Consider the following 72,089-nt stretch of genomic DNA (forward strand, 5'->3'; position numbering starts at 1 on the left):
AGCATATTGCTAATGTATGGTAAGATTGAATTGAAATCACCACCTAGGATAACATAATTAACCACTATAGGAGTATGAAATCTTGCATTAACCACTGAGTCAAAATTGTAAGTGGTTAATTTTATTGATAATGGATATGTTGTTAATTCTGATAAAATAGGTAACTTATATGGTAAGAGTTACATATCCAAAAGTATATTTATATGAGTCAGTACATTGCTATTCTACACTATTATTAATCAGGATTATGTTATAAAATCTATAAATACAATTTCAATGGTAAACGATATTCTGCAACTGGCCATTCATTAAGTTGACAACAATACATAATCAAATGATGTGGTTTTCTGAAAAACCTGATGAAGTATTGAACCAATCACCTCAAAAATAATGTAGATAACATAGCTAAATATGTTTCACCCGGGAGGAAAAAATATTGAAGTAGCTAAAGAGGATCACAATAACTAGCCAAGAACCTTTTTATTATATCTTTAGAATTTGAAAATATATAAACTGATCTCATGCAATGTCCTGACTTAGATGTATACCATAACATGGTTCCACAATCTCATTCTTCCAACGAGGACATGTTCATTATTATATATAAATGAAAAGATATCCAGGAAAATGAGTGAACACAGCAATAGTCAACAGCAGCGAGATGGGAATATGGCCAGTTTGCATGCCTAGTTTTAAGTAGTACATAATTTCCAGCCATAAAGCTAATTTAACTAATTTTAAAGCCTACATGTAAAGGGAGCAAATGACAGCAAGTCTCTATCAAAATTTGGAAGCCATGTAAAAGATCAATACCTGAAATGGGTAACTGAGTATCCTCTGAAGAAAACCTGAGTTCGATTATCATCAATATTGTTGTCGATCCATCTAGCCCAAGTGGTCAATGCCCTTGTATATGCATCCAGAACTTTGAGTCTGTGGTATACATGGTTGCCTTCTTGATAATAGTCTTCTCTGTAACAGTACCAGATGACAGCAAAATCAAAAACCTTATATATTGCAAATAAGGATCACACGTTGTGAGCACTACATGGGAGGAAAAAAAACAGAGGAGTGAAGAAGACAAGAAATTAACATCTTGATTACAAATGATAACATCTGGATTTATAAAACTGAATTGTTTGAACACCTGGTGATGCAGATGAAAGTGTAGGAAAAGGGAAGGGGTGTGAGAAGAAGGGAAAGAATGGTGGTGTGAGGAGGGAGAAAGTAAAGAGATAAGGGTAGACAAGAGGTGTCAAAAGGTGTAGATTACGAGAAGGGAGAGAAGAAATGAATTTTATGTAATTATATAAAATAAATTTAAAAATTTATTTATAAATTTTAATTTTAAATAATAATAAATAATAAATCACATGTTATATTATATAAATTATGATTAAACAATGTGGCACTACGTAGAGTATTGAGTTAGCTTTTTATTAGTTAATTCAATATTTAATAGAGATGGAATTAATGGAAGGACTAAATCTTAATTTTTTTTTTATATACTACATCCTAATACTTATCACAAAACAAAACGTCTCTACTTTAAGCCTATTTGCATGGCATCGTCTTTATTAATTTATGTCATATACCTTTTGGACTTTGTTGTGGGCATTTTCTTTAGGTAATGATGAACTTCATAGGCCCATAGTAGCCTAAGGGCTGAGTTCTCCACGTAGAGACCCAGAATTGGAACATTTGAGGGCTGAGTCCAAACACATTCCAAGGTGCTCCTGCAATGGTGGACTTTTATGAACAATGATGGTAACATATATGGGGTTGCTCCATGCCAAAGAAGCATCTTCCAACCAAAGATGTCTTTCACAGCCTTTTTCTTTCTTTGAAACCCCCCACCCCCATCAAAGTACTCATTGTCACTGTGTTATTTGTTCAAAGTTTGTTTAAGATTTTGCTCTTTCTTTTTTCATTAATCTCCATCATTTAAGTATCATAGCAATGGTGATAATCCAATGACCAAAAAACAAAGGTAATAATCGTCATATTTGTCTAGATATCACTATAGGATTAAAATCTCTAAAATAAAAACATGTTTGTTGGCATTTTTAAAAAATAAAAATATATTCTTTTTAAAAATACAAACACACATATAGTTCTTAACTTTACTGTTTCTGTGTTCTCGGTCATTGGAGGCTTAGATATATTGGATATAATTTTTTAATCGATTCTTTTCATACTTTTCTTTCAATTTATATATGTGAAAAAAATTAATCATACTTTTAGTTCTTACATATCTTATGTGTAATTTTAATCCTTTAGTTTTAATTTTTATAATTTTTCAAATTTTAAATTAAGTTTTTTCTAAAATTTTATTTAATAATTAATAAGAATATAATGAAGGTGTAATATACTATTAATTCGTACAATTTTTAAATAAAAAATTATTAAGAGTAATTAAATACAAATATTTTTATTATTTTTATTTAAATATTTTTACTCATTTATACAAATTAATAATATGTTCTTCATTATATTTGTATTAATTAATGAATAAGATTTTAGGATAAAAGACTTAATTGAACAATTAAAAATAAAAATGAATAATTAAAATTACACAAATTAAAATATAAGAACTTATAGTGAAATTCGTCTTTTATAATTTTGCCCAAATTATAATTTTTCAAAATTTTAACAAAAATCAACACACATGACACATTAATCTCTCAACTTCACAGATGTTTTTCTCTTACGTGTTCTGTGATTGCTTCATGCACCTTCTAACTGGTTTTAGTTTTTCATTGTCTAATTACGGGTGGTTTCTCTTATTATAGTTCTATTATAGCTTCATATCAATGTTTATTAAGTCTTGAAGCCGCTTTTTGATTTGTTGCAAGTAAGCTCACGTGAACTTTTTTCTGATAGTTTCCAAACCCATTTGATACTTTGATAAGAAGATATTTATAGTATAATCTTTTGTGAAATGTGAAAAAATTGTCAATTTTGTACCATTCTTAGAACCAATTATAGCATGTGCAAGATTGATTTGGAAAACAAAAATCGTAGCCAAACACATGTTCAAGTTGATTCGATAGACACAGACGTAAAGACTGAAGATGAAACCGACCAAATAGCAACAGTTTCATAACTTCTAACTTTTGTTTTTCGACAACATAAGTAAATCAGTCATTTAATCTCTTTTTTATATACTGAGATTTGCTTTAATTATGATAAACTCTGTTCTGATGTCAATATAAACAGATACTTACAGTGATTAGAGAATGGAAGTTGAGAAATCGATGGTGAAAATGTATAAGACATAAATTTTAAGGCACGGTGACTAGGTGAAAAAAAAAAAGACTTTTCGAGAAAGCAAACAAGCATTTTCTCACGGAATTTAAAATAGAAAACATTTGATCAAATATAAAAAAAAAATTATAAAGTCACCTCAATTAAATTAAATTAAATATCAAATCCAATTAAGAACATTTTAAATTAGATGAATGAATTTTGTAATGCATCAATACTTTTCAAGTTGCATAATTTTATTTATGTATGTTAAAGTAATTGATTACAAGGAAATTAGTTTACTTATTTTAGACAATAGTGAGATTTTATTCTCTTAGCATTTACCATTATAAGAACTTCACATTTACTAACAAATTAAAAAAATATTAAAAGTTAGTATAACCTTTATTAATATATTTTTTTGCATAATAAAACTAAATTATTAATATAAAATTTAAAAATTCATATTAAAAAATAACACATAATACTAATATTTTAACACATTAACAAGATATATTAATAGTTTTATTAACAAAACTATTTATTGGTACAATGTATTATATATTATTACTATAAGTTCATAATATTTACAATAACAATTTAATTTTTTTATAAAAACTTATATTTATAATGAATAATATTTTTTTAAGGGAATAACAAACTTAACATTATTTTTTTTAATAAATAAATTTGTTATTGTGTAAACTAATTAAAGATTTTATCATTTCAAGTATCCTTGAATGTATTTGGTTTTTATTGCCACTTCGTTGTCTGTAAAGGATGATTAGTTAATTTTACTAGAGGTAAAACAAAAAAAATTATAATAATATTATAAAGGTGCGATTAATTTGATTTGATTATTTTGATTTGATTTGGTGAAATTAAAAATAAGATTCAAAAGTAAATTTGAACTATACAAAAAATATTTTTTTATTTTAATTTTTTTGCTAATAATATAATTAGTTTTTTTATGAGTTTGGCAGTTTAAAATAATTTGAATTAGATTTGAACAATCCTAATTACAATAAGTAATATGTTTGAAGTAATTAATATTGAGATAGGTAATTTTTTGTAATTTCTTTTTTTATAAACATTGAATCGATTCTCTAAGTATGAAACTGTCAAATTTCAAATACATACTTATACTTTTAAAATACTTTATTCTATCTTTTAAACAAAATATTTTTATGAATTATTTTTTAAAATATTATCTTTCAATACAAAATATTTTCAATATCTTTTTATACTTAATTCCTTCAAAATCTTAACTAATAGCTGATTGTGTTGCTTTTATTAACTTTTTCTGGTCCTTAAAGCAATCTTCGAATATAGTAGAGAATTGTTAGTACATAAAGTAAATACATCGTAGTAAGTATCAGCATGTCTGTTATTACCAGCAAATAGTGGATTGACCAAAGAATTTTTTCTTCCCGTGAAAAAATACGTGTTGATCGAATAATTAAATTTCTTGAAGATCGTTTGAGAAAAAATTAATCTCGACTAATGTAAAGTTAAATTAATCTGTGGATGCTAATAATTTCACTACGATTTTAATGAAATTTTTAATTTCAAAACTTATAATTAAGATGTTTTAATTTAAAAATGTAACTAAATTTTTAAAAATTTCCATGGTTAAATTTCTATTAAATATTACTTTTGTAAGAAACTTTTAACTTTTTTTTTTTCTGTCAACTTCCTTATTTCTATCTTTCTCAAGAATATTAAGTTTCAAAGTTCCTAAACCCTCTTGGAGCTGCCATGTTTCTGTAGCAACAGTGTTATGCATTTTCACAAATTGATAATGGATGAAGGATTTTAGGATCACTTGTCACCCTTCAATTAGCAGTCACCAAAGTTTCCCATATAGCTGCTCTTCACCTTTCAGGGTGTCACTAAAAGTGTTCATAGCTGAAACACCAAAATCCTTTTATGGTCTAGCACACCATTTGATCCACATGCATGAAGGTGCAACTATATATGCACCATATGGACACACAAGGATCATGTAAATAACATTCAGAATTAAGCATTATTACAACCAAGAAAATCATTTGAATCTTGTATATATTGATGCCTCTCTAAAGTGAGTGAATTGTAAATCGCCATCCAACCAACTGAATAATTTCATAAGATTAAAGCAATTGTCTGCAAAAGCTATATAAAAACTAAAGTGAATGACTTTTCAAAGAAAAAATAAAACTAAGGTGAATGAGCATTTATTGTAATAGACTAGTTCTCATGACAGTAGTTAATTTGACTTAAAAGCTAATTGAAAGTCCACCGTTTGCACTCCCGTTTTAAGAATTTAGTTACAATTTTTTTTAAAACTTGTAAAGACTTTGTCCCGAGTTTTGAAGTTGTAAAAGGGATTAATTATAAACTTGGCAGGTACAATTATAGTGATACATGTTAAATCATGTCAAAAAGATTCTTAACTTAAAATAATAATATTTTATATAAAAATTAGTATATTTAGAGTGAGTTTGAGAGTGAATTTTTAAGGGGGGAAAAAAGAATTTTTTTTCACTTTTGATAAATATTTTCTAACTTAATAGTTTTTTAAAATACAAAACATATTAACATAAATAAATATCTTAGTATTTTATTTTATCTATAAATATTATATAATTCTTTTAATTTAAAAGTAATGTTTGTCCTCTTCAAAATCATACTCTCAAATACACCTTAAAGATTAGTGAATTTTGCTACAACTGCAACACTAAGCAAACAATGGCAGTACCACTTAAAATATGCGTTATTCTGTCACCATATTGTTCCAACCTCAGCAGAGATTTGGTCAAATTGTGAATGAGAAATTTCTTGATTTACATGATGATGGAGATGAGGTATTGCATTAAAACCCTCCGTGTTGGAAGTACTTCTATATTTGTCTCCCAGAATGCATTATTAAAAGATTACTTTATCCCTAAATGGTTAAGAGAACTTGCTTGTTCCTTCAACTTTTTGACCTCAAGGAGCATCTTTTGAAGCTAAGCTAAATCGTGCACTCAGTTGGGAAAGCACTCATGTGCCGCTTCAAAATCAATCATTTCCATTTCTTTGCGGTAGTAGAGCAAATTAAATTAATTAAATTGGAGGAATGATAAAACATCGTTCAATTGTTGTGCTGTTATTTATACTTCTTGTTTTTTCGGTCTATAATAGAGCAATATCAGCAAATTAAATAAATAGATTTCATTAAGTCAAAGCAGCAAATCTTGCATGTGCATGGGTCTATTACAAGTATAATAAATGACTCATTCAAAATAATACTTCCTGCGGCTTTTTAATAAAAAAACAGATAATATTAATAACTTATTTATTAAATAATTGTAAAGACAAAAAATAAAATAAAATAAATTTCAAAGAATTACAAATATATTTAATTCTATTCTGGCTTAACCTATGTCCAAAGTTGGAAGAGGTTTTGTGTTGTGTTTTGATCGGTCCATCAATCCCATTATATGTATTGATCAATGTTACTTGTATTGTTGAAACTTGCTAGTAGTTATTACGGATTTTAATGTATATGGATTAGAGTATTCTTAAACTTTTTTCAATTAAATTTTTCCTTAAAAATTTACCGAAGGCATAATTGATTTATGATACATTACTCGAGTTTCCCTCGATTGCAATATATATGATTTGATTCTCGTTAATTAGTTGTATCCAGGTTGTACCATTCAGATGGCTATATATAAAAAAATGTGCATTATTTTCACTGTCATTCTCAAACTACATAACAAATTCATTGTCCTGATATTCTCATCACTTGGGTGAAATCTCTTTTTTGGCGACCCTCCAAGTCCAAACCCCAAGAGGACAATGACAACAGTGCACAAAACTAGCATGCATCTTCTACTTGTTGTGCTTTAGTTGGACAAAATTCTAAACATATCGATTTAATTAACAGAAAAGTTTAAAAGTTCATAGCCTACTACCCTTAAATATCGTTTTCCAAAAGTCAAGCACGTAGTTTGGAATTTTCACAACGTGCAATTGGGATAATTACTAAACACAATTATTGAAGTAAGTAGCTATGACATAGAGTTCCCATTCAATTAGTGGGCTAATATGCCAACCATAGCTTATCATGTCAAATTTTTTTAGCCAATTAATGTTATGCAACACTAGCACCCTGTCGGCTGGGTTCGTTTGGGCTACCCATATAAGATAAGGCAATCTTAAAATTTATACTTTACACAAACTCTTTTTTCAGCTCTTTCTGAATGTAGTATAATTGTGCTATGAGCATCCAAGTGGAAAAGCATCTTTTAGGGACAAAATTTTTTAAAGCAACTAATAAGAGAGATTTAGACCCCAACTTCTTTGCTAAGCTGGTATTTTTTGGAAGTGATCAGGTTGTTTTGGCTTTTGAGTTTGACTTTAGATGATGATGATAAGTTTCTTTACTCACTGCACTGTTTCAGGTTGTGGTTTATGAATCTTTTTTTTTTCGACTAATCTCTTTCTATGCCTTTTTAATGTCTATTAATTCGAAAGATTGTGATAACGAATGATCTTTGACTACTAATTGGGGTATATATTGTTATAAACACGTGTCCTCTATTGAACCTCTAGAAAAAAAGGTAGGTCATTCTTTTAAGTATATATAATACAATTGTTTAACAGGGGAAAAAATCTCAATTTTATGGTTAATTTTAAGCAATTAAAATTATCAAAATTTATTAAAAATATTTATTAAATTTATAAAGATATTTACAATAAAATTAATAAACTGTTGTTTTAGACATGATTTGTCAAGAAGATGTGCGTATGCATGAAGAAGGGAAGAATGGAAATTGAGAGTGGCTCACCATTTAGTTATCAATTAATTAATTTAGCAACTACATGCACATTTTTGCCTAAAATATAAACTAAAAAATATTATAAAATATTGAATATTTTGAACTGCTTATAAATTTTCAAGTTTTTTTTAGAAGCTTATCAATTTACATAAGAAGAAAGTGAAAATATTTATTTTAAAATGTTATTTGTGTTCTTCAAATTATTTTGGTATAATATAAAGATATCAAAGATTAAGAATAAGTAGCCGGTAATGTAAATTATAATTATATAGCTTTCATATCAGTAACGTATTCATTAAGATTTACATTCCTAATTTAATTATTTTTTTATATTTTTTAAATATATTAACTAATAATTAAGAATGTATATTAAAAAACATGTTAAAAAGTGTGTTTTTATCGGACCCTTAGAAGTTTAATCAATAATTGTTTTGTTCTCATTTGTATCATGTAAATTGAATTGTAAATTATTCTATCTTTAATTAATCCATATCCTAAAAGGGAATAGCATAAGGTGGATAAATCAGAAAGTGAGTAGAAAGCAAGAGCAAATCGTATGAAAAGGAGGTTATCTAAAAGGGACCATATTAATATTTAAATGGGTCAGGAAACTTCTCATTGTACAAAAGAAGGCAAAGCCAAAGCAGTTAAAAATTATCAGGATGGGAGTTTGGACCACTATTAAAAAACAAAACCACGTTTGCAACAAACATGAGTTCAACCATTTCTTAGTATGCTTAGTTTTATGTTGACAAATCGTTATAAAATGACCCACCTTGTATTTGAAACACCCTTAATCCATTCAATGTAATAGATAAGTGAATTATTTTAAGACATTTAAAACATTTCATCATCGCATTCAATGACTGTCAATTTAAGATCATTGGCAATCTTGGACCAGCATATCTATGTTACCTCTTAAATGTATTTATCTTATTCAATTTCAATTAGTTAAGACCTAATATAACTTTCAGTTTTCAAGTGTTTAGCAAAATAAAATTTAAAACATACACTAAAGGGCGCAATATTAGCTGACATCCTGACACGGTAATGGCAAGCATATATTGGTAACATAAAAATATATATTCGACAAACAGATGCTAATTAATTTAAGCCGTTGTCTATGTATCAATCATAAAGGTATGGAAAAGGAAATTAATGTGCGATGAAATGAAAACTACGCACGTGCCCTAGAACGATTTGTACGAATAACAGTTGCTCATCCTTCTCCTTTTATATATCTTGGCGCGTGAGAATCAGTAGAGTGGCAGATTAACGAAAATGATGCTGCTACGTTAAATAATAGAGATATACAGGGTGAGTAATGAGGATTCATTCACACTGTCTATTAAATTTTCACACTCATGTCGTTCTGTTAAAGTCCTCCTTAAGATCGAGAATAAAAGTAAAATTTCATTAAAAATATATATTTGTTATATTTTTATGATTTTAATATAATAAATAACTTTTTTCATTAAAAATAATTTATTAATGAATGTTTAATTCAGCTTTAACAAAATCTATATCATTTAACCACTCATCGTATTAATTCAACAACTGCTGAATACATGACTGACTAATAAAAGCTATTTCAGCTTAACATCTAATCTTAATATAGATGTGATGCGGAGGTGAAATGTTAGCTAAGAAAGTGTGTCTGGAGAAGGAGAATATAGATGGGATGTAATTATTAAGAATTTTGGTTGTTATGTTCTTCAATTTAGCAAACATAATTAGATGATAAATTAACAAGGTGATCATAATTTTTTTAAAAATTAAAATTTTAAAAAGTATAATTAAATAACACTATAAGTTGAGAGATCAAAAGAAAATTAAGCCAAAATATTAACAAGTATCCTTAGATATTTATTATAAAATTAAAAATAGATTTTTTTTATTAAAATTTTATTTATTCTTATAATGTTTATTTTATTTTAACATTTTTTTAAAAATTTATTTATTAATTCTTGAAATAATGGTTATCAAGATTTTATGCTGATTAATTTATAAATTTTTTCTAAAATATGTCCAGACACACAATAATAATTTTTTTATAGAAGTTAAAAGATTAAACGTATTAAAATTTACACAATGATATTATAGGCACCATTTTTAATTAAAAAAATACAATTTGTTAATTTTTAGACATGTGTTAAGAAAATTATTAATTTATTTAACAAAATAGCCAGTGCTTGTTCTTTTGTTAATACACGTTTCAATGCTTCCAAACGGAAAAGTATGAACTTTTTGCTGTGGATGAAACATATGTTGAGTACGTGGTACGAAACTATAACACAAACACACAATTAATCAATCAGTTTAAAGTTCATTCCTTATAAAGAATTGTGAAAATAGTAATAGTATATAAATATTGGTGGATACATTTTACATATATTAGCCTTGGGAGGAAATGGAGGATCAGGGTCACAAAGATGTTACCAAATATCTTAATAAGCACTTTGAAAAAGTTACATACAGAAGACAAGTGAGTCTTTTGAAATCAGATTTGGATTCTCCAATATCCACGATAATTTATTTAAATGGGGATCCTCGTTCTTTGGAATTTGGCACCAACACTATAGTAGCTATATTCCACCGTCCCAAATCCCTCGTTTCAAACCGTGTTCAAGATAACTATATAAAGAAACATGGACCCGTTTATTTTCCTAAACAATTTCATTGCTCCCATTAATTATCTTCATGTGTTCTCAAGGTTTTCATTTTCTCTCCTTTTTCACCAAATTTGTCTTACCTTCTTGTAACTTGCCATGAAACAAAGGCAAGTTGTGAGACTGTACAACTATACAAGTTGAACCATGCAATGCAAGGCAAGCTCAGGCAAATTAGTCACAAACTAATAGTATACATGTTGTACTTTTTGTCCTCTTAACAGTATGTATACTGCATATATACAGCAGGCATGTGTTGGGGTTCAATTTTGTGCAAAGCTCATTATTTACTGTATATGTATCTTTTAGCCACTGTTTGTATAGTTTTCTATAAACTGCTGAAATTATAGACGTGAATATATTTGAAATCAAGTGTCCTACGTGCACTTTATTATTTGTTTGGGGCCAATGTGAATTGAGACAGGTGCGAAATGTATATAGCAAATAAAATGCTAGACGCCCAGACGTACAGACCAAGCAAGAACAGTATTAGACATTCGAGCACATAGGTGCATGTTTGATCCGGTATTAATTTGAAAAGAAAATGCAAAACAATTATTATTTGTAAAACAAGTAATTAACCAAATAGGTATGAGCCACATGTTCTGGTGAACGTTCCCTAGTCAAATTATAATTTTGAAAGTGTAAATTATGGTATTCTCCCAACCTAATAATATATTTATTAGTAATGACTGACATGATTTTATAAGTAAATTAATAAGGTTATTTACTAAAATGTGTGGCAAACCGCAAACGTTGTCCAAACGAAAGTGTAGGGTTATAAAGAATCTAACCACCAAAAGAGGAGATGAATGATAGAGTTACGGTGGCCCATAAGAGGGAGTGAAGTAGATGGACTGAATAATCAATCCATTATCCATCCATCAATCAATCAAAGTTGAAAACACCAAACAGTTGCGTTGCTTAGTTGCAGTGGGTTTGGTTACCTGTATAAGCAACAGCTTGCCAAGCGAAGACAACAACACCACTCAACAGACAAGCATGGACAAGGGATATATTATATAAATCCGAAACCGGGTAAACTATACCTTAGGTATTTTATGATTTTCTTCCGCAATGTTCCCATCGGATGTCTATAATATTTATGATATATTTGCTAAATGAGTTAAAAGATATTACTATTATTATTATTTCAAAACTCGTTCGAATATTTTTATTCTATCTGCCATATCAACTTTCCTTACATATCAAGGAAATCGCTTAAGAGAAACTCTGGTCTATTATCTTAGGGCCCATTTTATTCGATAAATTAGTTTATATACACATTTTTTTATTTTTTAAAATTATATGAAAGTTTAAAAATAATAATTGTACAAGTAAAAATAGTATATATTTTCTCAAACTAAACTATCTCTTAACTAGTAAAAGGAAAATAGGGAGATTCATTGAACAATCCTTTGATCAATGTCATTCAATGTTTCATGGCTACAATTCAATAAAGTGGTAAACATTGAACTATATTTTGAAGGGCAATGTTTACAGTAAAAATAAAAGTTAAGATATTATTTTTTCGAAAACAGAAAATCAAGGCTGCGACAGTCACCCAGCACTGGACAACACCCCCAATCTGATTATACATGGCTTGGCATGTGTTGCTGAAAAATACTGGTTTTAAAACAGGTCGTGGACCTTAAACAAAAATGTTTACACTGTGTTATGGATACTAATTATACAAATTGGGTGCTCTGTTAGGTCCACTAATTCTTTTAAAAGTCAAGCATATCTGCAATTCTAAGTTTGCCTTATTATACTAGCTAACGAGTTTCTTCTACGTTACACGGGCATTATCAAAATAAATAAATAGTTGTTTTATTAAATTTAATAAATTTTATCATTTTTAAAAGTAAATATTTAAATTATTAATAATAAGTATTTTACTATATTAAATAAGATTAAATTTAAAAGATAAACATTTTAAATTTATATTCAAATTAATAAATAATTAAATTCTCGATATAAAAAAATGACGACATAATTGACTAAAGAATTAATTTTAAAATACTATCTTTAAGGTAATCTTTAAATACTAATTATGACCTACAACTTATATATAAAAGTTTAATGTTGAATGCAGACAAAGTCATATGAGATAATTAAAAAAAAAATAGTTCCTAAATTTGTTTTTTGAGATAATTCATAAATATGCTTCTATTAAAAAATTAAATATAAATAAAAGCGTCGGGTTAAACTGGGCTAAAAGGAATTTTACAAGTAGGTTAAGCTGTGTATTAATTCAATTTGTCTTAAAGAAATTAATTTTTAGTTTTTTAATAGGACTTTATCACCTACTTACTAAATATGTCTTTATACATGTATGGACCGTCATTGATATGCGTGCCTGTTGGAACGTACCCTAAATATTATAAAATTGTGTCCATCTTATTATAATGTGATTAAGTACAAATATTTCGTACTTAGTTATTTTAATAATTTATGTTCGAATTAAATTAATAAACTTTAAAATAATTATTAAATTAAAAATATTATATTTAAATTTATTTTTGAACATTTTTTTTATTTCTTTGCTTTCCTTTAAAATAACAAAATTAAATTTATTCAAACTCGTTACCAAAACATAAACTGTGGTTAGGATTCGATTTCCCTCGCCCTAGTTTAGAATTGAATATTTCGAATCAACTTTGAATCTTTGATCACGTCCCTTGACTAAAAACTCGTTGATGTTCTGATCCTGACACGAGGCTAATTTATAATGAATTTGAGTCAATGCATGTAATATAGTTTAAAAATGACTTCACTCTAATAAAAATACCCATCATTTCTTAACCTTTCAACACGTTGAACAAAATAGAATGTTATAGTGACCTTCTCCTTCCATTCATTCATTCCCTAATATCCATTCACCTCTTTCGTCCCTTTCTCCATTCCATTCACTGTAATCCTTCGATACACAGTTTTGGATGACTGTTGAACATTGGGAAAAGTTCATCAACCACTCTGTAGTATTATATTCATCATTATCATCTTGAACTATCTGACTTATTCATTTACATTCTAAAATTTAAGTAAAATAACTAATAATCCATGTCTAAATGATTATCATATCTATTAAATATCTTAATTTCACATAACTGGATATTCAAGTGTAAAATCTGAAATATTATCTTATTCAAAATTTCGAATCGAGTGAAGGATAAGCATAACTCATGTTTTATAAAGACCCTTAATTATAAGTAATATGATTTCTCACATGCAATATATACAACAAATGATTAGAATATAAACATACATATTACTATATGAACTTCAAATGTGCTTTTGCAAAACTTATTTAAGTTTGTCCCAGTGGATAAGTATTTATGTAAATGTTTAGTTAAGTTTATAAAAAAGAAATTCATAAATTCTATAAAACGTGTATTGCATCAAGCAATAATATTATAAATAGATAATTAAATAATTTAACTAAGATTAAAACATTAATTCAAGGAGAGGAAAATGCCCAAACTTTATAAAAAGGGTTATATCCATGTTGTTGATTACTAGTCAAATTAAATATGTTGTGGTATCACATTAAAATTACATTAAATCACACCTAGAAAAAAAAAATTAGCATAAAAATGTTTTCTAAACTTTATTATAAAAATTATAATCGTACGAAAAATATCTTAACAAATAGCTTTCTACAGATCACAACACACGAGACATTTGGCAGAAATTCGAAGGACGCATTGTGATATTAAATGATGTACGTATAGTTGGATGAGGATGTTGAAGTTCACGTGGCAATTTAATGGGTCATAACTTAAACGGATGGAAATGCACTTTTTCGAAGGGATTATAATTTTAATACATCAATCTTATTTTCTTTTTATTTATTTTTTTCAAATTACTTCTTACGTATATATTTTAATTGTATTGTTACACTTAAAAATGAGATCTACATTTCGAAAAATATATAAATTGGGCATAAATGAATTTTACGGTACAAAATTAAGTTTTTAGAGTAAAAAGAAAAAGGAAATTGTTGGTCGGAGAGGGAGTGTTCCGATCTTAGGGGGCCAATGTTGGGAAGAGGTTTGCAGGGTTCACCCGCTGCTTTGTAGCCTCTGCTTTTGGCATCTTGGAAATGTACTTACTTTATTATCAGCTCCTTCCGCACGTGAACTTGTCCCACCATTTTCTTTCTCTCTCAGTTTGGTTACAAAACACTCCATTATGAACATCAATATTGTACACCCATCATGTCATTTTTAGGTCAATTTTCGACTCTGTTGGTTTTGGTAATTAGGATTTAATTTTTTTAACAAAAAAAATTGAATTTGAGCATTATGAACTTAAAATCAGCACTATAATTTTTTAATTATTTTAAACGAATCAAACAGGCTTGACTCGTTTATTGAAGTCAAATATGACTTCTAAATACCAAATATCACAGGCAAAAATAAAGGTTCTTCTTAATTCAAATTCCATATATTCTCTGGAGATGTGTGTCTTTGGAACGGAATTTCATAATATGGAGAAATATGTTTATTAATTGAATCAAATGAAATAGTAATATGTTTCCTGCCCCAACTTAACTCGATTCCTTGAGTTGTTTGAAGAATAGTAAATACAACTTTCGCATAGAAAAAAGAATTGGTGCATTGTTAATATAAATTTTATATTATTGATTGATTAGAATATCGTGAATGTAAATTTTATATTCATCATTAAAAATTTATCATTTTTAATATAATAATTTATAATTAAATGACAATGTAAAAAATATTTATTCTATTTTATATTTAAATTAAAATTTAGAAAAGCAGCACAGGTAGCACACGCTTCTAAAATTCTCGGTTCTCATTCGTCCAAGCTGTTCCGATCAAAGACGGAGTAATACCAAGAAACTGCTGCAAATGATTATATCTGAATTACAACTAAACTTATTAGATTTTTTTTAAGCTAATGGTTTAATAAAATAATGATAGAATTATCATTAGTAATTAAAAATAAAAAAATAATATCAATATATAAATATTTTAAAAGAGTAGATTAAAAATAAATGGAATAAACTATTTAAAAACAAAAAAAAATGTTATGATATTTATCTAGAAAAACTGTGAATTAGTTTAAAGTAATATTTGTATTCACATGTGATCTAAACAATGTTAAATTAATATTTTTCTTTCTAATTTTTTAAAATAAGCTTCTATATTTTTTAAGTTTATAACTGGGTCTATGAATTTACAAATAAATTTTATTGGATCCCTAGTTAGGATTTTGGTAAGTACGTAAATTTATTAAGGCGTAAAGCATTAATCTAAACTTCAAAAAATGTTTATTTAGTATTTATCAGAGTTAAATTTATTAAATGATGTAATGATTTATAATTAAACATGTATCTCTCTGTATATCGACATTCTAGAAAGAAAAATCTAAAATAAATAATCAATAAAACAGATAGAGCACTCCATAAACTCCCATCACTACTTGTTACATAAAGCAGATTATATTACTGAGTCTTTAATTAATTCTTTTGAAGTTAAATGTCTTATTCTACAAGTTTTTTTAATTAGTCATATTAATTGTCCAAAAATTGTATCACCCCAATCTTTCCAAAATTTATCAACAAATTATTAATCTCTCAATTATCTAAAATACACGACTAAGATAATGATAAAAATAGTTTTTAATGAATAAATTAGTCGCATAATTTTAGAAAGCATTGAAGCACCAATAAAAAAAATCTGGAAAAAAATAATAGTTATTTAAAAGAAATTGTGCATCTAATTTTAGAGGATGAAATTTATGGCTAACTTTATATTAATATGTTTGCAAATTTGGTTAGATTTGATGCAAAATAAGACGGAAAAGAAGCAGATAAGCATATATCGTTAAGTTCTGTTTTTTAATTAGTGAATCTCTCTTAATCAACTTGTGATCCCATCGTCATCATGTCGACCACAATTCGAAAAGGCATGCGCTAGAAGTTTTGTGCTCTCTCTTATGGTTTGCCAAATATTTAAATATATAATTTAAAATAAAATCTTCATAATTCCTTTCCTAACGAGAAGATAATGCAAGTGCTTTAGTACACATCGTGGGAGAATATAAATGATTCTAAGACATTAATTAAACTTAGGCAGTTTGTTTGTAGATTTTAAAAACTATTTTATGTAAGTTATATTTAAAAGTTTAATGTAATTGAGAAAGTTTTCTTTAAAGAAAAATAAAATACAAATATATCATAGAAATCTCTTCTTTTTGTTTTCAAAATATATGCAATATCTTAGATGGGGCTGTGGAGCAATTGGACGATATATGCCAAGGTGCCTATCTTCTTTCCTTTTCTTTTAGGTCTTTTCTTGTCTTTTTGTTTATTTAAAAAACAAGAGTGCAGTTCTTCGAATGCATGAATCGAATCCTTTTATGAACAACTAAGTAAAGATTCCTCTAATTTATTGACAAAATAACGAATAAAGGAATCAAAGATTCGATGAAATTAGTTAATGCGGGAATTTGAATTCGGTTTTATGATTTGCTTACTTAAATGAGTAAAGTATACATTTTTGTGGTTTGTATTTAGTTTCATTTATCATTTGTATGTGCTGAGTTTGATTATCTACTTTTTACGAATTTTGAAGGTGTTAGATAATTTAGTTTCTAAGTTTTTGTGCTTTTGTATAAGATTTTATTATAGGTGGTGCATACTTATAATAACACGTACTGTTTTGTTCTGTTAATGGAACACGCGGCATAATATATTCTTGGGTTCTCAAATGTATTATTCTATGGTCACATCTACGATGGTTATGATTGTGAGGTGATTGAGATGTAGTACAAGGCGTTTTAATAATCAATATTTTTGAAGTTCAAGTGAAAAAAAAAAAACTAGCATAATTTTATTACGAGATTAATTAGATCTCTAATGCATAGGAGTACATAAAACTTCAAGCCTTTACTGGTTAGTCTTGTGGTAATTTTAATGAATTTGTATTTTTAAAATTAGATTTAAGGCATTTTAAAAAAGAGTTTGAGTTATAATTTAGATTGTTTTGGTTTCACTTGGTATCATTTGTTCAAAACTTGTATTTTTTTTAACAGTACGTATAAATTAAACTACTAATTTTATTATTTATTTACATAAAATTAATAGTAATATTATTTCACGTGTAAGTGAGAATATTAAATCTTATCAACTTTAAAGAGTATGATAAATTTTATCTTTAAATAATTATATATTAATAATAAGACTCTAACACTTAATTGATAATTTTTTGCATAACATAAAATTATATATTACATTGATATTATTATTTGAAAAAATATATAATAGAATATACTTTAATTTTAATTTTTTATGTTGCCAATTTCATGAATTAACTTTACATAGTATTAAGATTATTGTTTTTTAATAAGTCGGGTTGATTCCATTCTAATCTTATGTTATTAAATTTTGATAGAGTCAAATTTAAATCTAAAAAAATTGGCTTTATGAAAAAATTGGATCTGTTGTAGATAAAGACCAATCCGTCTCATGTGCACTTCTAATGAAAGATTTTACACTATACTATTTATAAGCATAACCGTGTTTTAATAATGTTGGATAACGCGTCATTAGGTTATGTCAGGGGATGGCAAGAATTTGTTAGAGCCATACCAAGTTTGTATGATTAGGATACAGAAATTAAAAATTATGTGAGTTTTAATTTTTTTATATTTTTAAATTAATGTTTTTTTTTTATATTTTTAATTTTTTATAATTTTTAACTAATAATAAAAAATGTGTTAGAGTAGAGATTGCTAGCATCTTTCTTAGATATACATGGGGGGATGATCTTGCAGTTCAATTTGAGATGAAATGATTTCATGTACAGTATGTAGTCTTCAACTGAGAAAATTTGCATTGCTGGGTGAGATAGTAGTTGTGTCTGTGGGAAAGGTAGTCTAACTTGGTAACTGCCACAATTTAAATAATAAATAAATAAATCCAATTTCGTTATTGAATTGCATTGTTTTAAAATTATTAAAAAAAAAACTGACTAACAAATGTACCTTTCTTTTGTATAAATTATGCTAGTAGGCAAAAATGTTATCTTCTTTTCTTTACCTAGAAGAAAAAAATGCAAACTAATAAACATTTTTTTACTGACATGTATTCGATATTTAATATTTAATAGCATTCAATTCGCAAATATAATAGTAAAGTAGGGATATATGACATGAATTATGTGACAATGGACAAAAGTTAGGTGGTTTCAGATTTTGTTATTGGCGAGATGCACAGTGATTCACTTTCTATAATTAAAATAATAATTAATATTAGCATATATATATATATATGTTTATTTTGTTTATATTAAATAAATATTTTTTATAATTTTAATATTTAAATTGAGTCATTAACGATAGATCAAGATATTTTAAAATATTATATATTGATTAAGCTAATAATTTATTATACATTTAACTTATGACAACTTAAATTAAAATTTTACTAACTTAACATACAATAATTAATGATAAAAATTATTTATTTATTCACATAATTTATTGAAAACGAAATTATATATAATTTATAAAAAATTTAAACATTTTAAATTTAGAGAAATAAGTTAACAATTTAAATATCTTCGTGTGTGATTTGCTGTACGATGGATTTAGATATTTAAGTACATATATTTCTACACACTATGAATGGCGGGTGGGATCACGTTTAATCCTTATACACATATATTATTATTATTATGGGAAAGATATACGACGAGAATATATTATAATTTTTTAAACTATAAACTAAAATTATATAATATTTATAATTTTTAAAATTAAAATCAATGAATAATTATTTTATTTTAATTTATTATGTCCCTTTTGATTATTTAAACAAAAATAATAATTTATATTAATTATTTTTCATGCATGTATGACAATGATATAAATCTATATACCAGATAATGTTGGGGTATTGTATTAATTATTTAGTTTTATTTTTCAACAGTAAAAATAGCATAAATATTAATATATTCATTTATAATAAAAATATTGGTGGATTATAAAAAAAATGTAAATAAACAGATAAAAAAGGAAAAAGAAAAACATATTGAGCTTTGAAAAGGAGTGGCACCAAGTGTTGAGTCTTAATTCTTAGCATGTAAAAATGCATTTTGATATTGAATTTTGAAAGCACAGGACAGGTGTTGACAAGTGACAATTCATACACAAAAGGAGGGGAGGGGGTGAGGTCTAGAGACTAGTATGTAATATTAGTTGGCCTAGACCACCCAAACCATGTTTCCATCATTTGGGAAGTGTCGTAAGCCCGCACGCACCAGATTTTTTTAAAATTATTATTGTCCAAAATAAATATTAATAAAAAAGAAAAAAATATGGAAAGCAAGGCAAGGGCAACGAGGAAAGAGTGAAGGTAAAAAGCACTTGATCTTTGAAGAGGTAAGTCCACAGTGATTTTCCTAGTTCCTACTTCATTCCCACCTTCTCACTCACACCGCAAATCCAAAGTCCAAACTCTAGTTTCAACCATGTCAAATAAAACCTCATTTTTATCATTATAGGATAATAATTACCTAAATAGTGTCTCCATACAAAGGTTTAGCTTCATTCAATTTTTATACAACTAAATAATTTTCATTTTCCAAGTTCGTCATCTTTGCTCACATACAGTAGTTACGATGATGTGAGTGAGTGAGTGAGTGAGCGAGTGAGTGAGTGCGGCGAGTGGTTCATTTGTGTGAAATAAAATAATAATAATATGCTACGGAATTGTTGAATACGACTAGTATATGTATTTTTGTGTTCCTTATTTCCTTCTTCCTGAAGACTAGCTGTCTCTGGCACTGGCAGCAGAAGCAGGAACAGAAGCAGTGAAGGTTCAGAAATTCTGATAAGGAAGCAACGCAGCGTTTTGCGTCGCGGTAATGGATGAAATGTACGGAGTGCCGTCGACGGCGGAGTACGCCGACAAGGCCCTGATGACGCCGGAGAATCTGATTTTCCCGCCGGACTACCCCAACTTCTACATGTCATCCTCCGCCGCGGCTCGGATTCCCATGTTCGGATCCGACGAACTCCTCTCCGCTGAGCCTTCCTCCGCGGTCGGAATTCAGCGCCAGGAGGAGGATGACGTGGCCACCACCATCATGAAGGCCAAAATCGCCTCTCACCCTCACTACCCTCGCCTTCTCCAAGCTTACATCGATTGCCAGAAGGTCAGAACTAACTAACTCCAATCAGTTCCATCAAACATAACCGTTTCTGAAAACGGTTATGAGTAACAACTAATAAACATAACAACTTTCTGTTTACGGCGCAGGTTGGGGCGCCTCCGGAAATCGCGCGTTTGTTGGAGGAAATCCGGCGAGAAAACGACCTGTGCAAGAGGGACGTGGTTTCCACGTGCTTTGGAGCCGATCCCGAGCTCGACGAGTTCATGGTCCCCCCCCCCCCCTCCCCCCTTCTGCTCTCTCTTTCTGCGCGCACGCACTCACATATTTATTTATTTATTGAAAAATGAAAACGAAATACAACTTCTGTCACAGATTGAGATTGTGTCTCCGATTATCCTTTCTTTTTGGTTCAGGAAACCTACTGCGACATGCTCGTGAGGTATAAATCAGACCTTGCTCGCCCTTTCGACGAAGCCACCACCTTCCTCAACAAGATCGAAATGCAGCTCAGCAACCTCTGCACCGGTGCTTCCGTTCCCACCCTTTCTGGTCTGTTCTTCCCTCCCTCTCTCTCAGATAAGACTAACTATTTCCGTAGCTTACTAATATTACTAGCAGCTAGAGCTAGCATAATTTCGGAACTCGATGTTCGTTGATATCTGTGCTGCTTTTTTTTTCTTTTACGGGGAAACAAAAACGAAGGAGCAGTTTTATAAATGGTTGTGGGACTGCTATAGTACCCTTAGATGGCTTGAAGAACCCACATGGAGCATCGTCTATTGTTGCTTTCTTTGATCTACCTCGTCCTTATTTCATCTTCGATTTTTTATTCATGAATCGTTGATTACATTGGTATTGGTGTTCCTCACACAGAATAATCTAACTACTTGCTAATAGCTAATGTGTGCTTACAATAGTAAGACATGACACGCAGATTTGGAAGCAAGATTAGGAGATAAAAGTGTACTAAAAAAAGGGAAAAGAAAAACCCTAACGCTTCTCTCTCTCCCTCTCTCTCGGTGTTTATGCATGAGTATGACTGTGACGCTGCTCTCTGCCAGCAATTCATTGTGTGTAACTTTCGTTGTATGCTTTTACTGTTAGACTGTGATCCATGCTTCTTTCGTTGCAGGATAAAAAATAGTTTGATTGTTTGGTCATTCTGGGTTACCAGTGCAGTTTGAACCTTTCGCCTTTTTCAGTTCCTTCTTTATACGGGTTCGAGTTAATTGCTTGCTTCTATGGGTTTTTGTTTACATTGTTTGGACTTTTAGAGTCGCACACTCCTCTTTTTATTTCTTCTTTTTAAGCTTATTTTTTCCTTACCTGTCCGTGAATGTTAAGTTTGACAAACAATTGTCTTCTCTGCTGCATTTGGCTCTCTAATTTTGACGTTGATGGTGTTCTTAATGACATGTCAAATAAGTATCCTCGACACAATACACTGACCAAACGAAAGTCACAATGATGAGCCCGCAGTCGATTAAATGATGCATGACTGATATTTTGGTTTGTTAATTGTTTTGAGAGCTTTTCTTGTGATAATAGGTTTGTTTTCTTTTGTTATACAACTCAAAAGAAACATATGCAGGTAGCGAATATTTTGAAGATGACACACCCAAAAGCTATTTGTAAATATTATTTTTCTAGTTATATGTTAAATTCAAATTATTTTCTAATAATCATTTGTCATACTTATCCATATGATTAACCCAAAATTAAGGTGTGCAAGCCTCACTGAAAGAGAAATCGACAGGTTTCTTAGTTCTTCCTACACGCGTGAAATTTACATGTTTGAAAGACTTTTATGCCAATATCATGTATAATCTTCTAATGTAAGCAGTTTGGATTAGATGAACACAACATGATCTGACAGAAATGGCATGCAATAATTCTGCATTGATATTTTTTTAATGTATCGAGTTCCGACAGAGCAGAAGTGATGCATGTTGTTGGGAGATTAAAAAATGCTCATTGGGAATTGTCTAAGGGGCTGATAGTCTGCAACTAAAGTAATGTCAGACTTTCTTAAAAAAATATCGAAGGTAGCTGTGGATTATCCTTTGGTTAATATGATTAGAAGAATGAGCTCGACATTATTATTGTAGTTGGGTCATCTTCTTGCCATGCTTTCGTTCAAAAAAATTAATTTTGCGAATTTATTTTGAAGAATGATTTAATACATTGCCTAACTTAAGGATTCAACTGATTGAACGGTAATGGAATATTTCCTTCAGGTCTGTTCTTTCTCGTTGTCTGTTTCATCTGTTATTTTATCTCTTTATATAAAATATTTTACACGTCCTGAATCAAAGTAGATGTGGAATCTGTGGTTTTCTTCTTTTTATTTTTAGGATTTTGTTTTGGCTACTAAATTTTGTCCATGCTTGGAGATCGGTTTCTAACAAAACCCATACCATTTTGCTAATAGTGGATTCTGGTGACTGCGGATTCTATTACTCATATAATCTTAAGAGATTTTAATATGCCGAAAAGCGTGGTCACTGGTCAGGTTGGTTATGGTTGGCAAATGTTATTGTTTATGCTTAAAAGTACAGATTACCTTTTCAGTGGTGATGGTTTAGTTTGCAAGTGGCCTTGTGTCATCCTTAATTTGATGGATTCTCCTTCATCACGCCTTTTGCCAACCTATATTCCTTTAGCGTTTGCCTCGAAAGCGAATTTGACAGAATGAGAAATTCTTCGTTTCTGGTTCCTTCTTTTTCTTTTAATTTTTATTTTTCTTGTCGTAGTACTGTCGTAAACTTGGATCTCGTATTTGATAGAAACTAGTTTTTAGGTTCTTGGATTGATATAAACTCTCTGTGGTAAACTTGTTTTATTCTTAAGCATTAGTGCGGCTTTTCTCGCTTTGGAATGATAATCATTGTTGACATTAAAGCTATGTTCTTCAATTTACGTCATTTCCATATTATCCCAATTGACTCTCGTACATCAAATTGAAAAAAGTTGTGGAGGTAATGTGATTCTAACATGATCCTTTCAAAAAGATGTTTACTCTATTGTTTAAAATTAAAACCAATCTCTTCAGTCTTTGGATTTTAATGTTTTTACACTTAGGATCGTCGGAATAGATTATCTCAATTAGACGGCTAAATGGCTTTGGCTGGAACACTAATATTCTTTATTAGATTTGTGTTTTTGGGGATACGTTTTGGGATGCTTGTGATGTCTTATGTGTTATTCTAAGTCTGTAATTTAACACAACTAGGATATCTCAATTTGAAACCGAAGGTTTATTTTAATAGAAGGTATTAGGAAAGTAGTAATTTAAATTACCCGAAAGTAGGTTTGTTTTGCACTTCCCTTGCTTGTTCCGTATTCTGTTCACTTTTCTCGGACTTCTGGGATCAGATGAGTCTGTGGTATGCTGCTATATCGAGGTGTTTAATGTTGAACAGGGTTGTTAAGGGCAACGGGATTAGAAATGCTAACATCACACTTCATCTTGTACTTCTTTTAACATGATTATCGATATATTCTTTATTATTGGGTGAATTTTATATTGGATTTGCTAAATAGGAAGTGGGACTTGCTGGGATTAGCTTTTAATGAATTTCATCTACTAGTAAAGTGAAAAGAGTGTATTGCTACCCTTGTTCGCAGCAGAAATAGTGTAAAATAAAAGAAATTTGATTTATTTATTAATTATGGTTTACGAAGACTTAAAACAATGAGTGTTATCTCGAACTATTTATCGTGGACTAGTTTAGCAGTTTGGATATTATGACTACATAAGATCAATGTTTCTTTCTGTGGAAGCAGTGTCTTGGCTTTCTTATTTTTTTCCGGGAGACTGAAATTTAAGTTTTAATTAAGCCCTAGGATATTCTTAAAATAGGCGTGTGCAAAATCACAGCAATGTAGAAATCAGCAGCACAACTACATATCATTATGTCAAGCTGGATAAGTAAAATTATGTTTGCCTTTCGATGTTATGAGGGTTGGTTTGTTTCCCCTCAAATTAAAATTTTGCTTAAAAAAGCCCACGATTAGCTAACTCACTGGCATTGGAATATAGAAAAGTCGCCTTCTATAGCATTTTATATCCTACGAATGAGAAGCATTTGGATAGAAATTCTGTATTCTCCTTAATAAATTGGTCTTTACAGATGGTATGTTTATGTTTATTATATATATATATATATATATATATATATATATATATATTTATGTTGCTGCTGATTCTGAAGAATACTGATTAAGACCTTTTAGAAAAATCCCGTATGCAGCGGGTGATCACGAGTTAAAACATTCACATGCACTCCCGCAGATCTCGCTGTTTTTGCATCAGTATTTTCTTTGCGGGAACGATCAATGCCATCTATATATATCTTCCTAACGCGTTCTAGACTGGCCTGTTCGCTTCTGCGTGTCTTAGTGCTTTCGAATGCCATTTTCCTATTTTTTGTTATCTTGTGGCCCATTATGGGCCTCTGTCATTGACCCACGGGTCATTGCATGATGCGAAACACTTGTCAATCTCTAAATGCCTCTTCTTTTTCAGAAACCGGACCCCTCTGTGTAAGGGAAGGTAGTAATCCCATTCTTTCATCTCTAGGTAGTTGAGTTTTGGTTGAGCATTTGTTTTGAGGGACGATATTCTTCGTACTTAAGCCACTGTGGGCATGTGTTTGAAATAAAAGGCCTTTATTATGCAAATTTAATGCAAAATATTTGGAAAACATGAACGGTATAGTACTAGTCGATGCTTGAAGTAAATGACAGAAATAAAGGAAAAAGGAATTTACGTTGGACGCCCGTTGAGACTCATTTTTAACAACGAGAAAAGGAGGGTCAGGATATGGTAATTAAGGTCTGCACTGTGAGTCGTGGCCGTGGCACTTCTGGGGTGATAGGGTAAACATGGTTTTTACGATGCCGTACATTTTGCTTCATTGTAAACTTAAGTCTCTGGTTGGGGTCATAGTGACAGTGGATGGAACGGGCCACTGACACTGATGTTTACTTTTTTTCTTTACTTTCTTTCCAACCTAGGTCTGCTCTGATCTGGTCAGGTATGTACAGTGTACTGTCATGCGATGGTCAAATCCTTGTCGGATTGAGTGGATGTCAGAAGCAATTTCTGGGTGCTCGTGGGCTACTAGCCCTGTACTTATAAAACATTACTTGCCAATCGCCTATTGAAATAAGCTGGTCAGAAATCATGAGTGACAAAGTTTCTGTCGATTAATTTATGCTCGCGGGAAATCAAGGATGAAAATGGGAGGGATTAGGTTACGTGGTTTAAACTTATTTTATACTTAAGGCCCTCGGCGTGGTTTGTTTATTCAATTTTTAAAATGTGAACAAAGATCTGTGTTAAAAATTTAAAAAAATAATTTTTATTAAAATTATAATCATTACTGTTCTTAATGCGTTTATATTTGTAATTGTCTGATATTTTTATAAAGAATTATTATACCTACATTTTTAGTTTGTACACTTGAACATATAAAAATTTGCTTTATATTTAATGTATTGTACTTCTATACAAGGCTTGATTAGTAATATTTTTTTCCAGAAGTTTAATGTTTATTTAAGACTTGTCTTTTAATTAAATGCGCCTGTTTAGTTTAGATAAATTTTTGAAGTAATTGTATAAAAAATTTGAGGAATATAAATTAATTTAATTTGTAGGAAGGATTTTATTTTTCTTGTAAGTGGTTTTTTAGATATCATCTAATTCAAGATGAACCGAGGATAAAATTGTTGTCGATGCTTATTTATTCATTCACTAGATTTGAGTTTGAGACTTTCCTTGGAAGAGAATCAAGAATCTTGTCATCAACATATGGTGGTGAAAAGATATTTGAAATGACATAAGACGATGCACTTTTAACTAATTAAGTTTCTGATGAAGAATATACCTATGATTTGACTTTAGTCAACTTTAAGTAAGGTCATATACTTCTGACAAGTCCTATAGTAAACGAAATCATTTATTTTATTTTTGATTTTTTTTTTGTCTTTTTATGTTTGGAAGCTTTTAATTTTGTTATTACGTGACTTTTGTTGATTTTTGGTGTGGCCGCCTTAGTGGAAGTGATGAAACTTAAAAAAATTGGGTAAAGGTAGGAACCGAAATAAAAAAAGGAACGATGAATATTAAAAATTTGTAAAAAATTTTAAAGCTATAATTTTAAACTTGTCTGTTGTTATTTTCGGCACATACACGTAAATTAACCTGTGTGTATTGTCTTTGCTTGTTTTAATAATTGTTCTCAGTTTTTTACTTTGCATTTTGCAAATTAATTTTTAGTGTTTCATAATTCTAAGATTAGTTGGAAAGTCCTATTTCCCTAATACATTTGATTTTGGTACTGTTTGGGTAGATGATGGGGGTGTGTCATCGGACGAAGATTTTAGTACCGGAGATGGTGATGCTCAAGATGGACAAATAAAAGGTGAAGATCGTGAGCTCAAGGATAGGCTTTTACGTAAGTTTGGAAGTCACATTGGTTCTTTGAAACATGAGTTTTCTAAGAAGAAAAAGAAGGGTAAGCTTCCTAAGGACGCAAGGCAAATATTGCTTCAGTGGTGGAGTGTCCACTACAAATGGCCTTACCCAACGGTAAATGGTTCAATGCTTCTGTTTCTTTTTTGGAAACTCGTGAATTTCATTCCCATACCTGCTATTACTGAGCTAGATCTTGTTTTATTTGATCATTTAGGAAGCTGATAAGATTGAACTGGCTAAGTCAACAGGGCTAGACCAGAAGCAAATTAACAATTGGTTTATTAATCAAAGAAAACGTCATTGGAAACCATCTGAGAACATGCAGTTCTCTATGATGGAAAATCTTAACGGACGGTTCCTTGCTGATGATTGAGGTGCATGTACATGAAGTTCTCAAATGTATATCTCGATTAATTATTGCTTGTATTTTTACTTTGTAAATTATAAGCTAAAAGCAGATTACTGTCAGTAATATGCTTACTTTCCCATAAAAAGAGGGAAATCATCATAGTAATTAATTTGTGTCCATTGTATTCTTGATAAATAACTGCTGACATTGTTAATGAATACTTATACTTTGGTTCAAGGGCCTCCGATGCATCAATAGCTTGTGTTTGGTTACTGTTATTTATGGGTATCTATTTCAACGTTGATAATTTTTTGTTTTAAAAAATAGTATGTAAAGTATTAATTTTTTAGATTTTAAATAAAAGTTTCTAGGTGGAGGCTGGTCAGGAAAAACACCCAAAGCTTATTTGCAGAAAATCAGGTATTTGCATATGAAGTGGTGCTCTACATTCTTATTCTAATTATCATTAATAAAATAACTTTAGGGGAAAAAATGACATTAATAAAATTGTTGTCTATATTGTTTTCTTTAATCTAGTGTTGCGTAAGCATTCAGTTATTTTGTTTTTGGTTTTTTTTTTCAAGTCATGTGATTTTCATAGCTGCATTTATGAAAAGTCTAACTTAACACCTTACATTTCTCCAAAAGTCAAATAGTTTTTATCTAATAATTGACTTTGAATAAATGTTATTTATCATTAGTTAAGGGGCAAAAAATATTTTGAAGTTAAGAAATTTATCAGTCACAGGATAGCATAATCACAATAGTTATTATGGAACAAAATTCTTTTTACTCACGAAACATAAGATGAAGCTGATATATAGTTTCAAAAATGCAAACCATTTGACTATTTTAAAACATTTAACAAAAAATATAAAAAAAACCAATTTTAATTAAATTGATAGTAAACATTTTGTAAACTATTTATTTTTATTGTTATATTATTTTTTCTCTTAAAATCTGAGAGTAAATTGTTTAATTTAATTTGTGTTTAAAAATTATTTGTTGGGGAACGTATGTGTGTATGATTTGAAAATTTTAAAAGAAGAGGGAAGATGGGGACATTAAAAGACGAAAATGGGAAAAAATTGGGAGCTTATAGATTCAAATGTTAAATAAATTTTTTGGTTGATAAAACTAGTTGAAAGTTTGTTGTTATATAATCAAATTTATTAAATTATAATTATTTGATAAAATTATTTGAAATCTGAGAAATAATTAAAAATGTAGTATTATATTAATATAATAATAAAATAATAATTTCTCGTTTTACTTATTTATTATTACAATTTGATTAAATAATTAAAACTCATTGATTTATTATTAATAATAAATTAAACATTTTAAAATGGAAATGGAAATGGGCACCAAAAAGGAGAGAAAGTACTAAATATTATAGGAAAAATAAAAGAGAGGGAACGGTGGTGTTGAATGGTGATCTCTGCCGTGTTGAAAGAGCATAGAAATGTTTTTACTAAATTATTTGTAAGGTTAAGAATCAAAATAAGAAATAAAATATTGTAAGTAACCTTAATTAATAAGTTTAACACGTTTTAAGATATTCATATAATTAATTTTATTGAATAATTAAATTTTGATAAATTAAATTTATAACTTTGAGCTAGTTTTGTGTATATGTAAACTTATTTTTATTTTTGGTTTTTGAAATTTACTAATCAATTAAGTTTTAGTTTTAATGTAACTCTATTAAATATTTTAAAGATAATTTTATTACACATAATAATTATATTCCGTTCAAGCATGATTGCTTCTAATAAATAATATATGTGATTTAAAAAAATCGATTAACTTATTTTTTATATTAATAAATTATAAGCTTTTAAATTAACTACTAGAAATAACTATAAGTTATTAAAATTAAATATTTTATTGAAACACATTTAATTTTATTACAGAGTTTAATTTGAGTGATAAGGGGCTAAATATTATTTAAGGAAAGTTTTAAGTTCGAGTACGTAACTCAAATAAAATATAAATTAAATCAAATAAAAAAAAGTTTTATGATTTATGTTCATAAATTATAGACTTTTAAATTAACTATTAAACATACCTATAAGCTATTAATATTAAACTACTTTTTTTTAGAAGCACAATTTTAAGCCTTACTATATTATTTTTAGAATTTGGTTTAGACATTTTTCATGGCATTTAGGCTATAAGTAGAGTAAAAGTAAAAATAAAATGCTTCTCTTATCGTAACGGAGTTACCTTGCATGTACAAACATGCTGTTATTTGAACTTTTAAATTTATTACACGGACCAGTAGGGTCGTTGGCACTTGATTAGATTTTTACTAGAGTACAGTAAAGGGTTCATCGACTCGTGAGTGTACCAATGACACGAGATCGTGTTAACGGTTAAGTGACACGGAAGAATGTGCTAACAAGTTTCCTAATAACACCGGGAGTGGGAATTGGAAAGGAAGGGTCATCGTTTGAATTACTTTTTAGTAAATTTTTGTAATAATAAAAAATTAAATAATAAAATGAATTAGTTTTTTTTTACAATTTAAAGCAGTTTATATTATATTAATACCAATTAATTTTAACAATATATATTATATTTAAAAAAATTTCTACTGAAATTGAGACTCAATATTAGATAATAAATATTAAAACAGGTACTTTGGGAGTGGGCTTAATCTGTTGTTGGTGCTTTGGTAAGTACTGGATGTAGCAGGGTCGCGTTAAATCAACCCATGTCATGTGTCATTCCATTCAGATCATCGAGCCTACCCTGTACGATGCTTTATTTCCCTCCTTATTTATTCCTTCCATCTGCATCAGTTGGTGTTGCTGTAAATGTATCCTTTTCATGTCCATTTTTAGGTGATTTTACCATGTGAATGTTTTATGCTTCATCAAAACTTTATTTTAACCAAGCTTAAAATAAAGAACAAACAAGTTAAAAGAATAAGAATATATTATTTTAAAAATAATAAATAAACTATTTATCTTTTGTAATGATAATTTTTTTAGTATAACCGAGACTGATTAAACCTCTGATTATATATTTAAATTTTTTTTCCGACTCTACAGTATCATTTTGGATTAGGACGTTCACATTTTTATATTGACAAGTAAACGAATATTTACGTTTAATTTGCATCAGCACTTAAAAAATACATTAGTTGTCAATATGACATCTCATTTACGTGTAGCATTATGTATGACAAATATTCCTGAAATCTACCTTTGGTAAATTAAATTAAAAATTAGATAGGAAGAAAAGACTATCTTTCTTTTTCTGTCAAAATTGAGAAGACATTGTGGGTTTTTTACATAAATAAATTTTAAAAAAATCATTATTTTTTAAATGTCCTAAAAAGAAAAAATTTACGTAAATGTTTTAAAAGTTTGTTTAATATAAGTCGATTTAAATTGACTTTCGTTTTTATTTTAAAAACTTTTACACAGAAGTTAACTTTAATCGACTTTGATCAAAATGGTGCCAGAAGAGAAGTCGATTTAAATCGATTTGTGTGGAATTAGTTTCACTTTTGTTCGATTTAAATCGACTTTGACGAAATTATACTATTTCTGTTTAAAAAAGAAGTCGATTCAAGTAGATTTTAGTTTAATACAGAAGTCGATTCAAGTAAATTTTAGTTTAATACAGAAGTCAATTTAAGTAGATTTTGGTTTAGTACAAAAGTCGATTCAAGTAGATTTCAGCTTAATACAGAAGTCGATTCAAGTAGATTTCAATTTAATATAGAAGTTAGTTCAAGTAGATTTCAGTGCTCATCTTTTTATCGCCCCTATAAAATACACAACTTCTTAACTCTGCATTAATTTGTTGAAAAATTTGATAGATTGAGTGTGAAAATTTTAGTAGAATGAAAGAGAATAATATTCATGTGCTTATATATTATAATGGTGAGATTCTAAACACAGTGGAGGGAGAGATATTTTGTAGCGATAATCAGGCTTGGTTAATTGTCCGTCCACCAATTACTTTACTACAGTTAGAGAATCGAATACTGGAGGAGTATGGGGGAAACAATATACAAGTCTAAAAAATATTCTACAGGATGCCAGTCGACATTGGCCCAAATGGTATTCGATATAAAAGGTGGCGAATTCGAAAAGATGAGCACATTGATCACATGTTTAGTTATTTTAACTCATTTGCTGAAGCTCGTACAATAGAGCTTTTTGTCGAACTACAAGTTGATCATTTTAGCTCTGGAGGTTCAGCCCCAGATCCATTACCTTCTCCATCAAATCCAAATCCATTAGTTGAGATGTCCCATAATGACGTGCATAATTCACATGATGAGGTAGATTCTCCAAGTTTTGAGCACTTTGTTAGACACATTGAAAAGCCATTATCACTTAATCCACAAGAAATGCGACAAGGTAGCTTGGTCGGAGATTTTAATTTTTTTGTGACACAACAAGATGATGAAAATGATGAAGAGGAGGACCTTGATGATGAAGAAGATGAGAAATTGTTTGATGTGCAGAATTTGGATGAACACTTGATGTCAGAATCTCAATTCCAATCTCAATCTCAATGTCGACAACGTCCTAGTCACTACTCAACAATTAATTTAGATGCAATGCATTGTAATGTGAGTGAATTTGGTTCAAGTTCAAGCATAAGGGGAGTGAATGATTTGTCACTTGGTCAAGTATTTCGCACCAGAGATGAAGTGACGTTTGCTGTCAAATATTACAGCATCCGAAGAGGTGTTCAATATAAAGTTTATGAATCTGACCACATAAAATTTTATTACAAGTGTGTGAAGTTTGTCATTGACTGTAATTGGAGTATACATGTCACTTTTTGTTAAAAATTACAGTTATGGGAAGTGCGAAAATCGAGAGAACCACACACATGTGTCTTTCTAGAGTCTATGAATCAACATGCTCAAATGGATTATAATATTATCTGTGCTCATATATACCCCATGATACAAGCAGATTCGACGAAAAAAAACAAATCTCTACAAGTATCAGTAGAGTCAGAGTTAAGGTTCAAGATAACATATATGAAAGGCACTCGCAACCTTTCCATTACAGCCATAGTTAAGTCAACGTATTGTCGTCTTATTGAGTTGTTTGTACAAAAGGGCACAGAGGCAAAGACGCAACTTACTAGTGGTAAAAATTTTTCACAAACCTTGTTAAATGCAATTGAGGAGCATAGGCAACACTTTGGGAAGATGAGTAGCACTAGAGTGACCTGCGATGTGTTAGAATACTTGGTGTTTGAAAGAGATAACATGGGAAGTCGTGGTCAACAAGAATTCAGGGTGCATTTAACAGAGCGATGGTGTGATTGTGAAAAATTTCAAAAGTTGCATTATCCATGTCGTCATGTACTCGCTACGTGCTCTGATGCTCGAAGAGATTGGACATCTTTTGTTAATCATGTTTACACCATGGAGTTTGTGTTCAATGTATATAAAACACAATTCTCTTCGATTCCTAATGAAGAATGTGGCCACCATATACTGGCCTTCCTATACGGCCAAATCCTGCACTTAAGCAAAATCTTGAGGGTCGTCCAATTTCTACAAGGTTTCATAATGAAATGGACGAGACTGATGACAGCCAAGGAAAACGATGTGGATTATGTAGAGATACCGGTCATACCAGATGGACATGCCCCCATGCTCCATCCTCTAGCCAACATAATTGATTTAGTGTATTATGTAGTAAAAGTAATATTGTTAAGTTTAATTAGTTGCAGTATACATGTTGTTTATCGCTTTATTTTCTTGTTTATCTCCTTATAGGAGTATTCTAAGGGCTCATTTTCTCGCAAAATTTCAATTATGATGTACATGAGAAGTACACAGCCATGTACACGGCCAAGTACTTTGACCGTGTATATCTCTGGTCTCTAACAATTGCCTATCACGATGTACATGAGAAGTACACGCCCATGTACTTTGACCATGTACATCTCTGCTCTCTAACAATTGCCTTTCACAATTTACATGAGAAGTACACGGTCATGTATTTTGACCGTGTACATCTCTGGTTTTGTGTTTACATGTTTTCATTAGGAATAAAAGTCTTACACCATGCATAAATTAAATAATAAAAAGACCAAAGTCCATAATTTTAAAAGAAAAAGTACATAAAATTAAAAGTCTTACACTATGCATATATTAAAAGAAAAAGTACATAAAATTAAATGTCCTAAACCACCATAAAATTAATACCTAAAACTAAAATATCAACCAAATTATAAGTCTACCACACATATCTATCTGAATCACTATGAGCCACGCCTATTCTGTCTAGGACCAGCAATGTGACTTCTTGTTGCACAACGACGATATACAATCTGTCACACTGGTCTATGATGTACATGTTCTTCCTCCTCTTCCTCGTCCACTTCTTCATCCTGTTCATCCTCTTCCTCCTCCTGACATGACCCTTGAAAAGAGAGAGTTCGAATATGCGTTGGTGATGGTCGATAGAAATGATCTGGTGGTTGAACCTCTTGAACTGGTGCACGTGTACCAGATGAATTTAGACATGCCATAATATCAGCATCTGACATGAAAGGTGGACTGAAAGATATATGCCGTGCAATATCACTCTGGTCTGCACCTGTGACAAAATGTTGTATTGAACTAGGAGTAACGAAAGAATCTGACATGAACTAATGACTAGGGCCAGCCACAAACTGCTGGCTCGGGGTCATACATGGTTGGCTAGGGCCTGCCACGAACTGGTGCTGAGAAGGGCCAGCCATGTACTGCTGGTGGATATGTCCTGACATGAAGTGTTGGCTAGGTCCTGACATAACATGCTGGCTAGAGTACATGGGTGCTGGTTGGTATATATGCTATGACTGACCCTTAGTTTGGTGGCTATGTTGTGCTTGAGGCTGTAGGGTGGAATCTACATTAGGTTGTACATGGTCATCCTTATCATGTGTCTCATATGGATATTGGCGTCTGCTAGTACGTGTACCAGCACGCAAGCGACGCCTGAAGGATCGTCTATCTGGGACGTCAGCAGGATGTACTATCTCTGGTGCTTGGGGGGCATGAAGTGTTACACCATCAGGCAAATCCCTAAGCTTTAGATCTTGTAGAGCTCCATCCAGCGACAAAAATCTATTCACTACTGACAAATACCATAAGAAATACTTGACAGAGGGACGATCATCATCAGCTAGCGGATAATGAATTCGTCTCTCCCTACGTGCCTCCCATGCAGCATGCCATGTCACATGATACTCAGGCCACCAAATATTTAGATCACCCTTCCATCCTTAGCGTGCAACCGATCAATGTTTATGGGGATTATTGGTATGTGTTGTGCTCTACCAAATTGTCGAACCACGTGATCAGCATGATGCCACTCAATCACAACAAACTGGATAAGAGCAGTCACAGATGCCGATACATCAACCTCATCATAAACAAAACGAGGTGTAACATTCCTCACCTCATTGTTATTGTAGGACATCCACCTAAACTGAAATAATCAAAAATAAATATTAGACTAATAATCTTTATAATTGAATAGAAGACTTAGTACCATATGTCATATTTTTACTTACCCCATTAATGCCAATTGAATCAATAATCCTCCTATATTACAATAACTTATCTGTGTGTGATCTCGTTGATGACCTATAACTTTTCCACCTAAAATGAACATAATTTAATTTCAAACTTGCATATTTAACATTATAAATATACTATTATAAATTAAATGAACATACCTCAATGCTAGTGGAAAAATGAGTGGAAGATGGTGTCGAGGGGCCAATTGAGGTATTTTGTACCATGCCCAAGACTGTAGAAGAGGTAGACAACCCGCAATTTCAGTGACATTATATTTCACTGCACGACAAAGTTCACAGCAAACCCCCAACTATAGTTTGTAATTCCAATAAAATCAATGAGAAGAGGAAGTCACTTCATATGAACCCTAAAACCAGATTTATCCGGGAACAGTACTCCACCCAATAGAATCATTATGTATGCTCTGGTATAACGGATAATAGTCTCCTCATCAGCATTATGGGGTAATGCTCCAAATGTATCTGTGAACTAGTGTAGATTTACAGAAAATCCTTTTATGTTTGCCTCATATGAAACTACTCCAAGTAAATCTCCACACAATGCCCATATATTTCAATCATAAAATTTCTCCCACGCTCCAATGGACCTACTCACAGGGAACCCATCAACACGCAAGCCTAATTGAAATACAACATCCTCTAAAGTAATCGTACATTCTCCGTATGGAAGATGGAATGTATGTGACTCAGGCCTCCAACACTCTACAAGTGCACTAATGAGTGCCCTATCATAATAAAATATCGGCACCATTTGAGCAACATGCCAAAAACCACTCTGCTTAAGATATGGTTCTATCTTTGGATCTGGAGCAACCATCATATTATAGCGTCTACTTTTTAAAATTCGAACATCCTATAAGATAAAAAAAAATTATATATCAAGTATTGTTTACTAAAACTAAAAGAAAATACCAAAATAGTAAGCAATATTTAATTCATATACAATATGATATCTAATATACATAAATTACAACAAAATTATACTTAAATTAAATAACTCACAAAATAAATTTAACAAATAATTTAATTTAATTAAGATGATCTTAATATATCAAGTCTATCAAAATGAATAAACAAATTATTACAATACGAATTAACAGTTAAAATTCTCCAAATATATTAAACACACTAAATTTATATTTATTCAAATTTACTAAGTTATAATCTAAATTTTTACTTGCTTAAAACTATAATTATTTAATTTATGACAACAAATAGTAAAAATTCTAATATCAAATACACTTATAGTAAAATAATTGACAAATTAAATACGTAATAAAAATTATGTGCTATATATATCACGGTAGAAAATAAATATATAAAAGACTAATAATTAAATATACAATAATTTTTTATATTTAACATTTTTTAATCAAACATTAAAAAAGATTAATGAAAAATAAAATTAAAAATATTTCAAATAAATATAATGATATTTTTAAATATTTACCTGTGTCGATAATTTACTTGCAATATGATCAATAAAATTAAGTCGATTTAAATCGTTATCTATCTCTCTTGCAGCAACAATGGACTTCTTTTTCTCAATGTATTACTATTATTGATATTTTTTTCCTTCTGCTCTCAAGACAGGCATGGCGGGGGATAAATAGCCATGCAGAAGTCGATTAAAATCGAAACCCAGCCTTCCTTTGAAGTCGATTCAAATCGACTTTCCCATAAAACCAAAATCAATTTCAATCGACTTCTGTATTGTGGCGAAACTTGAATTAAAGTCGATTTGAATCGACTTCTATGTACTTACGAATACGGTTTGAATCGACTTTTATAGGAGAGAGCAGCGGTGCAGTGAGCTTAAACCAAAGTCGATTTAAATCGACTTTTATACACCAACAAAAACGGTTTTAATCGACTTTCATTCAAGTTTTATTTTAAAAGAAAATCTATTTGAATCATCTTTTTTAAAATTGATATCAGAATATTTATGTAATTTTTTTTATAATAGGATATTTACGTAATTTTATTTTATTTTTTATTTATTATTGTAAAAAACCCATACATTGTAGAGGGCATTTTTTGGGTCATGGGTAATTTACCCCAATACATAGCTCCATGGGTCGGGCCCATGAAAGCAAGTTAATCCATGCTGTATCCTAGAAAAAAAGATGCGTGTGAGGTACACGTGTGAGGTAGCATGACACATCACACGCGTGTTATTTGATGGAGAGATGGAACCGAACTGACCCGAAGTGAATCCCATTTTCTATGTGGAAAGCGTAGCAGATGGCAACGTTGCATCATCTAACGTTCGTTTCTTCTTCCTTCACTTTCCGACCAATGTCGGTTCGTTGCGACAACGAGCGCCGTGCGCTGTTTAGCCGCATTGCTCCTGTCTATGATAACGTGGGCCATCGTTCCCTTTGTTTTCTACTCTCACTTCTATCTTTGGTAGCTAACATGCGCATTTTGTTTGTTTGGAGTGACAGCTGAATGATTTGCTGAGCTTGGGTCAGCACCGGATTTGGAAGCGAATGGCAGTTTCGTGGACTGAGTATTCTTCTCTTCTCGCTCTTCATCTCTGCATTTCCTTCAAAATTTCACTTTTTTATTTTTATTTCTTGATTTCTGAAATTGGTGTTTCTGTGAATTTGGGAACAGAGCGAAAATGGGAGACCGTGTGTTGGATTTGTGCTGTGGAAGTGGAGATTTATCGTTTCTCTTGTCCCAGAAAGTTGGCTCTGATGGAAAGGTTCTCTGCGTGTGTGTTTTAGTTTGTTAGTGTAATTATGGTTTTGTGAATCTTTTGGGATTTGGAAAATGTGATAGTTGGGTTTATGGCAATGTGTTTTATTATAAAATTTAGTTTTTGTGGTTATTACTACGAGGAGCGCTACGCACCACTCCTAAAGCATTTTCTAGTATTGGTTAGAATTTAGTAAAATTGTAAAATTATGGTTCAGAGTCGTTAAATTGGAAGTGAAATCCACATAATTTTGCTTGATATTATTTATCAATTATAGTGAAATGATGGTTGCTTGAATGTTTTGGGGTTTAGGTGATTGGTCTTGATTTCTCGAGGGAGCAGTTATTGATTGCTACATCTCGGCAGCACTCGCTTTCTAACAAGTGCTTCACGAATATTGAGTGAGCATGGGTAATTTTTGCAGTATGCAGTCATTAGATGATAACCTGAATATTATTTTTATTTTTTTCAACTCCTTGTCCACATTTGATACTTCCTAAAAAGAAAAAGAAAGTCTTATGCAATATAAAGCTAAATCAGTGGTGGAAGAATCCTTTTGTGATTGTTTTGCATCTTAGTACCGTTGGTGACAGTATAGGAAGGGAGTAATCGTTTGTTGTGTCGTAGGTGGATTGAAGGTGATGCTCTTGACTTGCCATTTTCTGACGGTTGGTTTGATGCTGTCACTGTGGGCTATGGTCTTCGGAATGTGGTTGACAAGCGTAAAGCCATACGGGAAATTTTAAGAGTCCTGAAAGCTGGTAGTATTTGGATCTCTACTTATTAACATGATGGTTGATATTTGTATAAAATTTGACTCATTATATGGTTTATTTTGGTTTCCAGGGTCTAGGGTGTCTATCCTTGACTTCAATAAAAGTGATGAGTCACTAACTTCTTCAATTACGGTATATATTTCAACCTAAGTAGTTGTTGCTTTGTATGAGATATAACAATAATGTTGGGCACAGCAATGCTCCTTTACAAATATGTCTAGCCACCTTTCTGACCGTCTCATAGCATGTTTGGTTTTACATTAAAATGCGTACGGATCCATGTTTACTTTAATACTATTAGTTGTAGGCTTTGCGCTGGATTCGTGTTTACAGACTTTTAACGTGTTTCCAAACGCATACTCAGTAAATGAGAGGAGTTGGCTTAAGGTTAAAATTCAAGATATGTAAAATGAAGATAAATTTATTCTTTTCAGCAATGCCCTTAATTTTATCACGACTTTCACGGGAATGCCGCCCATGGAAACAGTCATGTTTGGCACTGCTAGGATTAGAGAAAAACTTACAGTCCATTTGTGTGAATGAATATTAGATTATGTATCATATATTCTACATTTTTTTATTAATTTGCTATTGCCATTTTGATTTAAATGGGCACTGAAGGTAACCCCCATGTGTTTACTTCTAGGAATGGATGATTGACAATATTGTTGTCCCTGTAGCCTCTGGTTATGGCCTTTCTGAGGAATACAGATATCTCAAGAGTTCAATAAGAGAGTTTTTAACAGGTTTGTTAGATCAAACTTTTAAATCAGCATGTTTCCTAATATTTTTTAGAAGTTACTTGGCAGGATCATTATTATATTGTGTCTTCTCCATACTCTATATATTGAGTTACTTTGTAATTTATTTATTCTCTCTGCTATAGAATGAGAGAAGTGTGGCTGTTTGACTTTGGTCTTCGGTGATGTAACTTGCCTTTGTTTCTGCCAGTCTAATATAAGGTTGGGTGGGAGCCATCATGCTTATTAGGTTGAGCCAAACAAATATCCAGAAAGCCTCAGATTCAATCCAGTATAAAACTGCAATTATGGGTAAAAATGAGTTTAGAGTATGACCTATTTACTTGGTATAGGTTTTTAAGGCCTATCTTGGTATTTAGGGTGTTTTTAAGGCCTATCTTGGTATTTTTAATAGTATGATCTAACCTGAAAGAGTATTTAGAAGTTTAATTTTTAGTATAGCCTTTTAAACAAACCAACAAACTTAAATAAATTAGTAGGGGTTAATGTAGGCCAACTGGCCAAGGCCTTTAAATAGAACACGTATATATTCTCTTTGGATTTTACCAAGCAGCTGTTTTCGTCATTAAGGCCTAGCCTCAAGCTTCCATTTAGACCAAACATTCGTGTAACACCATTTTGATGTGTCCCCACATGATAGAGCTCAAAATAGAGGAAAGCTGCACCATAAAAGTAGAAACGTGTTTATAAGAAGCTTGGAAGCATCTAACAGGAACTAACAAATACAATGATTGTATGCAAGTAACCACAACTAACAAACTAAATTAAAAACTATCGGTTATATAGCTTCTATTACAACCACAAGCAAATAATTATCTAACAAGCGGGTTCAAGTTTGGACCTTCTAATCCGAGCTCAGCTAATGGGAGACTTCGGTGAACACTTTTATTTTATTGATCATTGCATTGGACAATGAGCGAGATTCACGCAGTTCATAATTGTGTTCAATACTAGGAAAATAATTAACAAACAAAAAGGTAAGAATTATGTCCATTGATGGTTGAACTTTGTCATGATTGATTGCCTAATTAAGAATCGTCCTTTGATGCAGGGAAGGAATTGGAGAAACTTGCTTTAGAAGTAGGATTTTCTGCTGCCCGACACTATGAGATCAGTGGAGGCCTCATGGGGTGCTTGGTAGCTAAACGTTAGATGGGATTTATGGATTATCTTTTCTACTAACAGATTTTTTTTGTCCCAGTGTGAATTGTATTCAGGTTGTAAAAACATGAAATCTGTTGCTAATCGAAGTGCATTACTATTGAATTAATTGTATCTCATCTATTGCCTAGCATTTTTCTGTTAATTCTATTTGCATAAATAAATGTTCTAAGGAAAAGCTTCAGTCACGTTTTCATATTTCTTCATCTAATCTTTTTTAAATAATGGTTCTGGCATTATCGTTAAATTATGAACTTGTGTTTCTGTACTTTCTCACCAAAGCGGCAAAGCCTCTTTACCCCTCTTGATCACGTTGAGTATGTTTGAGTTTGTAGTGCTTGATCATTGTCTCATTGGAGTTGGACACGTTAAGTACAAATTAAAAGCTTATACTCTTTATTTATTTATTCTATGTAAAACTATTCTTTAGAAAATAAATAATAGCTGTATACAAACGTAGTGTTTATGAGCAGTTACATATAGCAGACAATGTTAATCATGGCACTATACAGTATACATTGTTAGCATCCCATAAACGTATTGGAAATATGACAAAAGCTCCCCCGGTCTGAAGTATATAATTTTAATAGCAATGGTTCAGTTGCATTGTTAACAACCACCTTTAGTGTCATAGTCTGAGCGAGACCAAGTTATTTGCCAATCACAGGTTTAAGCTGTGCTTCAAACATGCTATGTGGAGCGGTATTCTCTGCATTTTCATGATCACCTGGGATAAAAAGAGCTATTTGACATGGTAGCAATTGAATCAGCTGCATTAAGAGGATAAAATGGGTCACCACTTGTGTCATGAAGTTCCATAGTACTCTCATCTAAGAAGGGTGGATTAGAGGGAGCAACAAGTTGTTCATCCTTCTTTGTAAGCATCTGGAGTGCCTTTGACATAGTTGGCCGTAATGAAGGGGCCTCTTGGGTGCATAAAAGTCCTATGTGCACCACTCTTAAAATCTCATCCTTAATATTACTATTGTGGTTATGCAACTCTAGATTAGGATCAAATAATTGTTCAGCAGTCCCTGACTGAAAATGCCTCCATGCCTGATGTTGCCAGAATAATAATAAATGAAAGAAAACGATTTTTAAATCAGTATTTGATCATGTCTTGATTATGATTAATGTACGGTTGAATAACAAGAATCTACAACTGACCACTGTAACTAAACCGTCTGAATACTCCGATGCTTTGCTCCTGTTGTTCTGTCTCCCAGTAACTATTTCTAGCAGTAAAACCCCAAAACTATATACGTCTGCCTTCTCTGTTAATTGACCATGAGCTAGATACTCAGGAGCCATATACCCCCTGCGGACCCAAGAGTGAAAGATTATTTCAGATATAATACACTGCAGTTCCCTGCAATATCACTTGGCTCTTTGCCTTATAGTTTGTTCAAAACTGTTGTTCTTAAAGATACTTACAAAGTTCCTGCTATAGCTGTACTTATGTGGCTCTTGTCTTCTTGAAAGGATCTGGCCAAGCCAAAATCAGCAATTTTAGCACGAAGCTTTGCATCCAATAGGATGTTGCTGGCTTTTATATCTCTGTGAATTATCCTTATTTTGGAGTTCTCATGCAGGTAAACTAATCCTTCAGCTGTTCCAATCATAATTTCATATCTCTTTTCCCAGTTCAGCTCTCTGCCCTTGTTTTTATCTATCAAGAATAAACTGAGATAAGTTTTATTGTTTATATTATGATGAACTTACAATCACTAAGTGATCAAAGTAAGGTGTTACAAGTGAAAAGAGAGAGCCATATATTGTTGCGAAGAAATTACCAAAAATGAAGCGATCAAGACTTTTGTTGGGTAGAAATTCATATACAAGCAAGCTTTCAGGTCCTGAACAACTGCATCCTAACAACCTGACTAGACTCTTGTGTTCCACACTACTAATTATGTTGACTTCGTTGTAGAAATCTGCTGCTCGATGTCTGTTGTTGTAATATAACCTCTTGATTGCAATCTCTCTTCCATCAGCTAGAACTCCCTGCAATAGCAAATTGTGAGCGTGTCATTGATGACTAAAATGACGGAGAAACATGTCTTCAGAAAAGAAATCTACTTTATAAACTGTTCCAAATCCTCCTTGCCCTAACTTGTTACTTTCATGAAAATTTCCAGTAGCCTTGTCCAACGTAGAGTACTTGAAGTTCAAGCTATTGCGCTGAAGAGTCTTAGCTAACTTTTCTGCATCATTTGAACCTGGAATCAAGAATGATCATTGAGATCAACAAACATCCTTAAAGTAGTTGTGTTAAAGCACATGATGATTCCTCAATTTGTTTATAGAACAAGGTGGAGCTCTTCGAAGATGAAAAGATCCTTACATAGTATTTCAGAGGACGAGAACTAGTATATAAATATGTGGCACAGACAGCCAAAGTCTGTTGGCGCTTGGTTCTTTCTAAGTTGGTTGAAATCTTGTGAATGGAGAACTTTAGTTTTCCCAAATGGCCTCACTGAGCTCTATTTGGAGCGATTGAGGCTCAAAGTGGCTTTTTGACTTAAAAGAGTCTTCGCAAAAAAATTTACACCCAAATGGTTTCAGCTTTGTATCATGGGTATGGTGAGATATTCTAGGTTTGTCATTCTTATAAGCAAATAGATACAAGTTATTAATTAAGTCAATTACCTCTTCGTTTCTTTTGAATGTATCTTTGTTTCCATATATAGACACCAATAATAACTCCAACCACTGAAACAATCACTGAACTGACTACTGCAACGACTATCACCACTACATTACCTGCATAAGTCAGCAAAATGAAATCATACCCAAGAGCATCCTAACACAAGGTGATAGCCAACTAAAGAATTTGACGAAAACTACAATTCGTTTACCTCTTGAACTCCCATTTTGCTGTTCCTTGTTAAGAAAATCAGTGTCTGAGTACCTCATGAAGCATCCAGTATTGAGTGCTCGCCCTTCTGACCAGGGCAAGCATCCCAATATGGAAGATGATGCATTTTCAAGACATGCTTTGCAAGAGCTTTTGTCCAAAGTCCTCCAACAATCAGCCAAAACATAAGCGGATTGGTTTGTTGCTCCTGTTACTGCAACGTTCCCTTTGGCATAGCCTTTGTTGTTGGGTGCATCTTGAGCTGCTCTTAAAACTGCTTGCTTTGCTGCTGCTTGAAAACTCGAGCTCTTTCTTGTTGTGTTTCCACACACAGCTGTATCTCCTGGTCCTGAATATTCATTAAAGAAACTATAGTTCTCAGCCCTCATGAAGCAACCATCAAGGAAAATGCGACCAGAATTGAAAGGGAAGCACTGAGGAAGAACCGTGCGTGCCTCAGCATAACATAACACACAGTCAAGTAATGAAAGATCTCCATAACACTGGGCCAGGCCATAGTTTGTGTCAGGTCCTGTCCCTACAATTGCTGTGCCAAAACCAGTTTTGCGCATCTCTTCACTGATCTTCTCCATAGTTGCAACAAAATTGGGAACAAAGATAGTTGTGTTATGCTCTAGTTGATGGCCACATGTTACAAGGACTGTCTTGGCCCTTGGTTCTGCCATTACAGTTTCTGATAGTAGTAGTAATAACAACTTGATGAGAGGGAAAACAAGGCATTGAGAAGAGATGAGAGAGACTACTTTCTTCATTTTTGGGATGATCCGATATGAATAACTTTTGCTAGTAGGATATTCACAAACAACTGTGGAAAAAAATAGGAGGGTTTAGATTCTTTGGGTGGCTGTGTCAAATAAAAAGGTCATTCAATGATATGTTTATATTGTTTATTGGGAAAGAATTTTTGTTAGTGATTCAAACCAAGTACGAAGTTTATCTATTTGGTCTAAAATAATTGCCTTTTATGCCTAAGCAAAAATGGTCACAACATGCTTCAAGCAACCATATGTGGTAATAATAATCCCCGAATAGTAATACCTATTGTTGGAGCTTGGAAGCCATCATTATAGCACAAAACGCCATTTGAAGACTTCACTATTCCTGAGAAGCACGGCCAGTTGAAGACCAAGAGGAGCTTCTGGCAGTAAAACATTCATTAAGTAATCTCTAATTTGTGAAGGAAGAGAGCAAGAACCCAAGTTGGAACTTAACTTTTTTGTTGCCATCCTTGAAGCTTAAAGGATGTACTACTACTCTGGCAATCGATATCATTATTGGAAAGGTAGATTTTGGTTCTTTTCCCTTGTTATTATACTTTATACAGCAGTGTAAAATTCAAGTTTCACACTTGCTCACACTTGTATGACGTATGAATGATGCTGAAAAATATCAAGTCGCAGACCATGTGTTTTAAAATATGAGGGGTTGAAGATTTGAAGCCACCCCATCCCAGACCCCACTTTAGTATTTATTGCCATTACTTCTCCGTCGTCCCTATTAATAGTGTATCAATGGCGTCTAAATCAGTTGTTAATAGTGTATCAATTGGCTTAGGTACTCATGTTATTTGCTTAGAAAAATAAGATATCAGTGAATTACCCAAGTAACACAGTCACCCACCTATAAGCATTAATTTATCATTATCACCCGGTAACCTGGTTGTGAGAGAAATACTCTCACCTTTTCAAAGTAAAATTCCTCTAAGGTTCTTCACATTAATTAAATATGTATTAAATACTTTAATTTAAGAAATATAATTATATTTAATTCAATTATAATCATAGAATAATTGACTCTAAAAAATTAGTTCATAAAAATACATTATTGGAATCTATATATAAAAAATCCTAACTATATTCTTAATCTAAGATTGAATTTATGTTCACAAATTTATAAATATAAATTTAGTGTAAAAATTATATAAATAACATTAAAATTAAAGTAAATGTGTATGCACTTGGTGTGTTTGGATAACTTATTTAGTCAAACATAATATTTTTTAAAATATAGCTTATGTCATAAATTTAATAATAAAATTTATTAAAATAATTTAAAGACAACTAGCCAAAACAACTTATAAAAATCATACATATTTTGTGTAAGCTCTTCCAAACTTTTGTTCGTTTATGTGACATCTTAAACGAAGTTTGTGAGTAAGGAGCAATTGGTGCCTGAATTGCCTTTCTATCTTGTCTGGTTATGAAAAAAGTTTCTAGAGGAAAAGTGGTTATATTGGATTAAAGCCTTTCCCCACAAACATACCTACCCACATTAATAATCCGTAGAGAATGGGCCCTACAAATACCCCACACATGGCACCTCCACTCTTGTTTTCGCCATAGAAACCAAACCATGATATATCACAATTCACAAGGTTACGAGAAAAAAGAAAATACAAGTGTGACATGATTAAGGTAAAGGTAAGTCAACAACGTTTGTGTATGCTTTTTGCTCAAGAATTAGATGTTGGTGACCGAGTTTGTTTTATGCTATAAATAAAAGATCAACTTTTGTTACATTCTGAAAGAGAAGAAGATAATGGGGCAGAGAGTTTTGGAGGAAGTTGTTACCTGTGTTCTGCAATGCATAGAAGAAAGAGAGAATTGAATTGAAGAGTGTGTGAGATGAATATGATGAATGGGATGGTGAAGATTTTATTGGGAGGAAGTCAAGAAGATGGAGACAAAACTGAAGCAACGAGTCAAACACGAATAATGTGGGAAGGTAAACAACTTGTAAGTTGAAAATTTGAAAAATTGAAGTGTTAGCGTTGCAGAGGATTCAATTCGTTGAAAAACAGAGCATGACAGCCACTATATCAGACACTGCATTGCCATGTCATGTAGCTACGCGGCAACAACGTATTCTTCAATCACAATCACACTTTACCCCATCAATATCCTCCAAATTTACAATCTTGCCCTGCTTTTTAAATGTTTCAATTTGTTAAACAAAAAGTTTAAGTGCTTTGTGCTTGGGATGAAATAGAAAATCAACAGAAAAATAATATATGAAAAATAAGATGAAAACAAATCTATTATTAGAATATTAGTATTTTCTAATTTAATTTATAATTTTGAGTATCTAAATAGAATTATGTTAAGAGAGATAGTTTTGTCATCTATAATAATTTTATTTTATTTAAATAAGATTATTTTCTAATAAAAAATACATACGATATAAATAAAAATAGAATAATAAAAAGCTTAATAAGATTCTTATATTGTTGGATTAGCATTGTATTTATAATATAACAAAATATATAAATATTGTTAATTAGTGTCTCTAAAATATTAGTTAAAAATAAATTTCAATCAAATTATAATAAAGAGATATTAATTATTTTTTAATAATAGTGTTTTTAATTTTTACTCATAATTTTAAAATATTGATTAATATTTGTCTGAAATACAAAGACAGAAAACAGTAGGAATTAAAAATATTGATTAATATTTTTACTCATAATCTTAATATTACTTCACTTTTATTTTTCTCCAATTGACTAAGGTTGTTGACATAAAATCAGTCGGAATTAAGGATTCGTCTTAATATAATTGGGTAGGATTGAGTTTGAAGATAAAATGTTGAAAAACGTAACACAACTCAAAGAAAATAGATAAATTAATGCTATATTTGAAAGGAGAATGAAATAAGTGGAGAAAAAAAAATAGAAACAAAGTCAAAATTATATTTTATTTGAATAGGTAAAAACAAGAGAGAAAGACAAACAAATTTTCTTCGTTCATTTAAATAAATAAGAAAAATTAAAAAATTATAATTATAATAATAATAATTTAGTTTAAATTTAATATTTTTTATTAATTTATATTATTTAAAAATTATTTAATATTAAAATAAAAGGAAAGCTGACACCCCAAACCCCTGTTCCTCATACAATAACATTTTACATGGATCCAGTAATTTTTTTTCTTTTTCTTATAAATGGACAAACCATTCTCTGTGTCTTTTTGTTTATACGGAAAAAAACAAAATTACTAAAATATGGTGATTTTGAAAAATTATAAAAATACGATATTTTTATAAAAAATTATCAATGATATTTTTATAAAAAATAATTAAATTTTTATTTTTTTTATAAAAAATTGTCACCAAATTTTGACATTTTATAATTTTTTAATATTTTTTATAATTCGTCACTAATAATTTTTTGAAACTTTAAAAATTGTTATTGTTCGATGAGCACCTGCATTAAAAATCATCATTGACAATTTTTAAAAATTATCTTTCTGTAATTTTTTTTCCAAAAACACCATATTTTAGTATAGTTTCTTATATAAATAAATAATCTTACTTTTTTTTTTCTCTTAATTTAAGGTTTATTAATTTTAAAATTAGATATAATTGACTTTGATATAATTAATTTGTAAAATGTATGTCTAAATTAATCTCAATAATAAATGTTCCGTGAAAATTTGTTTTTTTTATCAGAAAATATAAAAATTAAAAATTTAATGCCAAAATAATCAAACCTAATGAATCGCCTACTAAAATGATCTAGATGAGAGCAGCAATTATTCATTTCATGTATAGTATGAAAATGGATTCTAAGTAATTACTGCAAAATTAATAGAGATGGATATACTAGCACTTTGATATCCCTACCTCAGTCTATTTTAGTCTTAATGATGAGTATTAATTAATAGGAAATTTTAATTAGAAATAACAATATAGGCATATTAGAAATTGCAGTAAAAATGTGTTGTACATTCTTTATAAAAACATTTTATTTTTAATTCTTTAAACAAAATCTTAGAGACACTTCATACAATTTTTTAATACATTAAGAACAAAGATGAATCAATTACTTATTATCACGTTCAAAATCCCAACTCATTTTTTTTAAATAGATGATTTTTTTTATTAAATTTCATTATATTGTTGATTTTTTTTACTTAACAGTACTTTTATTTTATTAGTTTGATAGAAAGAAGGTTCATGAAGGTATATAAATATTTATATATAGATTAACTACTCAAACTTTATAGTTAAATAATATATATTTTTCCTACAGTATTATTATCACATATGAATCTGGGAATTCTTTTTCTACACCAAGAGTATGTAATACACATGTTTTGAGCCAAGCTCAACTGGCAATTTTTTTATTCAATCCGAATAAAAACGAAAAACCAATATAGGATAAGCTTATGAAGCACCTAACTACGCATGTAATATGTACAAGGCATGCAATCTCATAACTCGAATAATTTTCTCCAGCATGCTGTGTTTCTTGAGATATAGATTTATATTGTAACCCATTTATGCTCGATTAGACTTTCGGTCATGCTGTCCCCTGAAGACTTGTATATCGTAAAGTAGATTTGCTGAATTCTTCACTACCACAATTGAGAAACGGTGGTTGTGTTGGCTGAGTAATTTCATGATTGTTAGTAATCATTTTCACAACTACTGACATTGTTGGTCGAAGTTCTGAAGATGCTTGTGCACAAAGCAACCCTATTTTAAGGAGTTTGCATGCTTCCTCAATTGGATAATTTCCCTCTAGAATTGGATCGACAATGTCACATAGCTTATTTGATACATAAAGGCCCCAGACCTTTATACAAAAGGAGAAATGAAAAGTCTTAGGTGTATCAAAACACTTTGTTTTCTTAAAAGCACAAAATGAATTGATAGCAGTGTGCCAAATGATAAGAGTGTTACCGTATGTAGGATGGAGTATGAGTTTTGAACGAAGGATCTACTCCTTTTGCCTGATATAATTTCCATGACTAGAACTCCAAAACTGGAGACATCTACTTTCTCAGTTAACTTTCCAAGAACTGCATATTCTGGAGCCATATAACCCGTACAAGTGGACATGAAATAAATTGTAAGAGAATACTGTTCAAATAGTATATCAAGTTACTATGTGATGAAAATGTATAGTATTCTCATGATACCCTATTAAAAGAATAGGTTTTAATTCACTCCCAAAAGTTAGTATATAGGAAGAGCACTTAAGTCTTATAAAGAGTATTCTAACTATATAGTTGATGTACAAAATACAGAAGTCATTATCAACCATAAAAGTGAAAGATTGGAGGGTGATAGCACCTCTGTTGGCTACATTTTTTCAAAGAATTTCATCCATTCTGCATTTCAATATGGAATTATATAAAAAAAAGATTTCTTCTTCTTCTTCCCCTATGATTAATCTTGTTGGAATAGCATTTATTTATGTAAATTATTTGCATTATATTGTGGAGGATTATGAACTTACAGTGTGCCACAAATGGCTGTGCTAAGGTGAGACTTGTCTTCTGGAAATAATCTAGCAAGTCCAAAATCAGCAATCTTGGGTGTGAAGTTATCATCAAGCAGAATGTTGCTTAATTTTATATCTCTATGAATGATTCTTTGTGATTCCTCATGAAGATAGGCCAAGCCCTCTGCTGTTTCCAATATGATTTTATGCCTAACTCCCCATGTCAACTGTTGAGAATTCCTTCTGCCTGTAAGAGATAAAATGACACATCAATAACTAATTTAAATTACAAGGTCATGTGATTAAGACCATATATAAGATATAAAATTACAACCAGATAGGTGATCATAAAGGCTATTGTTAGGCACAAATTCATAAACAAGAAGGCTTTCAGGTCCTGTAATGCTGCAACCTAAAAGCTTCACCAGATTTTTGTGATGAATGCCACTAATCAAATTGACCTCATTGAAAAAATGATCGGCCCATTGTGATGTGTTAAAGCTAAGCCTTTTTATAGCCACGGTTCTTCCATCAGGCAGAGCTCCCTATGATTGATATGAGAGCACACCATTAGTTCATCTTAATTTACGGGTAAAAAAAACAATGATAGATGAGATCCGAAGTTACTTTATAAACTGAACCTGATCCTCCTTCTCCTAGCTTATTAGAATCATTGAAGTAATTTGTGGCTTTTTCAAGAATGTCATATGACATATTTAGTTTAGACTTGTTCACTGTGTCCAAAAGTGCACCAAACTGTCTTCTCTCTGAGGTAAAAACAACACTATAATTAATATCAGCACTTGAAGCTAAAACAATCTTTAGTATTTCCAAATATCACACACATAGATAGATACCTCTCTTCCGCTTCAGGACGTTTGTCCATACAAAGAAAATAACTATGGCAACAACCAGCAGATGAGCCACTGCAGCATATGATGCAGCCACAATTATACCAAGATTTCTACTTCCTAACACAGTAACGGTGTAACACATGGCTTTATTAGCACAATTTCTAAGATCTTTGCTTTGAATTGTTAATAAATGAAAGAAACTAAATACCATAACAAAAAAAAAAAACATGGATCAAATGTGGACCTGAAATTACTAATTCAAAGCACGAAAAACTTTACCAAAGCAAAGAGAAAAGTGAAATTTCCTAACAGTGGCACCAACTCACCTTGATTCACTTGAGGGGAAATGTTGTTTGAATGATTATAGAACACGTGTGTCGAATACCTCAAGTAACATCCAGCATGCAATACCCTTCCTTCTTCTTTTGAAGCACATGAATCAATCCTAGTAACAGCATTAGCCAAACAGTTTTGACAGGCTCTGCCATTCACAAACTTCCAGCATTGAGCCAACCCATAAACAGTAACATTCCTTAGACTCACATACCCCACAAAGAACCCATCATTCTTTGGTGCTTCCAAGCTCAAACTTCTCACTAGCTCCTCAGTATTGGCCTTATAAACACTCCAATTCCCACTAAACTCTTTGGCACCACACACAGTCATGTCTTGAGGACTAAGACTCTCATTGAAGAAGTTGTATCCATCATACCTAAGATAGTGTTGAAAAGTCAAAAATGGTGTGCAAATTTTTCGGTACCTAACATTCGGTTGAATGTTAGCGTTGTCGGTGCCAAACGCGTTGCGAATTCGGTGCCAACGTGTTTTGTTGAAAATCAAACGTTTCATTTGCCTATAAATACGAAGCTCTTCCATCCATTCTATGTATCCCATTTCTGAGAGAACAACTGAAAATATTCAGAGAGCAAAAACAGAGAAAATAGTTTAGCTTCTGATACAATTGGGTTACGGGTTGTGAATGGTTGTAAGTCATTTTTGAGTGTTTTGTAAACACTGAGTATATTCCCTTTTCAGTAATATATCTGCAGCAGTCCGGAGACGTAGGCATTATTGGCCGAACTCCGTTATCAATTTTGTGTGTGCAATATTCCACATTTATTTTTCACTTCCACAAATCTGACATTACAAGAAAATTCGGCGTAATTTTCCCAACAACTGGTATCAGAGCCAGGTTGTTAATTCTGCAATTTTTGTGGTGTTACTATTCATATGAATAGTAAAGTACTATTCTGTGAATAGTGAAAAACGTGAATAGTGCAAATTTTGTCGGCGCTACAAATTTGTCTATAGACGTGTTTTGAAACACGGTAGTTCACAGAAATTGTCAGAAACGATCCAGCGGAGAAGTCATATCAGAGTTGAAGTGATGGCTGCAGATGAAGGAAAGGTGAAAATTGAAAAGTTCAATGGTACAGACTTTGGCTTTTGGAAGATGCAGATCGAGGATTATCTGTATCAAAAAAAGCTGTATCAACCTCTCACAGGAACAAAGCCAGAGGGCATGAAAGAGGACGAATGGAATCTTCTAGATAGACAAGCCCTTGGAGTCATCCGATTGACGTTATCCCGTAATGTTGCTTTCAACATTGAAAAAGAAAAGACCACGACGGATCTTATGAAGGCTCTTTCCGACATGTATGAAAAGCCGTCTGCTTCAAATAAAGTTTATTTGATGAAGCGGTTATTCAACCTTCGGATGACAGAAGGCGCATCAGTAGCGCACCACATAAATGAGCTCAATACAGTCCTAACCCAATTGAGTTCAGTTGAGATTGAATTTGATGATCAGGTACGAGCATTGGCACTTTTGTCCTCTCTACTAGAAAGTTGGAAGACTACTGTCACAGCTGTGAGTAGTTCGACGGGAGACACTAAGTTGAAATTCAATGACGTTCGTGATCTGATTCTCAATGAAGAAATCTGACGAAGAGAGTCAGGAGAATCATCAACCTCTTCAGTATTGCATACAGAGTCAAGAGGAAGAAATTCAATCAGAGGAAATGGACGTGGTAAATCAAAGGACAGGAAGTCCAAATCTAGAAGTCATCATAGTTCCCACAAATCGAAGGCAATCGAGTGTTGGAATTGTGGGAAATCCGGGCACTACAAAAATCAGTGCAGGAGTGCACCGAAGAATAAGGAGGCAAAAGACGAGGCAAATGTTGCTTCCACCTCTGGAAGAGATGATGCGTTGATATGTTCTTTAGAGAGCAAGGAAGAGTCTTGGGTGTTAGACTCTGGAGCATCTTTTCATGCCACTTCGCAGAGAGAATTCTTCAAGAACTATGTTCCCGGAAACCTTGGTAAAGTTTACCTTGGTAACGACCAATCATGTGAGATTGTGGGTAAAGGTGTAGTGAAGGTTAAGTTGAACGGGTCTGTATGGGAATTGAAAAATGTCAAACATATTCCCGACCTGACAAAGAACTTAATCTCAGTAAGCCAGTTGGCCAGTGAAGGCTACACAACAGTCTTCCACGGTGATAACTAGAAGATTTCAAAGGGTGCAATGGTAATTGCTCGTGGCAAAAAGAGTGGTACTCTTTATAAGACAGCAGGAGCATGTCATCTGATTGCAGTTGCAGCAAATGAAAATCCCAATCTATGGCACCAGAGACTAGGCCATATGAGTGAGAAAGGGATGAAAATCATGCACTCAAACGGTAAGCTACCAGGTCTTCAGTCAGTAGAAATTGACATGTGTGAAGACTGTATACTTGGAAAACAAAAACGAGTCAGCTTTCAGACAAGTGGAAGAACCCCAAAGAAGGAAAGACTCGAGCTTGTTCACTCTGATGTTTGGGGTCCAACATCTGTTCCATCCATTAGTGGGAAGCAATACTTTGTGACTTTTATCGATGATCACTCCAGAAAGGTATGGGTATACTTTCTGAAATATAAGTCTGAAGTATTTGAGGCTTTCAAGATTTGGAAAGCTATGGTAGAAAATGAAACAGGATTGAAGATTAAAAAGATCAGAACCGACAATGGTGGTGAATATGAAGACACCAGATTCAAGAAGTTTTGCTATGAGCACGGGATCAGAATGGAAAGGACCGTGCCAGGTACGCCTCAACACAATGGTGTAGCTGAGCGTATGAATCGAACGTTGACTGAAAGAGCCAGAAGCTTGCGTGTGCAGTCAGGCTTACCAAAGCAGTTCTGGGCAGAAGCAGTCAACACAGCAGCTTACTTGATCAACCGAGGTCCATCGGTACCATTGGAGCACAAAATACCAGAAGAGGTATGGAGTGGAAAAGAGGTAAAACTCTCACATCTTAGAGTTTTTGGCTGTGTAGCATATGTGCACATTAATGATCAAGGCAGGAGTAAGCTTGATCCCAAATCAAAGAAGTGCACTTTCATCGGTTATGGTGAAGATGAGTTTGGCTACCGCCTATGGGATGATGAAAACAAAAAGATGATCCGTAGCAGAGATGTAATCTTCAATGAAAGAGTGATGTACAAGGACAAGCATAGTATAAGCGCCAACAATGCAGAACAGATTGAGCCAGTGTATGCAGAAGTGGATGATGTCCTAGGAAATCCTATAGTTGAGAATCCTCAGTCAGAGGAATCAACTGAAGAGAACAGTGAGCAGCAGTCTGACACATCAGAGGCTCCTATTTCAACTCCTGTATTGAGAAGGTCTTCTCGACCTCATGTGCCTAACAGGAGATACATGAACTACATGTTGTTGACTGATGGAGGGGAGCCTGAAGATTATATGGAAGCTTGTCAGACCACAGATGCTAGTAAGTGGGAGCTTGCCATGAAAGATGAGATGAAGTCTTTAATCTCCAATCAGACATGGGAACTAGTCAAGTTACCTATGGGAAAGAAAGCGCTTCACAACAAATGGGTGTATCGAGTGAAGGAAGACCATGATGGTTCCAGGAGATACAAAGCCAGACTGGTTGTCAAAGGATTTTAGCAGAAAGAAGGAGTTGACTACACTGAGATCTTTGCTCCAGTTGTAAAGCTCAATACTATCAGGACTGTGTTAAGTATTGTGGCTAGTGAAGAGCTCTACCTAGAGCAATTAGACGTGAAGACTGCATTTCTTCACGGAGACCTAGATGAGGAGATCTACATGCACCAACCTGAAGGTTTTTCAGAAGAAAAGAAGGATATGGTGTGCAAATTAAAAAAGAGCTTATACGGCCTGAAACAAGCTCCTAGACAGTGGTATAGGAAGTTCGAAAGCTTTATGCACAAGGAAGGTTTCCAGAAGTGCAATGCTGATCACTGTTGTTTCTTCAAGAGGTATAAGTCCAGTTATATCATATTGCTACTTTATGTTGATGACATGTTAGTAGCAGGATCAGATATGAAAGACATCAGAAATTTAAAGATGCAGTTGTCAAAAGAATTTGACATGAAGGACTTAGGCCCAGCAAAGAAGATTCTTGGAATGCAAATCACGAGAGATAAGCAAAAAGGAGTTTTGCAGTTATCTCAGGCGGAGTACATCAACCGTGTTTTGCACAGATTCAACATGGATAAGGCCAAGCCAGTCAGTACACCTTTGGTCAGTCATTTTCGTCTATCCAAGGATCAGTCTTCTCAAACAAAGGAAGAAGAAGAGTTTATGGCTAAGATTCCTTATGCTTCAGCCATTGAAAGTTTGATGTACGCAATGGTCTGTACGAGGCCAGACATTGGCCATGCAGTAGGAGTTGTAAGCAGGTTTATGGCAAATCCAGGAAAAGCTCATTGGGAAGCAGTCAAGTGGATTTTGAGGTATCTACAAGGCACAACAAAGAAGTGTTTGTACTTTGGAAAAGGAGAATTAAAAGTACAAGGCTATGTAGATGCAGACTTCGGAGGTGAAGTCGATCACCGAAGAAGTACCACCGGTTACATTTTTATTGTTGGTACTACAGCTGTCAGTTGGATGTCGCGGATACAGAAGATTGTTGCTTTATCTACTACAGAAGCTGAGTATGTAGCAGTAACAGAAGCCAGTAAAGAGTTGATATGGCTTCAAGGTTTGTTAACAGAGCTGGGATTCATGCAAGAGAGGAGTGTTTTGCACAGTGACAGTCAGAGTGCAATACATCTGGCAAAAAATTCAGCATTTCACTCTAGAACCAAGCACATTGATATACGTTATCACTTCATCAGATCTCTGCTTGAGGATGAGGTGCTGACATTGAAAAAGATTGTAGGAAGCAAGAACCCAGCAGACATGCTAACAAAGGTGGTGACAATTGACAAACTGAAGTTGTGTTCAACTTCAGTGGGCCTGCTAGAATAACAGATCATGAAAAGATTGCTGCATTGATTGAAGTGTGAAGACCGATTGAAATCAGTCTTCAAGTGGGAGATTGTTGAAAAGTCAAAAATGGTGTGCAAATTTTTCGGTACCTAACATTCGGTTGAATGTTAGCGTTGTCGGTGCCAAATGCGTTGCGAATTCGGTGCCAACGTGTTTTGTTGAAAATCAAACGTTTCATTTGCCTATAAATACGAAGCTCTTCCATCCATTCTATGTATCCCATTTCTGAGAGAACAACTGAAAATATTCAGAGAGCAAAAACAGAGAAAATAGTTTAGCTTCTGATACAATTGGGTTACGGGTTGTGAATGGTTGTAAGTCATTTTTGAGTGTTTTGTAAACACTGAATGTATTCCCTTTTCAGTAATATATCTGCAGCAGTCCGGAGACGTAGGCATTATTGGCCGAACTCCGTTATCAATTTTGTGTGTGCAATATTCCACATTTATTTTTCACTTCCACAAATCTGACATTACAAGAAAATTCGGCGTAATTTTTCCAACAGATAGCACCCATCAAAGAAGAGCTTGCCACCACAAATGCCTCTCTGAAATGGAGAACACTTAAGAACACGTGTCTTGCACTGTGCAAAGCATACATCACAATCAGGTTTGGAAAGATCTTTCATGCACTCACCAAAAGCATAAACAGTGACATTTTGAGAAGACCCTTTTACAACAACTGCATATCTTTGCCTTGTAACAAGAGCGGTTAAGGCTTCCAAGGCATTGTAAAAGTTTGTTAAGAAAACATGTTGCTGAGGCATTGGAGTAGTTCTGTTGGTGCACAGCACTGCAGCTTCTGTGGCTCTTGGATCAGCAAGAGAAGGAAGTGTGCAGTAACAAAGGAAGATAAGCAAAAACGTCGGAAGAGACATTGAAATCTTGAATTTGGAATAACTTTAGCTGTTTTTCTGTTGATGGCAGATATGCAAGAAATGGTGTTTGAAATGCGAGGAAATATGTCCAACATAGAATATTGTGTGAACAACAAAATGAAGGAAAGTGAAGTGTGGATGATAGAATGTTGCAATGCATTTCATGATGATAAGGTTGCAATTTCCCAGAAGGAAGCAACCGAGTGAGCAACATTGAGGTCAAATTTTGAGGCTTACGTGTGTTCTGTACTAATAATATTACCTGTAACAATGTTGTTTTCATATTTATTTTTGTAAAACTTTGCTTTCTAACATGTGAATGCATTTTATTACAACATCAATAGAAAGTAAGGTCTATAATTACACTTTATCTTCTAAAGTGCTAAAGTGTATCCCTTATTCAATCATAAAATTAACACTATTTATAATAAAAATAAGTTAAATTGGTTACACTATTAATTGGCTATATCTATTTTTTAATATTATTTTATTTAATTGTAAATTTAACTCTGTTTATAATTAAATTCTCCGTAGTTTAATCTCCAATTATAAAGTTGTTTACTTGGTTTGAGCAGTTATGAACAGTAGGCTAAGAAATCTGGATCCAGAGTACAGAATTTTGGGGATGATCAATTTTTTTTTTCATAACCTTGTTTAGTTAGGAGAAAGTTAATGGAAAGGATCACCAATAAATAATAATAATAATAACTTAAAATAAAAAAAGAAAAAAATATTGTTTAGAAATAATTGCACCAAATGAATTATAATACACACAAATGCTTGTTGATGCCAATCATAAGAAACTTGGGTTTCCTTTAAGAGATATATGAGATTTGCGTGAGAAATAATAAAAATAAAAATAAATGTGAGTCTAATAAAATCTATTGATCTTAGTTATTTAATAAATAAATGACTTAAAAAAACTATAACTTCACGCATAAGATTTTACCATCATTTGTCAAGCTCTACCTCTTAGGTATGATAACTTAAAAAAAAATGAAAACAAAATTGCTATTTAGTACGGAATATTTCATTCATATTTCTTTGAAATAAAAATGAATCAATGTCCGTAGTTTATAGATTTAAGTTACAATCTAGTATTATATGAATGACTCATTCTTTAGTACACGATTAGTCAAAATGTTTTTAATTTTATCTTTATTTTTGTACCATTTACCATTGCTAGAAAAAAAACTGCCTAGAAACTCAACTGTGTCTCCAACAACTGGGAAACAAGCACAAGACTTCTTGGTGAATAAAAAGCATGCACAAAAGTTTGTTTCTTTTACAATATTTGTTTTTAAGTTTTGAATGGATAACAAAATATAGAGGTATCTTTCATGCTTTGAAATTGCAGTGCAAACGAAGTCCCATAATTAATTCTACGAAATGCCTTGGATGTTTCTCCACTCTTACATGACCATGTTACATCCTTCCACAGACTCCATTTTTATGATTGTCACAGAATTTTTCTTCATATATTAGCAATAACAAGAAATTGATGTTCAAGACCAAGAGCGTTACCTTATTATATTGCTTCTTCTTAAATCGCAATCTATCGTTTTCTTTATATATTACCTTCTGATCTGGCTTTGAATTCTTCAACAACTTCACACGCTTTTATTTGCCGAATAAACTATAGCATTTGTTTATTGTCAACAATAAAGTGTAGCATGAAAGAGCAAAGGTATAGTGGCATTGACTGGTCCCATTATGCCGAGTCCGCATGCTAGAACAAGACAAACACACAGCTCGTAGCTGGACTCTCTTTTCGGCCCATACAACTCAGTGTGGCTCCATTTTAGGTTCACTCTACAACTTAAGCTAGAAAGTGAAAACCTCCCCTGTTTCTAATCACTCTGAATAAGTATAAACCACCTTCTCATTCGTATAATCAACATGGGGCAGGATTTTCGGTCAAAATCTTCTCCTTATGAGAGTGTAAATCTAAAAATTCTTATACTAAATTTAAACTTTTTATTTAATTTATGTGAGTTATAATTTATTATTTTGCTGATAGTTAAATATAAATTAAATAAAAAGTTTAAAATTAAATGGAATAATTTTTAAACTTATTCTGTATTTAGGTTAGACTTGAGAGGCACTTACTTTCTGCGCAACCAGATCTACAATTTTCCTACCTAGTAAGCCTCACCACAATTTATGTGACAAGTATTAATCAATAATTTTAACATGGGCTGGGGGAGATGTTACACAATTAATGAAGTGGGTATATTAATTTGAAAAAATAATTAACTGAGACTTCAAGGGCTTTTGGATAGGTAATTAACTATACTAAGATGCAACGTCTCGTTAACAATTATAATATTATGTACAACCAATTTATGTTGAGATGTGCGTAATACGTTAATTTTCTATATTATTGATGATAAAATAATGCTTTTAATAGGGAGTGCTTTAGTGGCACACTCTTATTTGTCTACAACATAAAACCTTAGGAACGCCTGAACCGGGTTGAACTTCTTTTGTGATACTTTCTGTTCATAATAGAGGGAAGATAAGGGTTTTATTTTTAGTAGGTTAGTGACCCGGTTACATTATCCAACCAATAATTATTCAAATGATTACATTATCCTTATCAAGCTTATAATTATGACCAAATGGTTCGATTAGGGAAAAGGAGGGCCTATGCGAAAACAACAAAGCAAACCTATCCTATGAAACTACTTTTTTCATCCACTGCCCACTTAAATAAATAAAGGACTATGATGCTATATCATGAAATTGTAACAAAAAATGATTATGCCACCAATGATTAACCACAGAAAAATGGTGAGTATAGAAAAAAAAAAAAAAAAGGTTTCTTTATGTCACAAGATGGGTTTGTTTTTGTGCACTCTTCTCATTAAATTACTACTTTATCATTAATAGCATGCGGGGAATATTTGTTTGATCATTCCATGCATTGAAAAGGAGAAAATATAATTCTACTTAGTAATAGATCGTTAACCTACGTACTAATACTAGTCATAGGCAGAGTTTTAGATATATCAAGTGTAAGATATTCTCTTATGCTGGCATTTAATTTTTAAAATCTCCTAGCCACTAAGTATCCATTGGTTGATTATATGATAATCAACACTAAACAAGTTAAATTCTTGTATATGCGTGTACAAATCTGTATATTGACTGCCTTATGTTTGACAAAGGTTCTTTTTGGTAATTTGTTTAGGCAAATGGAAAGTTACAATATTTTCATTCAGAATCATGTTAATCAGTATCTTTATGACAATGGTTAGCATTTTTGTTTTATTTTTAGTTCTTATGAGTTTCTCAAAGTATTCGTTTCACCCGAAAGGTAAAAGATTAATCTACTGAGATATGATTACACACTGAAGTAAAAATCTTTCAATAATAATTTTTTCACACACATAAATCTTTGACATCAAATCTGAAACTATTTGCTCAAGGAATTTCACCTTTTCTAATAAGTCCAACACATCTTGGTGGTCATTATCATGAATTCACAAGAAAGGTTTATATTAAAATAAATTCTTAACACTATTTTTTTAAGGCTCGTTTATATTATTAATAATTAGTAGAGAATTGAAAAGAGAGGTTTATATTAAAATAAATTCTTAACATTATTTTTTTAAGGCTCGTTTATATTATTAATAATTAGTAGAGAATTGAAAAGAGAGCAAGTGAAAACACTCATTCTGTTTTCGGTAAGACAAACTGTCATTTGTTATTGACATGCCAAATGGATCAGATTTGGGTACCATTTTCCTGTCTACACATCTGAATATATATGATGAAAATAGTAAAAGTAAAATTCTCTCTTTAAACGATAATTCTTTCGCTCTTAATTACATTTCTCTTGACTGAATTATTAATTATTCAATTGGAGGGACATGGATGGTGATAGGAAAAGGGGATAAATAAACCAAATTTCTTGACTTACTTAAAGATGGCAAAGTCATCTTTGCCATGCCCTATGGAGATTTATTGTCATCCATATTTTTAACAGGTAAGAAGAATATTCAGTGCATAGGGACAACCATAAAAATAATAAATAATTAAAGTTCAGCACCTCACTGAAAGTAAGCATGTAAACAGAAAGCATAACCATAAACAAATATGAATTTTGCAAAGTACACAGCCCATCTCAAACTTATGGGAATCTTCATATTATGTTACAAGTTAATGGACCTAATCTTGAGTATTAGTGATTTAACAACTTTATTAAAAGCTCACCCCTAAAAATAATAAAACCAACACTGTTTCCACAATAAAAACTGTCTATAACTACCACACTACTTCCCTGTGTGAAGTACAATACCACCTCAAAGTTCCTAGAATTCTTGTTGCCATTGTTGTTTTCTAAAATTGACAAACAAGAAGCACTGTGAAGGAATGAAGAGGAATACAAGTTTTTCTTTACCCTTTTTCATGTTCTTGTTGATGATTGTCTTTGTCACCTTCTCTATAATTTCTGCAGAGGCAAGGAAGACAAACATCAAGAAAAAGCTTCATAAACGTCACAAAGATAATCATAGTAGCAATGGCCACACTCGAGGAGGGTCACATCCTCCATGTCCAGCACCAGCTCCTCTTCCTCATTATGGTCCTCAAGGGAAAACTTTTGACATTTTGTCTTTTGGCGCCAAGGGAAATGGAATTGTTGATGATTCAGAGGTAAATTAAGGGTAAAAGCATATTAATAATTTAAAGACAAAGTGCGTTTGATTTGCTAGTTATAACATTGTTGATAATGTTCATAAATCAGGCACTTCTAGCTGCATGGAAAGGTGCATGCAACGTTCCTGGAGCTACAGTTAAAATTCCAGCACAATTCAAGTTTCTTATCAAGCCCATTACTTTACAAGGCCCTTGTATGCCTGACCTTACTCTTCAGGTTCTTTTTCACTTCTCTCTTTCTTTGATTATTTATTTTATGTTAGTCTCAAAATAATAGTTTACAAGAGCTGTAGAATATATAAAGTATAACCTGTTTTGGCATGGCACAATGTATAGGTAAACACACACTTAAGCTTTTATGTTGCATTTTGGAAGTTATTTGCTTAACAATGAAATATGAAGTTAGTACAAATTAAATTCTTACAGATAGATGGAACTCTATTGGCACTTCCTGAAGCATCTTCCTGGCCGAAATCCAGCTTGTTTCAGTGGATAAATTTCAAGTGGGTGCAGAATTTCACCATCAAAGGCTCTGGCATTGTTAATGGCCAAGGCTATAACTGGTGGAGATCCTCAGAATTGTATGATATGCAGGTAAATTTATTATGTGTGTGTGTGAGAAAGTTAATAGAAATTTTATGCACAAAAAAACTCACTTTGTATTTATGAATTCTTGCAGAAGAGTTACTCTAAACAAAGTTCAGGCATGAAGCCAACTGTAAGATTTTGTTTTTTCTCCTGACAGTATAACATAATAATTTCTAACCTGTGCAATAATACACATAATAAAAATTTATACACATTAATTTTTTATTAAAAAAATATAAAATTTAATATAATTCAATATTAGATGTTATTAAATGATATAATTTTCAACAAAATTTTATTGGATATTAATTTCTTATTATGTATAGTTTTACACCGATTAGAAAAATAATCATTTATATCTGTTTCTCATTTAGTCTTGTTTGGCGTTTATTATATCAGGCTATAAGATTCTACTCCAGCAACCTTGTAACAGTTCGTGATATTAGAATCATAAACAGCCCTCTGTGCCATCTAAAATTTGACAACTCAAAGGGGATTAAAGTTAATAACATTACAATATCATCCCCAGAGAATAGCCCAAACACTGATGGCATTCACTTACAAAACACACATGACGTAGAAATTCAACGTTCTGATATTGGAACAGGTAAGGGATCAATTAATTTAATATATGTTCGGTGACTGGACATTCCATTTCTACTTTACCAAGTAGAATCTCGTAAATTGTTAAATAATGGCCAGTATGGTGCATTGCCCACTTAGACTTGTTGAACCTAAAAAGTGACTATTTTTACAAAGAATGATTGGCTGAGAGACACTTTTCAAGTTTAAACGGTAAACTGTCACCTGCAACTAACTTTTGAAACGTGCAGCTTATAAAATTATAGCAACAGCTGAACTAACTTTAACTTTTGTAACACTGCATAATAGGTGTCCAACTGAAACCAGACTACATAGTACCTATATTAAATTTTATATATAATATTGACACTTGTGTGTATTTTATATCATCAGGAGATGACTGTGTATCCATACAAACCGGTTGCTCTAATATTCATGTCCACCACATTAATTGTGGCCCTGGACATGGTATAAGGTAAGAAAAAGGATATCATATATACACCCTAGCTAGTACAAGTTGTCATCCTCATTGTGATTGTGAGCAAGCCACTAACTATCATACATTTAATTTTCTAAATATAGTGTAGGAGGATTAGGAAAAGACAAGAGTGTGGCATGTGTCTCTGACATCATTGTTGAGGACATTTCAATGAAAAACACTTTATATGGAGCAAGGATAAAAACATGGCAGGTATAATATAATTATATCTAGATTACTTGTGCAATTAAACTTGGTATAATAAAGTCTTGTTATTGACATTAATTTGAGTTTTTTTTGTTCAATGTGAAATAGGGAGGCATTGGTATGGTTAAAAATGTGTCATTTTCCAGAATTCAAGTCTATGATGTTATGTCTCCAATAATGATAGACCAATACTATTGTGACAAGCAAAACTGCAAGAACCAGACAGGAACTGTGGTGATTTCTGGAGTTAAGTTTGATCAAATAAGTGGGACTTATGCAATGCAACCTATCCATCTAGCTTGCAGCAATTTCATACCCTGCACAGATGTTGATTTAATAGATATTCAACTGAGACCCTCCCTCAAAAATCAAGGTTTGCAACAAGCTGTGTGCTGGAACTCTTATGGAAAATCACAAGGTCCCTTGGTGCCTTCAAGCATTGATTATTGCTTGAGAAGTGGTGGTGGATTAATCAAGAGGATAGCAAGGTCCCGTGATAAAGTATGTTACTAATTACAAGTGTGAGCCTTAATTCGTTTTAATTTGCATCTTATGGCAGCTTCCCTTCTACAAATATTTTTTAATTGTGGGAAGGTGATGTTGTAATTTAGTTCATTTTATCTATTGGAATCTACTCGTAGACATTTGTTTATTTGGACTTCTCCTGATTGTCGGCTATTGAGGAAAGAGACAAAAATATTTTTCTTTCTTCTTTTGGGTCAACGAAAATCTATTTCTTTAAAATGGAAAAAGATGCCAAATATAAGATGATGATAAAAAAAAAAGGGGTTATGGAAGGCGCGACCGTTTATTTTATAATTCGAGACATGGAATGTTTAAAACAGTTTCTTTTTCCAAAGAACGCAATTTTTTTCAAATTAAACTTAACTGAACTGTCCAAAAAGTACAGTGATCATAAGGAAAACATTCTAAACTGTCTTCAAGGATATGCAATCAAAAGCATGTGAAGTTCATGCAAGTGACTATCTTTGTAGGATTACTCCCCTAAACAGTGAAAACCAGAGTGGGATTTCATTATTATTGCAAAATTGGAAGCAAAGAATTTTATAAAACTTTAAAAAAATTTGTCCTAACTGTTTACTTCTTATTTAAAAAATCGAAAGCTTACAGAATCAACCTAAAATTATTTTGTAATAAATTACTATTTAAATTAATTAAATAAGCCCTAAAACACAATCAAACACCTCTTAAAACTCCGTTATTGCATCAAGAGAGAGAAAGACACGAATTATACAGGAGTTTCCTTCCGTCTCCTACAGCAGCTTCATGTAACATTTACTGATAAATTACATAACTTTTTATAAATATAAAATGATAAATCTAACCGTTGAATTATTTTATCTTTATAAGTATTAAATTTCATAAAATTTACACATTTATAAGTATATTATTTAAAATTTAATATTTTATTATATTTTAAAAAATATTAATATTTTCTTTTAAATAAAGTGCTAGTCAATAAAAAATTATATACTAGATCAAAACTCAATTTATATTTTAATTGATAAAATTTTATTTATTTGCTAACTAAAAAATTAAAATATTATTTATTTAAAAAAATAAAAAATCAAAATATATTCACAAATTTATTTTATAATTAATAATTTTTTTTACTTTCAAATTAGTCCAAACTAAATCGCCAAAATTCTTATTTACGAGTATCCAATATATTCATTCATATGGGCCCGTAGGACTACCCTTTCATAAACGGACCATGTAGTGTTTTATAATGGACCTCAGTTTCTACAGCCTGGCAAAGAAATTGTTTACGTCTTGTTGGATTTTTTCCAAGGCCCAATAATGGAGAAAAATTAGATAGTACTTCCTCAGGGATTCTTTTCTGTTAAACCTTCAAATAGAAGTGTTTACGAGTTGTCTCATTCCAGTAAATTTACTTAATTTAAGGTTAGTTTTGATAAGTTTGAGTATTAAAAATTAGATCGATATATTTTGAAGATAAGCTGAGGTTGTGTTTTGGGTTGTTTCAATATGATCCAATATCTTTTATTCTTTTAGTATTTATACTGTACAAAAAAATTATGTATTAATAATAAGACTTTAAAATTTTATAGATAATACTTTTTAAATATTGATATTATTTATCTTAAAATATATACTATAATGTATATCTTAATTTCAACTTTACACATCATTAATTCTAATTTTTTGTTGTTAAGCTTGAAAAGCCCATTAATTCTATAATTTAATTATACATAATATAGATATTAATATATTTTCTTTACAAATTGGGTTGAATTGATCTTATTTAAATATTATCGGGTCTTTGATCAGGTTAGATTTAGACATAGAAAAATGCTTGTATCAAAATTTCGAATGGAATGAAAAAAAGGATAAACCCTTTTCAACCCGTCCCATATATACCACCATCTTCTTTCCAACTCAAGCATTGAAGGTTCTTTAGAGAGCAAAGAGCAATTTTATTTCCAACGTTTCTGAACACCTTTCTGCAAAGAACAATTTTACATCCATGCACATGTGCAGGGATGGATTAAACACATGATTTATCATAATTATTTGTCCCCGTAACGATCAATTTGAAGACCTTCCCATTTAAATTATGTAAATGGTTGGAGCAACATCATAATGATGTAGATGATGATGTATTACAGTATTAAAGAGGCTGGCCCAAGAGATGATGCTAGCATGCAATACATGCACTACGAGTAAACAAAATCGGCAATGAAACATGGTTTATAGAAACGCTCTTTTGTACCTACGAGACGTTGATAACATTTTTCAATCGTCATGTTTCTTTGCATCCTTTTAGGATTTACATCTATATATTTTCGTTTCGAACTTGGAAAGCTGGTCATGCCCTTTAAACTTCAGACAAAATCATTGCCTAACAGCACTGTTCCATGCTTGAAAACCTTAATATATTTCTATTTGGCCCCATTTCATGAATCTTTTTGCTTTTAAATACTACACGCACACACATACAGAGGATATGTTATCGAATTAACCTTACTTTAGAGGGGGGGTTCATCATTTAAATCTAGGCACCTACCATTGTTTCTCATGATTCTAATATCTTCTTTTTATAAAACTACTTTATTAATATTCCAATTTTTAAACAGAAAAATTCTGAAGCTAGATGCCTTAACTTGATGCTATTCTAGCATGGAATATAATTTGCTGGGAAAGAGATGGGGAACATGGAATTAATTAAATGTTGTAGTTACTTCCATGTAAAAGATATACACTATGCTGTATATTCTTGGTTCAATATGCTTTGTGACTTGCTTGTTAGCTTAGAATATGGAAGAAAATGCTGAACTTTCTTGCCTATCTATCACTATACCATTGTAAATAATAATAATAATAATAATAATAATAAAGCAGAAGGTTGAGGAGGTGATTATAATAATAATCTTGACGTCAAAGTAAAGGATGAAGAAAATCTTTCGTTGAAATCTCTTTACCTTATTCGAAAATGTTTACACTCTATTATACCTATATTATCTTACAGACATTTTCGAATTTTAGTGGGATCATATATAATTACCTAGAAGAAGGTGGAGTTAGACTAAGAATTAATTAAGGTGCCACAAGCTAAGCATAACAAATGACATTAGTTATTATATTTTTACACTAATTTTTTTTATTTTATCTTCTTTTTCTATTGATCATTCATTACTTTTTTTTTTCTTCTTCTTCTTTTTCGTCTCTTCTCTGCATTTATTTCACACCTATTTAAAAGGTGTAAAATGATAATTTTCGTTGGGACATTTTCATTCGTAAATAGCACTTTTATGTAAACGATAAGCCAAAGAATTAACACAGAGCTAATTACTTGAAACGTGAGTGATAATCCACAAGGGCCAAGAACAAGAGCCAGTGAAAATTATAGGAAAAATTAAAGTCGAAAAAACATTTTTTAAATCAATTTTGTCAGAATTAATTTAGCTATTAAAAAATGCGACATGCTTTTTAATATGTTATTTTCAACATATTTTTTATTATTGTGAACAAGCAAAAAAAATAGGCTCACTCTTTACGAGGTAAATCTTACTCTTTTTAGTGAAATCAACTTATATTTCATCGAAAAAAATATATTATTATAAAAAAAAACACGTCAAAGAATGAATTGTTGATATTATCTTTTTAAAAAGTTAATTATCAGCTTAAAAGTGAAGGGTCTATTTTTTAAATTTTTTAATTTCACATTTTCATTAATAAAAATAACTTTTTCATCTAATATTTGTAGCATTTGCATTATTTTTTATATAATAAAATAAAATTTCTCAAACTATTCACGCGCAAGATTCTCCCAAAAAGATTATAATTCCCTATCACATCACATTATGTAATGCGCCACCCTCTTTTTGAGGTTTTTACGAATTGAGCCATGGAAAACACATTCTTAGTTGTAGTTTTTGAAAAGAAGTTGTTGGTCCATAAGAACAAACGGAATGGGTCTTAGTCAATGTTACCTCCGAAGGCCATTATTATTGGAAAGTTTGGTCAACTTGGCTTTATGGGTTATGGTCTTATGGGACTTATGAGTCTTTGCTGACCTGAAATCCTTATTGAAATTTTTTGGATGGACTCAGCATGACTCGTAATAGCTACTTGTCAAGCCAATGGACTCATCTGTTAGACATATGTGTCTCCCTGGTCGTGTCCTTGGCGACAAAGAACGCTGTGAAATCTCTGTGCTTTTACTTTTTCAGTTCTTTCCTCACTACACACTCACACCCTCTTCTTTGATCACTTTAAATCTACTATTGTTATGAACGAAAACAATGAGCTAATAAAGACTAATATTATTTACCATTAACCTTTTCTATACACTTCTCTCTAAATTATTATTAAACAGCTTTCATTTCACACTTATCCTATACATGCTACAACCATACACTAGTGAAAAAAATCAAATATAATAGTTATACTATTTACAATTTAAGTTTCAATGTTAAAAATTTTACACTGTTAATTAATTAGAAAACATCATGAATTTTTTTTTATATTAATTATTATAAAAATTTATAATATTTACTAATATGACAATTAATTGATAATTGAATGATAGGGTATAATTATTGTATAAATAAAAACTACAATTACAATAATTGCTTTAACAATCATGTAAGTAATTAAAATATATCAAATTGGGAGACCTTAATTCACATGGTACAATTAAACAGTGATGTGAAATTCATTCAACACTACAATCTAGAGTCAATGCAAGCCCTTCAGCCGCTAATAATAATAATAATAATAATAATGTCAATAAAGAGGAGCTTCGGCTCCCACTCTGAAATGCCACATAAATACCACACAAAGTGGCTCTTTTTTCTCCCTCTTTTCTCTTTTTCCATATGCATCATTCCTCTAAGCTGATATCACGGCTTCAACTAGGAGACATCATCATTATATATAGACCCCAATTAGAACACTGCACAAAAGAATTTCAGAAGAATATAAGCGTTAAGGAAGTGAGTGACACTGAATAGCCCACCAACCACTACAGTCTAATTGCACAGTACCCTTAATAAGCAACGCAAAGTTGCTATATAATGCACTGAAAAGGTCATTTATGTAGCGCCTAATATGGAATGAATAAAAAGAAGACAAAACTTTGATGTAATATATGACTCAGACTTCAAATCAATGAGAGATAAGGACACATCAGGAGGTTTAGAAAGAATCAGAATTTTCTTAAAGTTTGCTTATGAAATGTCAATGTCTGCATAAGATACTGAGCCAAGGAATGAGAGACTACGAAAATACTATGTTCCTTAGGAGGACGAGACCATTGATTAATAGTATTCAAGTATCTGAATTCTGAACTCAGATTGCTCGACCAAAGAACTGAGAGATTCTTATTTGAGGCCTTGAAATTCTTAGTATATATCTTTTCTCAGGATTTTTTTTAGTGGTCTGTTATCAAGATGTGGGAACTATTATAATGGAATTCCTTATTCCATCATCATGTATAATAAACAAAGTCACACACACGTTCTTCTCTGACAATATGTGTGATCAATCATTCATACAGAATCATATTTAGCGCTTCTTCTAACATGCATATTCATTTCTATTAAATGTACCTTGGGAAAACCGTACTAATGCAAGTGGCATTGCTATTTTTATATATATTCCCCTCTTTCAACCATTGTGTGCTGAGAGGCTTATCTTATTTCTCCAATTCTTATTAATTAACTTCAATTGATAATTTAGAATTTAAACCCATCTCAATTAGCCATAACTCTTCATGACAGACTCTCACTCAGCAGCTCTCATCCACCATTCACGCATGCTCTCCTTACCTATTGCTATCGGCTATTGACTGAGTTCTTTCCTAGCTTCACCCTCCACAACACTAGTAATAACCCCATACAAGCACCCCCTATAAACCCTAGAAAATAACCTACGTGTTCAAAACATACTGCCCATATACCAACAAAAAAAGGAAAATGTTGTTAGTACACAAATTAAGAAATCAAAAATAGAAATTTTTCATTCAAAACCATAAAAAATAAACCCACTTTTGTATTTTTAATATATCTTAACGTGATTTCTAATAAAGATTTAATATTTATTGATTCTTTAACCGGTATCTTAGGACACTAATTAGCAAGACTTGAATATATATATACACACACTACATATTTATTTGTATGCTCTGAACTACTTTTTTCAGTTTGCAGCATGATCTTCCTTAATTTGTTTAAATGCAGACATATGTCAGCTTTCCAGTGTCTATACCCGTTTCAATAAACCATTTCTCACGGCACATATTACTGTTTCATGCACTCACAAATGAGAGATTAGCAAGGCTGGTTGTTAAATAATAGTCTTATCAAACAAATGTCACATTTGCATCAACCTAAATCCTCTCAACGCCCCATCCATAAAGAAAGAAGGATCAACTGTTTTAGTCCATGAAAAATATGTGTATAGTGAGTGACAGGTGACAACTTAAAAAGCAAACAGCAATTATTTAAGGCATTATTAATTAGGGGACTATCTAAGTCTTAGTTTGGTTGTACAATGGTCCATATTCACTAAACTGAAGGCTTTGTTTGAAATTGTTAAAGAGTTAGTTAGAGGTGTCTTTTCAATTTTAACTCAAACAACAGATGAAGCAAGAAAGCATCTTTGGTCTTGTGTATATTTTAGTTGCTATCCAAACATATATTGATTTTTGACCTTTAAACTAACTATAAAGTACATTGCTGAATGTTTGTGGATGTAAGAGACATGAGTTTCTGGTTTCACAGAGATTATGTAATTTATTTGTGCCGACCAATTAGCTGTAATGAGAGTGACTCACTGGGGACCAGATTCTCTATATTATTTATGCTGCAGAAGTTGGTATGTGTGAGCCAAACCTTTTCTGAGAAGTAAGAAAAGAAGTGATTTTAAAAATTCAGAGCTACAAATAAAGGGGTTGCTGGCAAAATGGTAGGCATCATTGCCAGAGCCCAAAAAGGAGAAACTAGGGAAACACTATGAAACAAAGGCAACTCCTCTGTTAATGCCCCCGCAAGACGATTGAACTCTTGAATTAGTCCCCAACGTCTAATTTAACAAAGGCTTAAGCTGTCTCTAGGAAAATTAGCTGATTTAATTAATTAGAGTTATTTGATCAAATTAATTGTACAATTAGTTAAAATGTATTAAATAATTTATAAATATATTAAAATTGTTTTATGTGATTATAAATTATTTAAAAAGTTAATGATAAAAACAGAACAAATTATTGAAAACTTTTAATGAGTTAAAAGTTATTTGAAGTAGTTTCCTATAAGCTAACTTTAAAAACATAGAAGTTATCTTTAGTTCTTTTGTTTACCAAACCATTCTACTAATTTATTGATTAAAAATATTAAGTTAGAAATTCCCAAATAAATTATAAATTTGTGTTATTAGATACAATCATTTTAAATTATGGACTAGTCAAATGTACAGCTTAATGTATCTCAAATTCCCTGTAAAAATGTTTCTTGAGATACATTAGGAAGGATATCTTTACGTGTTCTATTTTTTATATTTAAGGTAAATTTTTAGAATGTATATAATTGTTTTTCCTTAACAAAAAAGAGAATAGGTGTAAATAGGTTTTATTTTATTTTTTTGGGTGAGTATAGCTGTATAGGAGTACTAAATAGTATAGTATATGCATATTCAGATCTTTTTCAAAGAGCGTCAGGGGACACAATTTTAACAAGGAAAGAAAGCAAAGGTAATCAATGACGTCAACTTACCCTACTGTAACGTCATAATTCAATTCATCCATCCCAAATTTACATTTTTCTACAGTTTGCTGCAAAATGCTAGAAAAACGTATTTCAGTTCTTTCATTAACTGGAACTAGTGCTTATAAGGGATGGCAATTGGATTAATATCTAATCAATGTTTGATAAAATTATTTATAATGGACAGGTTATTTATTAAATAGGCTTGGATTTATATATAAGTAATTATTTAAAGTTTTTCATAAATATAAGTTTAGGTATGAATGTGATATTACTTAATCTTATCCATATCTACATAATGATATATTTATTATATTTTATAATTAAAATTAATTTTTTCTGATGTTAAAGGAATTGTTTGTAATATTTATAAAACAAGTAATTTGCTCGTTCACGTCATTGTGACTTTACGACTTAAGACCATTCATTACATCCCCAAATATAAACCAAAGAATGAGCTAATTAAATCCCATTTCTTCCCAAAACAATTGCAAATTGAAAT

The 72,089-nt window shown here is 31.5% G+C and overlaps 6 protein-coding genes across 8 annotated transcripts; 3 read left to right on the forward strand and 3 right to left on the reverse strand.

Annotated features, from left to right (window-relative positions):
* The first annotated feature begins 20,622 nt into the window (after positions 1–20,622).
* LOC113869659 (homeobox protein knotted-1-like 6) lies at positions 20,623–27,725 on the forward strand. The gene is made up of 5 exons (XM_027506103.1): positions 20,623–20,913; positions 21,018–21,137; positions 21,285–21,420; positions 27,228–27,466; positions 27,567–27,725. Exons 1-5 carry the CDS (start codon positions 20,623–20,625, stop codon positions 27,723–27,725), a joined length of 945 nt encoding a protein of 314 aa, XP_027361904.1.
* Positions 27,726–34,532: 6,807 nt separating this feature from the next.
* On the reverse strand, positions 34,533–36,099 carry LOC113870433 (serine/threonine-protein phosphatase 7 long form homolog). Its single transcript, XM_027507025.1, has 5 exons — positions 35,878–36,099; positions 35,637–35,751; positions 35,421–35,541; positions 34,955–35,165; positions 34,533–34,898 (listed from the first exon to the last, which is right to left on the reverse strand). The coding sequence occupies exons 1-5, from the start codon at positions 36,097–36,099 to the stop codon at positions 34,533–34,535; spliced, it is 1,035 nt and encodes a 344-aa protein (XP_027362826.1).
* A 1,408-nt stretch (positions 36,100–37,507) lies between these two features.
* LOC113869602 (2-phytyl-1,4-beta-naphthoquinone methyltransferase, chloroplastic) lies at positions 37,508–40,785 on the forward strand. 2 transcript variants are annotated; one of them, XM_027506020.1, is made up of 8 exons: positions 37,508–37,646; positions 37,730–37,794; positions 37,902–37,992; positions 38,299–38,387; positions 38,614–38,747; positions 38,833–38,894; positions 39,409–39,508; positions 40,575–40,785. In XM_027506020.1, the coding sequence occupies exons 1-8, from the start codon at positions 37,527–37,529 to the stop codon at positions 40,673–40,675; spliced, it is 762 nt and encodes a 253-aa protein (XP_027361821.1). In that variant the 5' UTR covers positions 37,508–37,526; the 3' UTR covers positions 40,676–40,785. The 2 variants fall into 2 exon arrangements, with proteins under 2 accessions (XP_027361821.1, XP_027361822.1); XM_027506021.1 differs by having other exon boundaries at positions 39,443–39,508; positions 40,575–40,691.
* Positions 40,786–41,060: 275 nt separating this feature from the next.
* LOC113869120 (cysteine-rich receptor-like protein kinase 2) lies at positions 41,061–46,260 on the reverse strand. Of its 2 annotated transcripts, none has more exons than XM_027505279.1 (8): positions 46,133–46,260; positions 43,543–44,367; positions 43,334–43,447; positions 42,764–42,903; positions 42,478–42,688; positions 42,119–42,353; positions 41,852–42,002; positions 41,061–41,740 (listed from the first exon to the last, which is right to left on the reverse strand). In XM_027505279.1, exons 2-8 carry the CDS (start codon positions 44,312–44,314, stop codon positions 41,408–41,410), a joined length of 1,956 nt encoding a protein of 651 aa, XP_027361080.1. In that variant the 5' UTR covers positions 44,315–44,367; positions 46,133–46,260; the 3' UTR covers positions 41,061–41,407. The 2 variants fall into 2 exon arrangements, with proteins under 2 accessions (XP_027361080.1, XP_027361079.1); XM_027505278.1 differs by lacking the exon at positions 46,133–46,260 and adding an exon at positions 44,601–44,867.
* Positions 46,261–48,855: 2,595 nt separating this feature from the next.
* LOC113870434 (cysteine-rich receptor-like protein kinase 3) lies at positions 48,856–56,824 on the reverse strand. The gene is made up of 9 exons (XM_027507026.1): positions 56,451–56,824; positions 54,061–54,063; positions 50,972–51,357; positions 50,649–50,762; positions 50,419–50,558; positions 50,126–50,336; positions 49,807–50,038; positions 49,248–49,392; positions 48,856–49,140 (listed from the first exon to the last, which is right to left on the reverse strand). Exons 1-9 carry the CDS (start codon positions 56,822–56,824, stop codon positions 48,865–48,867), a joined length of 1,881 nt encoding a protein of 626 aa, XP_027362827.1. The 3' UTR covers positions 48,856–48,864.
* A 4,310-nt stretch (positions 56,825–61,134) lies between these two features.
* Positions 61,135–63,854, forward strand: LOC113870435 (polygalacturonase At1g48100). The gene is made up of 8 exons (XM_027507028.1): positions 61,135–61,483; positions 61,575–61,703; positions 61,913–62,080; positions 62,169–62,204; positions 62,474–62,681; positions 63,050–63,131; positions 63,239–63,347; positions 63,450–63,854. The coding sequence occupies exons 1-8, from the start codon at positions 61,202–61,204 to the stop codon at positions 63,852–63,854; spliced, it is 1,419 nt and encodes a 472-aa protein (XP_027362829.1). The 5' UTR covers positions 61,135–61,201.
* Positions 63,855–72,089: the final 8,235 nt, after the last annotated feature.

The sequence above is a fragment of the Abrus precatorius genome, unplaced genomic scaffold (genome assembly GCF_003935025.1).
Source record: "Abrus precatorius isolate BTA unplaced genomic scaffold, Abrus_2018 Scaffold6, whole genome shotgun sequence".
Taxonomy (NCBI): Eukaryota; Viridiplantae; Streptophyta; class Magnoliopsida; order Fabales; family Fabaceae; genus Abrus; species Abrus precatorius.

Excerpts from the sequence above, each read along its gene's own strand:
- LOC113870434 (XM_027507026.1), bottom strand. The coding sequence starts at position 56,824 with ATGTCTCTTCCGACGTTTTTGCTTATCTTCCTTTGTTACTGCACACTT. Across the intron at positions 50,559-50,648 it reads CGTCCTGAAGCGGAAGAGAG|AGAGAAGACAGTTTGGTGCA; the intron begins GTATCTATCTAT and ends TTTTTACCTCAG. Across the intron at positions 49,141-49,247 it reads CATACTCCATCCTACATACG|GTCTGGGGCCTTTATGTATC; the intron begins GTAACACTCTTA and ends TTTTGTATAAAG.
- LOC113870433 (XM_027507025.1), bottom strand. The coding sequence starts at position 36,099 with ATGGTTGCTCCAGATCCAAAGATAGAACCATATCTTAAGCAGAGTGGT. Across the intron at positions 35,752-35,877 it reads TGCGTGTTGATGGGTTCCCT|TTCACAGATACATTTGGAGC; the intron begins GTGAGTAGGTCC and ends AATCTACACTAG. Across the intron at positions 34,899-34,954 it reads TGCACGCTAAGGATGGAAGG|GCACGTAGGGAGAGACGAAT; the intron begins GTGATCTAAATA and ends GCTGCATGGGAG.
- LOC113869659 (XM_027506103.1), top strand. The coding sequence starts at position 20,623 with ATGGATGAAATGTACGGAGTGCCGTCGACGGCGGAGTACGCCGACAAG. Across the intron at positions 21,138-21,284 it reads CCGAGCTCGACGAGTTCATG|GAAACCTACTGCGACATGCT; the intron begins GTCCCCCCCCCC and ends TTTTTGGTTCAG. Across the intron at positions 27,467-27,566 it reads ACAAATGGCCTTACCCAACG|GAAGCTGATAAGATTGAACT; the intron begins GTAAATGGTTCA and ends TTGATCATTTAG.
- LOC113869120 (XM_027505278.1), bottom strand. The coding sequence starts at position 44,715 with ATGTTTTACTGCCAGAAGCTCCTCTTGGTCTTCAACTGGCCGTGCTTC. Across the intron at positions 42,689-42,763 it reads GATTTGGAACAGTTTATAAA|GGAGTTCTAGCTGATGGAAG; the intron begins GTAGATTTCTTT and ends TTGCTATTGCAG. Across the intron at positions 41,741-41,851 it reads CAGACGGTTTAGTTACAGTG|GCATGGAGGCATTTTCAGTC; the intron begins GTCAGTTGTAGA and ends TGGCAACATCAG.
- LOC113869602 (XM_027506020.1), top strand. The coding sequence starts at position 37,527 with ATGGCAACGTTGCATCATCTAACGTTCGTTTCTTCTTCCTTCACTTTC. Across the intron at positions 38,895-39,408 it reads CACTAACTTCTTCAATTACG|GAATGGATGATTGACAATAT; the intron begins GTATATATTTCA and ends GTTTACTTCTAG. Across the intron at positions 39,509-40,574 it reads AATAAGAGAGTTTTTAACAG|GGAAGGAATTGGAGAAACTT; the intron begins GTTTGTTAGATC and ends CCTTTGATGCAG.
- LOC113870435 (XM_027507028.1), top strand. The coding sequence starts at position 61,202 with ATGAAGAGGAATACAAGTTTTTCTTTACCCTTTTTCATGTTCTTGTTG. Across the intron at positions 61,704-61,912 it reads TGCCTGACCTTACTCTTCAG|ATAGATGGAACTCTATTGGC; the intron begins GTTCTTTTTCAC and ends AAATTCTTACAG. Across the intron at positions 62,205-62,473 it reads GTTCAGGCATGAAGCCAACT|GCTATAAGATTCTACTCCAG; the intron begins GTAAGATTTTGT and ends TTATTATATCAG.